Below are 72,089 nucleotides of genomic sequence, written 5' to 3'. Positions count from 1 at the left end.
AAGGTTCCAAATTAGTCACAAAAACATAGGCTTACGAGTCAGGCTCAGTATAGTCACGTAGTTCAGTCAATTTTCTACCAATCCACATACATGATCCCGTAATTTGCAGAGTTCATTATTTGGGGTGCTCAACTCAGTTATACAATCACGAAGTCACAATTCCAGTGGTTTAGTCATTGAAGACAGTAATATAACAAATCACCCTGAACATAGGTTCAGATGTACAGGTGCATATGCAGAGTTAATCAATATCCCAATACGTATTTCACAATTTCCCCAAATAAAGCATATACATTCAATGAATACGGTCTCGATCTGATGGGTCTAACCAATCTAGATACACATGTAGCAAACATGAAGGAATATGCCGATCCGAATCAATTAATATCCCAAGCAAAAATGTACACATGTACTAATTCAGAACCAATCAACACATAGGCATTCGTTTATAAACAGTATAGATACATGGGATAACGGTTGCAGTATCCTGAGTGCTTTCTGGGACGAGTGCAATCACTCTATCTTGATTAGCAATTCCTACCACTGGCACGAATTCAACTGAGGCAGAAGATTTATTCACATTGTTCAGTTCGGGGACAGTTCCTTACCATATGGTCCATTTTACCACATCTATAACGAACCCCTCGGTGCTTCTTACACTGGTGGTGGCAAAGGTTCTTACCGTAGCGGTAACTGACACTGTTGTCTTAAGATCTTTGCCATCCCTTGTGTTATTCCTTCCAGACTGTCAAGTCGGGCTATGAAAGAGTTTGCCAACTCGTATGCCCTTAATTTATCCTTACTCTACACAAACTCTTATTAAACCTTGCCAAATACTGGGGTGCCCAATACAAAAATAGACACAGACACACATGGGTACATTGTTATATTCTCATTTTATGTATCGTCAAGACATAATTAATCACATACGTAACAGATGGTTGCATACTTATCAGATATCGCATGCTGAATATTTACTAAGTAATTATATACTCAATCATGTTCATATTTCACAAAGACACCCATTTGCAGATTCGAATACACATAAGCAACTTTTCATGATTCGTATGTGCATTATAACAAAACAAACTCGTTGTACACATTAGTGCAACAATTCATATCTCATGTAATCACATGTTCCCAACATTTGATTAAACTTGCATTATACCTTATACAAAATATTCACAGGTATGCATATATTAAAGAGCATACATATTCAAACAATTTGCAATGCAAGCGAATCACAAACTCATAACGTAAAACCGTTCACATTAAACATTTAAGCATATTCTTGATGCTTTCAGATTCATACTTATCACATGAATGCATCCTAGATCTTTTCTAGACACTTATTGCTCTTTTGGACAAGTGTGTGAGTTATAAACTCGTGCTCTGATACCACTCTGTCACGACCCGAACCCGCCCCCGTGGGTTAAGGACGTAACCGACCAGTAATCATGAGATTACCTACGGCCTCAAACCAAACCAAACGTATTTTAACAGAGTTAATGGGAGCCAAAACGGAAGCAATTTAAAACTTTGTCCATAGAGCTGTGCCTATATGCACGTCATAACATTCCACACACAAATATGTTAACAACTCACATCAGAAAATACAGTAACATAAGGTTCTGTACAGACAGGATCATTAGTCTAAGTCACCCCGTCAAAACTATGCACAACAAATATAGAGTCCTCGCCAACATGACAAAATATGAATACCAAACAAAAGGGCGAAGACGAGTCTCGTGCGTGAGACGTAGGGGCTGACTCTCAAAAACTTGGTTGTTCCACACTGGCTTCATTGGGGCTGGGTCTGGACCTCTCTTAGCTCACCTACAAACACATGAATGAGCGTGAGCGAAAACCCAGTGAATAATATCAAATAAGAAGATACAACAATATGTAGAACAACATATTTCGAACGGCCTTAGGCCCAATTCACATTTCTATTTAAACTGTATATATAATTTACGTCAAGTTACTGTAGTTTCAAACATACTGGCCTTTAGCCCATTTATCTTTCATTAATGTCAAAACGGCCGCTGGCCCACTCATTCGTGTCAAACGGCCTTTGGCCCATCCATTCATGATAAAACGGCCTCTGGCCCATCTATTCATTCATGTCAAACTGGCTCATAGGCCATTCAAACTTTCATATCAAACTGGCTCATAGGCCTTTCATATCAAACTGGCTCATAGGCCTTTCGTATCAAACTGGCTCATAGGCCTTTCGTATCAAACTGGCTCATACACCTTTCATATCAAACTGGCTCATACGCCTTTCATATCAAACTGTGTCCACCATTCAAATTAATGAACTTTACAAAACTTACATAGAAGTAGCAATTGGACAATAACATATGTCAGATATTACTCACAGTGATCGGTTGATTGGTTCGCCCTGAAACTCGACCCTACACATGCCATGAACATACAAGGGTCACTAACAATTCAATCCGTTCAAAATTCACATTTTCCTCTTTAGGCTTCATTCTTATCTCTTTAACTCATTTACAATGCTTAACATATGCCTAAGAGTGTTTGCAAGTGAAAGAGAACAGAAAACGAAACACAGAACACGTAAACAAAATTTCAGAAAACAGGGTCCCCGCTCGAGCGGACCCTATAGGCCTGCAAAAGTGCTGGTTGCATCAAAAATACGCTCAAGTGTGAAATAGGGCGCTCGAGCGGAAGGCCTGTCAAAATAGCTCCCCCGCTCGAGCGTGAATTACCTCGCTCGAGCGGACATCAAGTCTACAAAAAGTACTGAGAGCACGCATTTCCCGCTCGAGTGGCTGGTTCCCCGCTCGAGCGGAACTCAAAATTCTAGAAAACCCAGAATTGTGTTCTTAAGCTTTTTTTCGACTTTCAACCAACAATTCATGCATGTTATGGCTCAAATTACTCATAGACATGTACTAACATGGTACAAGCATCAAATTACCACACATTGAAGCACAATTTCATAAATTATCTACATGCATGTCTCAAATTTACACCAAGCTTACTTCCAACATAACAATTTCATGCATTCAAGTTCATACTCTTGTGATTTGTACATGCATGTGGGATATAACCTCCATTCTTCATCTAGATGGTGCAAATGATGACCACAAGCACGAGTTCTAACCAAAATTCCACATGAATCATATTTTTCATACATAACGATACAAATTCATGACAATTGAATACATGCATGCATTACTTGACTTCAAATTCAACATTACCAACTCAATACATGCTCTTTCTCATTCTTGATTACCCAACTAGCTTGAATACACAAAATCACAAGTCCAAACTTATGAATTCAAGATCAATTACCTACCTAGAGGCTCAATCCTTTCAATCAATAGCAAATTCTTGAGTGTAACAACCCGAACCTCATATATGCTTGTGATATATGTTCATCCTTTATTCTGTGCTGTTAAATGACTAAGATGAAGCTGTATAAGAGAATAAGTTCAAGTAACTATGTTGTAATGCCTTGTGGAATGAATTGTATCTGTTAGGAAAGAAATGTATCTGTTACTACTCGAACGATAAAGTAGAAATTGAGGGCCTTAGCAGCTTAATAAATCAAAATTGATCATATATTTGGAACCAGCATAATTTTTAGGTAATATTAAGCACTTCTGTGAAATTTCAATTTCGGACGTGTAAACGATAGATTTTCGTCTTATTCTCTCCTTATATATATATATATATATATGATCTTGGTCATTTGACAAAAAAAAAAAAAAAAAAGAACTCATCACTCTAGACTTGAGAAGTGAAGGGATAGAGAAAGAAGGTCCTCAAGAAGGTTGAGATTTGGGCTTAAGGTATGTACATGTTTGTCTAATTTCCATCCACAACCCTTCCTGTCATAATTTATGTGAAGATGTTTCTATGATCTTGTTCCTAAGAGTTGGAATTGTGGTGTTGTGAGTTGTAAATGAGCAAAATGACCTTACCTTGCATGTTTTGACTCAATTTGAAGTCCCTACGAGAGACCTCACTCTATGTCTTCACTTGACTTGTTTGAATTCAAGTATGTGATATAAATTTGTGTTATGAGTTGAGCTGTGAGAACAAGTAGAAATCTTGTGAATTTGAGTAAATTTAAGTTGTGAATTTATGATTTGATTTTTTTTACTCAAATGAAAGATGTAATTTGATCCTTGTTCACATGTATTTACATGCTTTGAGCTTATATATTGGTAATTCAAAACTAGATTTTTTAGGCCCTGACCATGTCTACAAGAGGAGGAAATTGTGCAGAATTTCGGACTTTTGATGCAGAATCGCCGCACGTGCGGGGCCTAAGGCCGCACGTGCGGGAACCTCAGCCGCACGTGCGGGAGTCACTGCCGCACGTGCGGGAAAATGGCAAAATTTTGGAGTTCAACACTGCCAAAAAGGCACGTACGGGGCCTCAATGCCGCACGTGCGGGAGGTGTGCCGCACGTGCGGGAGATCCTAGCCGTACGTGCGGCTCAAGCTAGAAAAATTGGGATGCTCCGTTTTGCGTGTTGGGTCCTCTAATGTTGTCAAAACCTACAATTTATATTGTTTGAATGTTCGTTAAATCAATCAAAGTAAGTGAACCGAATGTTGATTTAACAAGGATAAAGAGACTAATGTAATTTCTCATGTGTGTAGGAAACGCCTCAAGAGGAAGTGCACCGACATAACACAGTGAGTAATAGCACTCCAATGTATCTCTACTCAGTATTTATGTTTATTGACATTGTGACCCTTGTTGAAAGTTTTATCATATTATGTATTGACGTTATATCTTGACGTTACGAACTTCACTATCAAACTTGTGTTGGTATGAAATGATATATTTGCTATAAGTAATTCAATACGAAATTGTGGAAACATTGAAAAGGGTTGTGAAGTTGTACACATCTTATGTGGAAGCTTGTGACTAATGGAATGTATCAAGGCAATTGTGAATTTGTGAACCAATGTGGCTTAGAGCCATTTGTGAACCAATGTGGCTTAGAGCCATTTGTGAATCAATGTGGCCTAGAGCCATTTATGAACCAATGTGGCTTACAGCCATTTGTGAGTCAATGTGGCTACGAGCCTAATGTGAAACTACGTGACCAAGGGTCATTTGTGAATTGTGAACCAATGTGGCCAAGGGCCGGTTGTGAATGATGAATTTATGAGACCAAGGACCGATGTGTGAAATATGAACTTATACTATTGTAAGCTTGTGAATCAAAAAGAACCAAAGGTCTATGTGATGAATTGTAAATTATGAACCCAAGAACTCTTTTCTGGACGTGTGAAGTTCTTAGGCCAGGGGCCACATTATGATAATTATAAACCGATTATGTTGTCCCAACAAGCCGTACAGAGACAGACTAATTACATGATTTTAGCATTAAATATGTTTACAAGCATACTAGTACTATTGTTCACTGAGCTTGGCTCACCCTATGTTATGCCTGTTTCTGTAGGTAATCAACCAGGAGGTCGATCTTAGCTCGGCATCGTCATACTTTTGTCAGCCTAGGCACAGCCAAGCTTGGGGTCGGGACCCTACTTTTGTGGAGTTGTTAGATGTTGGCTCACACTTTTGCTATTGGCTTAAGTTGTTATGTACTTAATGATTTTGTTAAATACCCCACCTCGGGGTTGGTTTTGTATATGCCTGTAAATAACTAACTCCTCAATGTATTTTGGCTTTTGATGTACTTGTCCTGTAAAATGTTTATGATCCTGGCATGACTTAGTAGCTCAATGGATGTCATATTTTCTGGTTTTTATCAATTATGTTTTACAGCTTCCGGGTAGGCCCCTCTATGGAACCAGGTTAAGTGTCCTTTTCTGTTTAGGTCATGCCCAAACTTTTAGGGGCAAGTTAGGGGCGTGACATTAAGTGTGGCTTCAAAATTAACAAACTTCAAGACCAAAATTGCACAATTCTTCTTTCTCTCTCTCTCTCTATAGTCGGCCTCCTCATTCTCACAATGTATAACTCAGATTTTTGGACTCAAAAAGAAACAACGAGAGAGTGTATGACCCTATACATAAGGCCCCAGCAATTCCAATATAATAATAATAAAGTAATGGGCACCAATTCATCAATTTAATCGATTTAATCTGACCCGAATAAATTTTCAATTAAATTTCACTGTAGGCTCTAAAAATTATGCCAATCACAATGGCGTAATCAATTTCGGGTTTTGTGGCCGATAAGGCCTCCAATTTAATTTCTAAAGCGGAAAAATCAAACAGATTTTCCTACGGTAAACAGATAGAAAGTCAAAATCACACATTTTTACATAATGGAACACAAAATCATATCAATCACATAATTATACTCATATTAAGGACCAATTGACATATTACGGAACAGGGGTATCACAGTGGTAGTGAACGTTATGTGGGCACCTCGGTATGTGTCATATGGGTGAGATGCTGTGTATTGGCGTAGGTTATGAGTTGGTGTTGGTTCATCTTTAGTGAGTTAGTATGTTTGTGAAAGACAGTGGTGTTTCAAGTCCTTTGTGCTTGGTGGTTCGGTGGAGTTGTGATACTCAATTAAGTGACATCGTGTAGGTTTGGTGTTGGTTTTTAGTCAGCGGACTAGTGTGTTTGGAGTTCGTTATGACTTTGGGAGGTCGGAGGTGTGCGGTGTAGTGTGGGTAGTGTTCCTCAATTGAGTGAGTTGTTTTAAGTTTTGTAACCCGTGGAAAGTGTGTAGATGGTGTTGGAGTTTGGGACACAGAGAGTCAGGGTTGAACTCGTATGTGTCGGTGGTGTTAGTGTATGGTTTCGACTATGGTGTTGGGGATCTAGAGGTTAATGTTGTGGAGTGTGATTGGTTGGGATGTGAGTGGTGGTTGACTTTTCTCGGGGTTAGTGGAATTTTTTTTTTTGGGGCCATGGTGGCTTGGGGTCCTCTTTGTAGATGATGTGTGATTGGAGTAGGTGGAGTTGTCTTCTTTATAGTTGAGTGAGATAGTTGGTTGAATACCTGGCAGGGTTCTAGTTGATTTGGGTAATTTGGTAAAACATGAGGTGTGTTAGGAGGTCGTGGATAACTTGATGGGTTTTGAGTTGGTGTTTTGTGCTTGGTTTTGAGTTAGCGTTTGGGCGATGGGTTGCCGCGATGGACTGGTGTAGGGTTGACCTAGTGGATTAGTATGGTGTGGTGTATGGATGTATCGAAACGTGGCATATCTCTTTATTTTAGGTGTAGAGAGATTTATAATTATTAGTGTTTAAAGAATAGAGTATTGTATAGTTGAGTATAGACGTATATCATAATGGTGGCTTATGTTAGCAGATCTTGGTATTATCTGGTTGGTTGGTTCTTGTGAAAGATGTTAGTCCTTTGTTGCAAATTGGTTGTTAGTGTTTGGTGTGTGGTGTGTTTTGAACACTCTACGCTGTGATTCGGGCAGTGGTACTGCGGACGTTTCCTAAGTTCTAGGATTTAGTGATTGCAGTTGGGTGCGAGAGGCGTGTACCTCACTTCTAGTCAAGTTAAGAGATGCTTGTGGAAAGGTTGGTTCAGTAGATAACCCATGTTTGGTGCGTGACTTATGTATAGGATCACAGTGGTTTTGTATTTGTTGATCAAGGTTTAGAATGATGGGGAGCAAGTGATTTTCTTCGGAGATGAGCTATGTTTTGGCTCAAGAAGTGTTCTGGGTTAGTTGAAAGAGTAGTTGGGAAAGTAGAGTTGTAGCTCGAGTGGTGGAGAAGGTTGGGAACTTCTTTTGTTGTTCTATGGAAATAGGTTAGTATGACTTGGAAAAGTCTACACACGGCCATATGTGTAGGTGTTGGGTTTGTTCAGGGTAATTGTTCGGTAAGTATGAGTAATTGGTAGTTTGACCACGGGACTTAGTATTTTGGTTGTACGCAGATATTGGGTGACGAGTTAGAATACGGATTATAGAGTTGACCTTATGGGTCGCTGAGAGATAGAGGTGTTGTGTTTGCTTATCGTTCGGTTTGGGTTGTTACGTGGTAACAGTGGCGTTGTAGTGTGGTAGGCTTTTGTGGGTTGGCTTGGTGCGAGGAAATAAATACGTGAAATTTGTGGTTATGAATTTAGTTGGGATTGTGAGTACCTTGGTAGAATGAGGGATATAGTGTTGAGATAACCCATTTGGGATTGAGGGTGAGAGGTTATGCAGTAAGTAATGGAGTTTTGTTCGTGTGATGTGTACCAGTATTTGGTTTGTGCTTTTTGTTAGATGAGGTGATGAGAGGGATGGGTCATTGGACTATTCCAGGAGGTTGCCTCAGTATGGCAATGGTGCATTTAATGTATTGATAGGGTGGTCTAATGTTCATTTGTGCTGAGTCACTTTGGTGTGTATTTTTTTTGTTTGATAGTTTTGTGTGGAATCTCTCGAACTGAGACAATTCTTGTGGTGATTTTGGTTTGGAGAGTGAAACTCAGAGTGAAGTAAGATTAGGTAAAGTGATTGGTGCACGTTGTCAGAGTTGTTTTGACCTTATCGGTCCTTGTGTGTGTGGTGTGAAGTGTTGGTGGGTGTGCTTTGACTTGCTAGGGTTTGTTGTATTTTACTTTGTCCCTTGAGAAGTCCAATTTAGACTCAAATGTGAAGTGAGGATGTACGTGCCATGTAGGCATACGTATGATGGGTGAATAGAGAATCCGAGTCCAGTGGTTTAACTTTGAGGAATCTAGAGTGATTCAACGAGCATGGGCAGTTGTGTATGGAACTCCATTTCGGAGTTGGTGAGGTTGAGCAAGGTGTTGGTGTTGCTGTGAAGATAAGTGTAGTAAATGGTATTTTAGTGTTTGGAGAATGGTGCGGGATAGTGGTTATGGATAGTTGATTAGTTGGTATTTGGGGTGGTTGACGTATAGTCACCTCAGGAATAGATTGGAAGTGAGGATTGTGTAATTGAACGGTGTTTTGGTATATCATGTAAGTCCTGTATGGACAGTTGGAAAGTTGTTTTGGGTTTGTGGTAACCGGTTTGGGGTTATGGTTGGGAACCTTGGTTGTATACTGTGCTTTTGTGCCATTATGTGATTGATGGGTGTGAAATGTCTCTCTCTTGTGTAATTGCATCGTTGGCATTTTGGAAATTTTTAGGGATTCTCATTGTGGAAATTTGTTTTTGGTGTTGTGGCATCATCGTGGGTGTGATGGGTTTTGGTTGGGTGACCATGTTGGGGTTCATCGAAGGAATACTACTGGTTGGTTTTGAGAAAAACATAATTTTCTTTTGGTATTATGGCCTTGGTTATTTTTCTTAAATAAAAACAGTTTTGGATTTGAAATGTAAATCTTTGGTTTCATAAAAAGCACAACTAAAATGAAACTGATTTTGGTGTTTTGAGTGACACTTGTAGTTTTCAAAAACTTAGGCTAGAAATCTTAGAATTGTGGATAGTTGAACATATATGTGAATTGTGACGGTGTGAGTGGAACACTTTTTGGGAAAGTAAAGTGTTTTGAGACAAATGGAAAAAAAAGAAAAAAAAAAGTAAGAAATTTTCTTCAACTTGGATGTGGTACCTTGTGTTGAACTGTGCGTTATGATCTAGCCTGGGTTGCTAGTTATGTGCTATGTGTTACTTTGCAGGGGGTTAGAAATGTCTGAGGCTTGTTATGCCGTTTTCGTTATTCTTTAGCCGTATTTTATCTGGTGGTTTCGTTTTGTGTGTCATCATTCCAAGTGTTGACCGAGAGTCTGATATGCGTGTGTTTTCTTGTTCTCTGTGTCCGAGTGTTTGAGCATCTTGTGGTGATTGCGGTGTTGTAGGTGGTTCAGGCATGGTTGATGTTTCTGAGTTCGAGTTTTTGTTGTTGTTGCGGTGGTTGCTGTTTCTTGTCTCATAGACCGCTACGAGTTATGTGGGTCAAAGAGGCCGCCATGCTTATTTTTAGTATTGTGGGTGTTCGGGTGTCTTTGGGGACCGAGGTGTTGGACTGAGATCTGAGAACGTACCCCCAAATTGATCTAAGCTTGGGTTAGCGTTGTGTTTTCTTTTATAGATTGGGTGGCCTTAGTGATTTTGGCGTTTCTTCAATTTCTAGGACGAAATTTCCTAAGTGGGGGAGGTTGTAATGGCTCGGATCAGCTTAACCCAACCTTTTTCTTTGACACGGGGTTGTTCCAAGTGAGTTGGACCTTTCTGAGCTATTTGGACCTTCGGATTGTGTCAGAGGGTTTGCTGGATAACAGCCCAGAAACCTGAGCATAGACTGGTTGCCCCCCGCGACCAGTAGGCATCGCACCCACAATGGGCATTAGTGTAGGTGGCGCCCATGGCCAGGCTGCGATAAGGCCGTGATGAAAACCAGCTCTCAGGTCCTATGTATGGGAGAAGAGGTGCGTGGGCCGCGAGAGGCTGCAATGTCAGGTCGCAGTTCAACAAGTTGCGTCTGCGAATGGAGTGGTCGCGCCCGTGACTGTGCAACCCGGTTGGTCACGCTCGCAGTAGACCTGGTTACGCCCGCGATCAGGCTAGGTGGCTAAGTTGGCGGCCACGACCTAGGGTTCATGCTCGTGATCTATTTTTCTATATAAGGGTTCGAAAAGTTGAAAATATCACTTTTCAGATCTGTTTCTTCCCTTTCTCTCTTTTGTTCGCCATTTTTTACTTTTTCAGCCCTTTGAGCTTGGGTTTCATCTATTGTTACCCACCTTCGGCCCCTAGTCCCTTATATAAAAACGTAGAGCTCGGCGAGGGCTTCATTTTAATCTGAGCGGATTGTGTTTTCATTGCCGGTGGTTTTTTTGGCTTGTCTCCTCTTCGCTTCAAGAGGGAGGGTCTATTTCCTTAACTCAATATGAGCTCGATAGCGTATTTGTGGCATATTTGGTTATTTATATTTTGTAGTCATTTGGTTAATTTTGGAATTTTATTTCGGGTTTGAGGGTTTTGTGAGATTGGGAGCTGTTGGGCTTTGGTTTTGCTACTACAAGTATTTTCAGTATATAAAATTGCCTATGGATTTCTAAAAATGGAAACGCCCCAATTTGTAGAAAACCCTAAATGATGTTGTTTTGGGAGTTGGATTGTGTTTTGGAAAATGGTTATTGGATTTTAGAAATGGTGGGTTTTCTATCCTTTTGGAAAATATGGGGTTATTGGGAGTTATATGGGATTGTATAGCTAAGTTTGTTATCTTTTAATTATTGCATTAGAGATAATCGTTTTGGTTAGCGGTGGAGGATAGAATTACTGTGTGCTAGAAATTGCATGTGGACTAGGCAAACGGGACTATTTGTAAATCATGCATGTCATGGAGCATGTCATGGATTTTGGAAATTTAAACGGTATGTTTTGGAAAGTAGATTTTGGGAAGTCTTGTATTATATCTGGAACATTGCATTGTTTTGGAAAAACTATATATTGGATCACATGTATTGTGTTCTTTAGAAAAGGGTAAATAAAGTGGTAAAGCTGGGGTAGGGGGTGTTAAAGCAGAATTAAGTTGGCCTATGTGTCCATGGTGTAAGACCTAAAGCCCGTGCGGTAGGTGTCGAGCCTTCTAGATAATCCCGGTAAAAATGACATTGTGACTTGTATAGTTACTCGCATGAACACTAGCCCTGAAGATTTACCCACTTTATTTATAGGTATTTTGGTTTTGGAAAGAAATGATTTGGAAACGATTTGGAAACGATTTTAGCAATATAATTGCTACTGGTTAACGATGTATTCGTATTTTATTTGGCAATGTATTTGCCAGTTGGTATTGAGATACCTGGATTGGTTTTGAAATGGGATTTTATATCAAACTGATGTTTTGAATTTGGAAAACCTTTTGAATAAACGAAAGGTTTTAGTAACTAGAAAGAAAAGGTTTTGTTGAGAAACCAGATAGATTTGAAAAGGCATTTGAGTATATTGTATATATGTATTGCAGCATGATCATTTATGCTCATGGAGCATGTTTAGTTTTTCACATATTCTCTACTGGGCTTTATGCTCACCCTACGTGGCTGAAAATGTTTTTCAAGTGTACATGTGTGGATGTGGACTGAGACGTGAAGATGTGTTTGGAACCATATAGGGTGGTTCTATTATTTGTAAGCCATGGGCCATTGTTGTTATTTATTGACCATGTGTCATTCTTATAAGGGTTACATCCTTTGTATATGATATAAATCGCTAGGCGTTTAATTTAAATTATAACATCTGTGTATGTTTCAAGTATAGAACATTCATTCGATGTAGATGTTGTATCCAAGAATGTATGAAATCGGACAAATACATGTATTGTGTGATTATATTATATACATCTGCATGAGAGTTATTGTTTATTGTTTACCGATGGGTAGTTTATTCACATGGGCCGGACTCCGTAAATCCGGGGCGTGACGACATTATTATTGACCCCACTCATTATACAAATTACCAATACCAAAAACCTCTTAAATCATGTCACATCATCAATTGTTATACTAGTTAGTACACTAATTGGTGCATATAGCATTATTCCTAACCCTAATTGAGATCTTCCATCAATAATTTAATTTAACTTAAAATGTTTTTAAATGATAAATAGGGTTAAAAACTAATAGGTAGGTTAAGATAATTTTATGGTAATAAATTAAAATATTTAGGTTAATTTATGGTTTAATTAATTTATATATATATATATATATATGTGTGTGTGTGTGTGTGTGTGTGTGTGTGTGTGTAAATGTTTAATTTAAAATGTTATTAAATTAATAAATCGGGTTAAAATTAAGAATTAAATTAAGGTAATTTTATGATTTAATTTTATGCTAATAAATTAAGGTATTTATGTTAATTTATGATTTAATTTGTTAAATAAATAAATATATATACACCTATATGTTTAATTTAAAATGTTATCAAATAATGTAATTTTATGATAATAAATTAGGGTGTTTGGTTTAATTTATGATTTAATTTGTTATATATAAGAAATTAGATTAAAATTTAATTTAAAATTTAAAATTAAAGCTTAGATTAAGCTAATTTTATGGTTAATAAATTAAGGCATTTAATTTATAATAATTTTATGTTTAATTAAAAAAGTTATTAAAGAAAAAATGGTTTAAAAATAAAAAATATAAATAGTTTAAGGCAATTTTATAGTAATAAATTAGGGTATTTAGTTTAATCCATTATTTAATTTGTTAAATATGTGATTAAGATAGAAAATTATGTGTATTAGAGAAAAAAAAAAGAGAATATAACATAGGGATATTTAGGTAATTTTGCCCTTAACTTTAACAGAGCTAGCTTTGCACTTTCATCCAAAATCACAAGGGGTAAAGTACTTCGAGGCTAAACCATAAAGGGATAAAGTGAATTTTGTCTAATTTTTTATTTGCACTTATTGAATTGACGCTTTCATATATATATAAACATCTTGAACATGAGACCTTATTGATCAAAATAATCTTGTCACGCCCCGACTTTTATTAATTGAGTTCATTACCAAAGCCTTTGTAATAACCATAATTTCATTTAGTTGAGAACATGAATAAGAATAAATAATAATATTATCTCACGACAACAATAATGATATCAATAAGACATGGTACAATGCCCTTAGGCTTACATTGAATGACAACAAATAAAACAAAAGGGGTCTACCCTTATACAATACATGCCACAGGCCCAACAAGTAAAGGGCCCCATGGCCAACAAGTGAAAGACTTCAAGTCACACACGATTTCTACAGCGTTGTACCTGAAAAAGTTTATCAACATGTGGGATGAGTACTAATCCCAGTGGAGATCCCAAAGATCGTAACCAATCACAACATATAGATAAAAATAATCATGAATGCATCAACACATACCATATAAGTAGTGCCACATTTAATATCCCAAAATATACACATATAACTGTATTTTTCTCAAAACGTTCATCTTGACACAATTCAATATAAAATCAATTTTTTTCTCTTTCACATTCCCATCATTATTTCCAAAAAAAAAAAAGTTTTAAAACCTCATTCTTTCTTTGATGAAAACTGCCCGCGTTGACAAAAGAATCTCATTGAACCAACCGTTCTAAGAATATAACCCCCCATGCTGATCATAATCCCTATCCTACCTCACAATACACCATAAGCATTTACATCCCAATTTATATATCTACAACCTTCCCTGACCATAGGCCCAAGGATTTAAAAAGGTGACTGGTATGAAACCGTTAACACATATATACATTCAAATGAGGTAATCGAAGTAATATATACTACCAATCTCATCTCCACAATATGAAAACCAACAACGTGTATATATATCCAAACAAGATAATTGAAGTAATACATACTACCAATCTCATTTCCACCAGCCTACAGCACGGATGGTAGATCTAATAATACCAATAACACATAACACTTTACCGGCCTCACCCGGAAAGAGGTGCTCCTCAGGTCATACTTTACCAGGTGCAAACCGTAGGGGAACGAAGAACCTATCACAATGCGCCACGCTCTGCCGGCTAAGATACAGTGGGAAATGAACCCCCTTTTCACACTTTACCGGGCACAAACTGGAAGGGATGAGGAAACCTTTGTCAAGGTGCCACACTTTGCCGACTAAAATACGACGGGAAATGGACTTCCAAACAATATCACATTAAAATCATAACGAGCTAATCAACAGAATACTACACGGGAGTAATACATACACCTAGTTCAATTATCATCATTATAGCCACAATCTATTAATTACATTAACTCATTTCTTTTAAAATATACTTCGCGAACTACCGTTCCACACGGGTTTTCCTTTATTTCAAACATTCCCAAAACACATCATGGAGCACTAAACATCAAGACCATAACTATTCAACCACAGTTTCTCAACGGAAACAACAATTAGAAATGTTCCAATTACCTCTTTAACACATAATTCATAACTCAACAATGGAATTGTCTATTCACAATGCCCTCTTACAACCAATAACATAATATCTCATAACATATTGTCCATCCTATACTAGTACACAAGGCATATATCTAACAATGATCAATACCATCCTCCACCGATGGCCAAGGATAACTCTAGACGCCAATTACATAATCCGAGATAATAGATACACCCTTAGGTAATTCCACACTCCCGTTCATGGCAAACTCACAATTTTTATAAAAAGGGGTAATTAGTTCCATTTTGTTTTTAAAATAAAACCCTACTACTCCAAATCTCAACAAACACCACAGTGGCCACGTCCACCAACATTAAACCAAAACCCCAATTATTCATAAACAACCATTATAACCCCATTTCTATTTAACATTAAACTTCTCTTTAATATTCCAAATCAATAAACAAAACACCTAACCTTTCCAATTTATATCCTAAACATAATTTATAACCCACAACCAATTATACACAACCCTCGAACTCACCAATATAAACCCAAATCCACCCATATGCTTTTTAACAAAAATCAACAATAAACTATATTTTTAAATGCCATAAAAATTACCACAAGTCTATCCATAGTGAGGTATTGAAAACAAGCTCAAGAATCCCTACCTCTTGGAGTGAAAGGGAAAGAAGCTGAAAATCCACCAGCGATGAAAACATGATCCGCTCAGATCAAAAGGAAGCCCTTGCGACCCTCTACGTTTTGATTTATAGGACTAAGGGTAGAAAATGGGTGTAACTAGATGAAACCCAAGATTTTAGGTCCAAGAAACCCTAAAATGACAAAAAATGGGGAGAGAGAAGAGAGAGAAAAGTAAAAAGCGACTTTTTGAGCGCGCAGACCGCTCGAGCGCAAGAAGTAATGCTCAAGCGTCCTGACACAAAAAAATGTGATTGCTCGAGCGCAAGAAGTATCGTTTGAGCGTAGAATACAAACTCTCAGAAGTTTTACAGATAAGTCACTGTTCGAGCACAAGAAGTACCGCTCGAGCGCAAGAATGGCCGCTCGAGCAAAGAATGATAATTCCCAATATCTCTGCAAACTTGCAAAAGTGTTGGAAGTTCACAATGATCGCCTAAGCACAAGAAGTGCCACTCAAGCACAGAAGAAAAATTATGGGCAATAACAGCTTGAGAAATAAGTAACCAACTTGCTCCCAACGCAACCAAGACACTTTGATAACCAAACCCAATAAACAATGAGTAGGAGCCAGACATGAACAACTAAAAGGCAATAAAACCCATATCCAAAACATCAACGGGTCGGATTCAAACTAGGGTCGCTATAAATCTAGTAGGACTTAATGGAGGTACCAACTTTACAAATAGAAAAATAATGACATACTAAAGAAAAATTTTATTACTTTAATAATTAAAATTTATAAACTTTATCATTAATTGTAATTTTTTGTCCCACCATCCACTAATGGGGGTCATTTTATTTATTCACGGGAGGCATGGCCAGCCTCGAGGGAAGGCCACCAAGGCGGCTGCCTCGGACCCCAAATTCTATGTAAAAAGTAAGGTCCTTGAAGGATTTTGGGAAGATTAGCTTTTTTTTTTTTTTTTTTTTTAGGTCACATCACCTCTCACATAAAAAAGTTGAAAAAGATAAAAGTCAATTTTTTACTATCTTCCTAAAATACCACTAAGTTCATATGTTAAGTTTGAATTATTGAAATAAAATAATCATTCTATGATAATGTTTACTTTTACGTTAACTTCACACACAAAAATGATGAAAAAAATATTATAAATAGAATCATCATTGTGAGAGAATAGTCATTCTCTGCAAAGGATGAGAAATGACCATTCCATTCTATTCAATTTTATTGCTGTAAACCAAATGTTACATTATTATATTAGTAGTTTAAAAATAAAGTTTCATTGATTTTTTTTTTATAAAATAATTGAAGTGGTGAATTATTTAATAGTAATGGATGGTTATCTGCTAAATGTATAGATTATTTATACAATATTGTCGATTATACCAATTACATTTGCCTCTAGAGAAATAATTTTTCCAGTTCAAGTTGATCAAATTTTACATTCAATCAGTTTCGTCATATAAAAAATTAAATAAATTAATAACATTACCCATTGAAAATATCCAAAATTTATGTCAAATTATAATTATTGTAAAAAATAAATTATAACCAAATTATTTAGTAATATATTATTTTAAAATTAGATTTATCACCTCATATTTTAAATAATTTTTGTGTATAAGATAGGTAAGAAATTAATAATTTTAGTATTTATATGTGTAAAACTTGAGAATCCGAGCATTAACAAAATTGAATTTGATTTTGATGATCCGATGACCTACCTCTATATTTTATTTTTGTTACATAAATGGTTTGAATGTTTCGCAATTGTTACAGCTCATTTGAGGCTCTATGGGAATATTGTGAACTTATTTTGGCGATATGTACTATTCAATTTTTAATATTTTTGAAATAAATTATTTTCACAAAATATTAAATTGATCAAATATTAATAATTATATATTTAAATCACATTTTGCATTATATAAAAAAAATAGCAATTATACTCAAAATTACATGATAAATGTTATCCAATCATCTAGCTGTTAATATAAGATCAACCTAATTATTTGCATAATTGATCCACTTGATTAATACTATAAAATAATCGGTTTAATTCAAATTATTATGTTTTTTTTTCACGGAGTGCTCAAATTATTATGATTTTTTTTTTTTTTTTTTATATGGTGGAAGCAATTACAACTCAAGCAGCCACAAGAGAGACCAACAACTGTAATTATTATGGTTGAAATCCTTTAATTCATTTAATATGACGTCCGATGTGTACTTCAACCTCTAATCCTTTAAGTAATACTATATGTGTTAATTAATTTATATATTAGTATATCAATGATATAATATAATTTTAAAAATTTTAAATAATTATAATTTGTATAATAAATAGAATCATTAATAATATTATAATACTCATTAATATATTAATATATACGGTAATTAGTGTATGAATTCATTTAAATATCACGCGGGACGCGCTTGACCTAACTAGATGGCACTATTTTTGGTGTGGCAGAGCTTTCATAGGTCGTTGACAATATTAATAAATGAATAATTAGTCTCGATTCACTTCAATCCATTTATAACAAGGATTTTGTTAAGAAAATGTTCATAAGACACTTGTTAAGGATGTAATAAATATATCTAACTAATTCTGCTGTCAATAACTATATCCGATTAAGGTCTAAATTACCTTTTTTCTCTCCACTTGTAATTAAATAAATCTTCATATATTTGTGCTACATTGTAACAAGAATTACATAAAATAAAAAATAAAAATCAACAGTCAAACAATCATATTCTATTATAAATGAAAAAGTTATAATAAAATAAAAACAATACGTAAATACAGAAAAAAAAAATCAAGAATTATATTTTATTATAAATAAAAAAATTTATAAAATCAAATTAAAACAATACCTTCTCTAGGAGACTCTATTTACTAGGGCTGAGTAAGGAATCTGTATAATCTGCAAACCAAACTGGTCCAGTCCAATCCGATAGGTTTGGTTTGGTTTGGTTTTTCGAATCCGTGGTTTGATTCTAGATTGGAAAATTGAGGAACTGTAGCTCACAGATTGGTTCTGGTTTTCAGTTCACAGTTTTAGATTAGAACTGATCTGGACCGTTTGTCATGTATTCAATATTTTTGTGACTTCAATTAATTATTTTGACATATAAGTTTCATGATTTCAGCATCTGCTGTGAAATCTTGTTTCTTTAGTTTTTGATTGGTAAGGTGGAATGAAAATAGGGTGATGCACCAATAAATCCCAAATTTTTATCTTATGACTCATTTGGTCCTATATTTTATCTTATGGTCCAATTAGTCCCAAGTTAATGTTAATGACAAAATAAGCAATGTTACACTATGTTTTGCGCTTTTTGGTAAGGGTAAATGAGGAAAACACCAAAGTGATATTGACTGTAATGCCCAAAACTCTGTAGATGTTTGTTTTCCCTCCAAACAAACATCAACAAAACATAATCAAAAACATCAACAACATCAAACATTAAAACATCAACAAACATCAAAATTAACAAAACATCATCAAACACATCAACAACATCAAACATTAACAAAACTCATCAAACATCAACAAACATCATCAAAAACAATTGTGAGCATCATCAACAAAACATCAACAAACATCAACAACAAAATTGAGAACATCATCAACATCAACCACCATCATCAACATACACCACCAACGAAACGAAAATGGATCAAAACTTTTTCCCATCCATTTCAAATTTTCTACTTTACCAAACGCTTTACACAGATGCTCTCCCATGCTCGTCATTTTTCTTGTTCTTTGCAACTCTGTATCGTGCAATTCCACTGAATCAACAACATACTCTTGAATTGTTTCCCCATATTTTCGAAATTTCTAGAACCCTATTTTCTTAGGAGGAAAAGTTGAAGAAATTGGGGAAACTAGGTGTGAAATCGAGAGTCCGCCTTATTTCACCATCTCGTCACAGCGAGGCCACACGGCAACGGCCTCTTCCACAATCGCGCCTCTACCGCCGCGGCCACCGAGGCCTCGCCAAACTGCTCTCTCCGCCTTTCTCTCTCTTTCTCTCTCTCTCTCTGCGTCGCTCCTTTACCGCTACTCATCCGCCCTTCTCCGTTGCTCCAATCGCACCCTTATCCGCTCCTCCAACCGCGAGATCCAGATCCACCACCACCGCCAGATCTAAAGTTCACCTTCGTCGAAGCCACCACCGATGTAGATCGGCTCATATCCGATGTTGATATAATGAAATCAAAGGGAGAAAATATCCGATGTAGGGAGAGAAATTTTTCCGATGTAAAGAGGGAAATCACACCCTCAAAAGGGTATTGATGTAAAAATAAATGTAATCAAATCACACCCTCAAAAATCTGGCAATACATTAGAACTAAATGGTATACAAAAAAACTTAAAGGACTAAATGGTTTAACTTTTACCAGGATAGGATTTATGGATAATTTTTCCATGAAAATATTTGCTCATTTTGCTATAGTTTGGCTAATTTTCTTTTTGTTTGCTCAATGCGTCACTATTCTGTTCCAGTCTTCTAATAGGAAAGTGTATAATACAAAATAGTTTTAACAAATCTTTTATGTACATGTTGAGATTATATGAAATTGTGATTTCAAACCGATCCGAACCATGTTTAAATGGTTTGGTTTGGATTGATTCCATTATTTAGATGAATTAGTTTGGTTTCAATTTTTATAGAATCGTAGACAAAAAATTAGTACTGGTTTTATCCCAAACCAAACCAATCTGGACCATGCTCACCCCTACTATTTATGTCAAAACAATTTCTTGATATGCAATCCGGTGTTGCTGTTAAAAAAAAAAAAAAAAAAATCTGTGTGTTTGGTTTGAGTTTTTTGGATTAAATATTTTGAAAACTAATTTTTTTTTCGTGTTTTTTTTGTTTTTACTGAATATTTTTAAAATTTTAAATATTTTTTTAAACATTTTTAGATGAATCTTATTTAGATGTATCTAAAAAGTAAAAAAATTTGTGAATTTTTTTTTAAATTAATGAATATATAAAAATATGAAAAATATACTGAATTTTCGTATTTTTTTGTATATTTGGTATTTAATGAATTTTTAAAATATTTTTTCCACAAAAATTATACTTTTTGTGTGTATTTATGTTAGATGTGTTTAAAAATTAAAAAAATTACTTAAAATACAAAAAAAAATTCAGTAAACAAAACATAAGAGAGTAAAATTTTAAAAAAATATTTTTGAAAAACTAAAAACAAGCGTTTTCAATTTAAAAAAAAAAATCAATATCATATCTCAAAATATATATATATATATATGAATAAAATAAAAGTACCTTTTCTTCTGAGTTCTTTTTTTTTTTTTTCGCTCTTTCTGTACTGTTTTTTTTTTTTTTTTTTGAACCGCCTCTTTCTGTACTTTGTCTTGACCTTTTCCATCTTGCTACGAGGAAGCAAAAAGCATAGCTTCAGCAGCTGCAGAACGGCTGAGCTCAAGGAAAACACGGTCGATAGGTTTTAGAGTAGTGAGAAATGAAAAGAAAAAACAAAAGACAAAAATAAAAATAAATAAGTAAAGATATGTTGATCATTTTAATTTTTTATAACTAAATAGTTATTGCATTTATTTTATTTTATTTTCATGATAGTGAGTTAGATAGTTACATTTATTGTATTGTTAACACCTGTTAATTTATTTATTTGTCTAACACATCATTAAGGCCCCGTTTGGGGACTTACCTTTTTAGTCAAAAACTCAAAAAGTTACCTTTTTAGCCAAAAAGTCAACAACTCATACCAAAAAGTCAATGATTCTCTTTTCTCTCTACTTTTTGTACATCTTTTCGTAATTAGCTAAAAAGTCATCCCAAATATATAAGTTTTTTTTACTTACTTTTTTAGTCAAATAACCAAAAAATTACTAAATTAACATGTTCCCAAACGAGGCCTAAGAGTGATTTGTAAGATTAATAAATTAGGTATCATCTATTTAGAGCTATTTGGAAAGACAAAGAAAAGTTGACTTTTGGCTTATTTTCAAAAAGCCAAAAACTAGCTCTTTTGAGCAAAAAATTATTTGGCAAGTTGAAAATAATTCAACTTTTAAAATTATAAAAATAGCATTTTGTGTATGAAAGAGAACTAGGGTAAACTTGTAATTTCACATAATTTCATGAGGATAATATGATCACCAGTGATTTAGACCCCTTCAAATTTCAACCCCCACTACCCCCCCCACACACACGTGGTAGGTGATGATTGGAGGAGAAGAAAAAAAAAAAGAAAAGAAAAAGAAAAAGTGACCAATCAAAAAAAAAGAGGGTCAAAAGGGGGTGGGGGAAAGGGGATTCCAATCTTTATTCTATGATCAATCTATCTCTTTACCTACTCATGTGATAATATATAAAAATAATTTTTAAAAAAACAAAAAAGTAGTTTTTTTCTATCTTTTCAAATAATTTTGGACATAAGCCAAAAAATAAGAAAATAAATAAAAAAATTACTTATTATTATTTCTCTAAAAGGCTAGGCTTCCCTCCAGGAGGGTGCTATTGGGCCTGTAGAGGCCCACCACAGGTCTCATTTCTATAATTCGAACTATTTAATATATAAAACTTATAGAGTACTATGTGCTTATAAAAAATCACGTTGATTGAATATAAATAGCTATTTTATTGGATCAGATTTTTGTCAACCGTTTATTTTTTCACGTCTGTTTTTTTTTTTAATACAAAATTGATTTAATAACGTAACTATTGATATCTGATTAACGTAATTTTTAACAGGTATATAATACTCAACGAGTTCTATACATTGTATAGTTCGAATTATTAAAATAAGACCCACAATGAATCCTTACGAGCCTAATAATACATTTTAATCTAATCACGAACTGAAAATAAACCAAATCTTTTTCTAAAATAACCTTTAAGGATATTTTGAAAAGATAATTAAAATTAAAATTTTTAACTTTTTAATTTTTTTTTTAAAAAAATACAAATTAAAAAACTAAAAAATGACTTTCAACTCGCACCTTAAAATAGCCTAATATGTGACGTCCGATGCATATCTGACCCTCTCATCTATTAATGGGTGGTTTAGGATGGTTTAAATAAGTATATTTTTTAATTTTTTATGAAATATAGATTGGATATAGGTTGGATTTGAAGTGATGTGTTAGAGAGATAATGTGATTTAAATAAGATGATGTAACTTAGGCCAAGTTTGGCAACACTAAAATAATTCATCTTTTTATCTTTTTTCCATCACATCATCTCTCTACTTTTCTGCACATCTTTTCGTAAAAAGATAAAAAAGTACATTTATTTATGTCATCCCAAACAACCCCTTAAATAAAATACTGACTTTTTAATTTTTTGACTTTTTTAAATCATGTCAAACAAAACTTAAGGCTCTGTTTGTTTGTATTCTCAAATCAATTTTTTACGTGTGTTTTGGAGCATGATGTTTGGTTACGTTTTCAAATCAATTTTCCACACTCTCTGCAGAGAACTCTGTGCACACTGGCGTGTTTTCTGTCCAAAGGAAGACCACCCGGTAGACCACCCGGATGTCCACCCGGACGTCCGGCTGATTTCCAGATTGATTTTTTTTTTTTTTTTTTTTTTTTTTTTTTTTTTTTTTTTGCAATTGATTTACATAATCGGGACAAATATTTTCTGAAAATTTTTAATTTTTTTATATGTTTTAAAATAATTTTGAGTTGTATGTTTAGTTATGAGTTGTAAATTTTTGTATCACATATCAAATGTTACATCAATAATTCCCCACTCAAATCAAACCTCTTTTCCAAAACTATTTTCAAAACTCTTTACCAAACAAATTTTCTACACTTAAATCATAATTCCACAACACACAAACTCAAAATACAACTCATATTCTCAAATCACATTTACAAAATTCTACCAAACGCTACCTAAATATTTGTGTCTGAGCGTACTTTTTTTTTTAGAGGGGAACCTGACGGGTACTTTTTTTTTTAAAAAAAAATCTATCTGACGCGTGCTTGACCTGACTAGATAGCACCTATAAGTCTTATTTTTTGGATAAAATTTATTATTTTTTTAAGTTTGCTTAATTTTTAGGTCAAGTTTGGTTTGGGAAGTCTCAAATAATCTATCTTTTTATTTTTTTATTTTTTTTTTCATCACATCATCTCTTTACTTTTTTACACATTTTTTCATAAAAAAATAAAAAATATACTTATTTAAGTCATCCCAAACAACCCCTAATAAATCAAATTACCTTTCTAACTATGTTTGTTCGTCATTTGTGATGATTTATAAAAAAATATATTAATGTGATATTTATTTTAATTTTTAAAATTTTAAAATATTATAATTTTTACAATATATATGTATTTTTGACAAAATTTATATTTCTAAAATCAACACAATGAAATTTATCATATAAGATTAACATTAATTTTTTATTTACAATTTTTTTTTTTAAATTTCTAATCATAAATTAAAATTTTGAACAAAAAAAATATCTCTTTCACACATAAATATTTATAAATAAATTGAGAAATATTTCAATTACTAAACTAAGAAAACTAAAAAATTCTTAGTTGATGAAACAATTGTATGAAACATTTCTGTACAGAACTGAGAAACTTCTCAGTTTTTTGCAATTTTAAAACTGAGAATATTATCAGTTTTTAAACTTTTTAAATTCGAAAAAACATTGAATTTTTTTTTTCAGTTTTATTGAATAATTTCGCAAACTTAAAAATTATTAATTTCGTATAGCTAAAATAATATTTTATTTTTATAAATTTTTATATTCAATATTGATCATATTTGATAGATTTCATTATGTAAACTCTAAAAATATAATTTTTATTAAAAATAAATATGTATACTAAGACACCATTTGGTATCCCCAATATTAATATATATATATATATATATATTAATCTTTTTTGAGTGTTTTACATATCTTTTTGTAAGAAATTAAAAAATATACTTATTTAGAATATCTCAAACACTCTCTAAAAATTATAATAGTTTTACGTTTTGAAACAATAAACAAATACAAATATCACCTCAACAATACACACTTGAATAAGAGAAATTATCTAGTAATTTGGAGACATGATTAGGTAGTTACCAAAATATTTCTCATTGGTGAAAATGGTGAAATTCACAATTTTATATTAGGACATGAGGCATATTACTTGGAAATTGGTAGATAATATTGTCATGTGATGTACTTTAATTTTTTTTATTAGTAATCAATGAATTAACGCTTTTCAATTTATTCTACTTTTTAATAAGGATAAAATAGTCATATATACATAAATATTTTGAAAATATAACTATATAGATTAAAAACGATGAAGCCTTCGTTTGACAATGGGCTAAAGTGAGATTGATGGCCATAAAAAGACAAAATAAATTAAAAAATTAATAAGACAAAATGTCACATTTAAATCATAATCATTTTACTTTTTTTCTCATAAAAGTTAAAAAAGCTAAACCAAACAAACTTTTTAACCCCATATTAAAATAATTAAAAAATTAAAAAACCAATCCACTTTTCAAACAAAACTGAAATATGATTCAATGGAATACCAACTTTTTCATTAGAACTTACCCAAAAAAAACTTTATGACCCTTTAAGGCCATCTCCAACCATTCACCAAGTCCATCATCAAATTTAAATTTGGTGAAAAAGAGGTACTTTTTATGCTCCAACGGTTGCACCAAAACGGTATCAAATTGAAAAAATATCAAACGTTTCACCAAACTGAGGATGACTTGCACCTTTCAGCAATTTACTATGCATAGCCGTTGAGTTGGATCCACCGGACGGCTTGCTAGACTTCTAGCCGGATGTCCCTCGGATGACCACTTTAAGACAAAAAATTATGAAAATTTACATTGACAGGTCGACCCCCCGATCAACCACCTTAGCATCTTTTTTAACTCTATTTTCATTTTCCCCTAAATCCATTTCCATCATGTTCTCTTTCTCAATTCTCACCTCTGATCCACTCTATACCTCCAATTCCAATTTCATTTCCAATTCCATAAGTGTAGGTTAAGCACCCAAGAGCTCAGTCTCAAATAGAAGATAAAGTTCATATTTCCATCTTTGTATTTTCATGTTCTTTTTGTTATTTTCAGTTCTGACTGGAATTAGTTTGATGGTGATATGTTGATTTGGAATTTAACAACAATCTTTATACATCTCGCATTTTACAAATCTCTTTCTAACTACCAAACCTCTCAATTTTTTTCAATTTCTCAATCTTCCAATTTTGTGTTCTTGTTAACTGCATATATATATATATATATATATAGATAGATAGATATATACGTATTTTTGATTAACAGTTGTTCAATATTTTTCAATTCCTCAATCTTCCAATATTCTTGACTAACAATTAAATTATGTAAAGATATATAATTTGTATATATACATATTTTGAAGAATTCTCACTGTGGATATTTTGAAGAATTCTTGTTTGAATTGAGGAAACAGAAATGAAGGCAAAAAAAAAAAAAAAAATTCTTGTCGGTTGACCCTCCGAACGTCTTGTGATTTGATGAAAACTCTCTTAAAGTGTCTGATATCAAATAAAAAAATTATATATATTTTTATTCAAATTTAATAAAATATTTAACGAACTTTTGAAAATGCTCTAAGTAATTAACCCATAAATAAAAGAGAAATGGCCGGTAGCTCGAATTTGTTGGCTCGAAAGTGACCTGAATAGTCAAAACGACGTCGTTTTGACTTTTCTTTTTTTTTTTTTCTTTCTTTGTCTGTGTTAAAATACAGAGGGAGAGAAGAGACGAAGGGAAAGAGAGAGAAGAGAGAAGAGGAGGAGGAGAAGGAAGACCAAACCCCAAGCTCCTTCTTCTTCTTCTTAATTCTTCACCAGACCCAGCTCCTTGGTTCGGTTCCGGATCATCAGACCCATCATCATCATCAGACCCAGCTCTGTATTTGAGGATTAAACGTAATTTTTTTTTTTTTTTTTGATGAAGATGATGGTTATGTTGAAGATGATGATGATGTTGTTGCTGATTTGAATCTGAGGATGAAGGGAACAAAAAAAAAAATCGAGCCAGATCTGATGATGTTGATGAACAAAAAAAAATCTGAGGATGAAGGAAAAAAAATTTGAGCAGATTTAACCTGTTTCATATAACCTGTTTCTTAACACCAAAAATGCATAAAAGAGGAACTTGCGCATCCAATAAACACATGAGCCAAGAAAAAATTTGTAATTTGAACATTTTTTTTTTTTGTTGTTGATGATGAAACCCAGCAGCGCCAGCTCCTTCCTCTTCTTCTCTTCTTCTTCTTTTTCTTCTTTCTTTTTCATCTTCAAAAAAACGTAAAGAAAAAAAAACGCAAAGAAAAAAAAAAAATCAAACGGCATCGTTTTATTATCGAATCAAATTCAGGCCACACTCTCTCAAGTTACGGATTGTAAATAAAAAGGATTCAGACTTACAGATACTTTATTCTATTTAATATGTGACGTCGGATGCTCACTTGACCGTCTAATCAATTTAATATATGACGTCCGATGCGTACTTAACCTGGCTAGATGGCACAATTTTTGGGGTGGCAGTGCTTTCAGAGGCCATTGACAATATTAATTAATGAAGGGACATATGCGTACTTAACAGGTCGTTGACAATATTAATCAATGAAGGCCCATTTACAAACCAATTTCATTTTGTGAAGTTATCTATCTACATTATATATTAAGGTCAAGTTTGACATAATTGAAAAAAAATAAAAAGTCAAAAAGTCACTATTCTATTTAAGTCACATCATCTTATTTAACTCACATCACCTCTCTAATACATCACTTCAAACCCAACTCAAATCCAATCCATATTTCATAAAAAGTCAAAAAGTGCACTTATTTAGTCTTCCTAAACTAGGCCTAAATAAAGAAGGTTTTTTAATTTTTAAAATTTGTGAGAATTTTAATATTTTAATTTGAATTTTTAAAATTTTTTATGTAAAATTTTTTTTTAGCATTTACTGATTTGGTCAAAATTTCCTAATTAACATTTATTAACTTTTTTTTCAATCCACATGTCTTTTCACATGCCTGGATTTATTGATTTGGTCAAAATCCTCTGATCAGTATTTAAAATCTCCTCAAATAAATAATTATAGATATAATCCGTGTATAGTTACTACAGTACCCTTTTCAATTTCTCCCATACACTATGATTAGTGATAAGATTGTTAAATTATTTTTATAAAAAATCTTTAAAAACATAATTTATATATTAAAAAAATTAAAACAAATACAAATATCTATAATTGTCTCGTGCATAGTACGGGTGATAGGTTAATACTTCATTAACAGAAAATTCTCTTTATATCATTATTTTAACCCTTTATACTTAGGCTTGGTTTGGCATAATCAAAAAAAGTAAAAAATTCAAAAAGTCACTATCCTATTTAAGTCATATCATCTTATTTAAGTCACATCACCTCTCTATTACATCACTTCAAACCCAACCTATACCCAACCTATATTTCATAAAAAGTCAAAAAGTGCACTTATTTAGGACATCCCAAACAACCCCTTATTTTTTCATCACACCAAAAGATAATTTTATTTACATCACTATTTTATTTTATTACACTTAATTTTTCATTTCACCAAAATCAATTTTACTTCTCTCTCTTTACACTTGTCATAATATCAAATTTACCCTTATTTTTATTCCACATTTTCAAACCCTAATTTCGTGCTCTTTTGGAAAGTTGGTAAAAAGTCAGCTTCCATCTTTTTATCAATTTTGGATCACATCACCTCTCACAAAACTTATCCACAAAAAGATAAAATAAGCTAAAAAAGTCAAAAAATCAACTTTTTACCAATTTCCCAAAACACCCATTTATCTCACCCTTATCTTCAGTAACAACAACCAACACTAACGACTCCGGCAGCCATTGTCAGCGCCTTCGACCACCAAACTGCAGCCCCTTTTCCACCAATAACCCCCTTCCACAACCCCTCTCTTCTTCTTACGACCTCCTTTACCATCGCCTCCTCCTTCCGACTGCTACAACTAGTACTAACCACTACAACAATTATTCTTCACGAACCAATCACACTCCTCACCATCTCCAACCACTGTGACCCTCTCCATCCTCACCTTCGACTCCCATTCCAACAACTGTCCTTTATTGCGAATCTCTTCCACTGATCTCTGTTGCGACAAACAACCCTTTCTGTTCTCCTTCTCCTTCTTATTCTTCTTCGTTTTTCCAAATCTAAAAACCCTAGGATTTTTGTTGTAATGAAAGTGGATCGCAATGGCGATAGGTCACGGTAGTGAGGAACGTAGAGGTGGATCGCGATGGCGATGGGTCATGGTGGGTACGACAACGAAGATCTACAAGACACGACAGTGGAGCGGCAAATGAAGGTCATTTCCGATGTGGTTTGACGTCTGGAGGCTGCAGAAATAGTAGTGGCTTCCTAGCGATGGGAAGGAAAGTTGCATACTGCAGTGACATTGGTGGTGAGCGGTGAAGATGGTAGTGACAGGATAATTAAGGTTTTAGGGTTTTTTTGGTAATTTTGAAAAGGGATAAAAGTGTAATAATTTTATTTTGAAAAATTACGGTGTAATGAGTTTTTTTTGTGTGGTGTAAGTAGAATTTCTGTATAAGAATTGAAATTCTCATTACATCTTTTACAATATCAAAACTAACGTTAAATTAAACTATTTTAAAATCCTTACAAATTTTTCTCATTACAAATATTCTTTTTGATTTTGATTTACTCAAGTGTTAAGTCACTGAATAAATCATATTTGTTCAGTCATCTGTTGCCGCACATTTACATATTTACTTTCCTTAAAACATTTTTCCTTTAAATTTTTGATGGGGCCTGTTCGGTTATACATTGCAAAACAATTTGGATTATTCTAGCGTCATGTTACCAAACAAATTAGATTTTTTCAGCCATTTGTTGTCGCACGTTTATAGATTCACTTTTATTAAAACATCAAGCATCTATAAAAACATAAAGTATGCAAACATCCTTAAAAATATTCATAATTTTTTTTAATACAAATATCTTCAAATTTGTAAATACAATCATCTACAAAAACACAGAGATGTTATCACAATCTATCTATATGATGATAGTTTCAATAGTTACTACATCAGGGCTGAAAAGCATACAGAATTGATCAATATAGGTAGTATATACTTTCTCTTATCTATTAGCACACAAGTGATGAAAACGAATCTAATTACTTAAAGGAAATGAAATGGTTTGCTCTTCTAATGGTTTCTCCCAACTCGAAACCCTAGCACTCTGTAGGTTGTCCCACTTAAAGAAATTGAGGGTAGAAATATAGCGATTTTGGTTTTAGACTCGACCCATTTGATATTCTAGACTCGGATTTCATGGTTCTATATTGTTGTTCTTGTCTTGTTCCTCTTCTCCCTCCTTGATTTTGGCTATTGGGTTGTATTGGTTGCGTTTGAAATAGGTTGGTAGGTTGGTTTTCAAACTTTTGCTGCCCAGAATTTTACTCCTCCGCTTGAGCATCACTTCATATGCTCGAGAGGGCTTTGTGAACTCTCAGTACTTTTGCAGGCCTATAAAACTACTAGGAGAGTGTATTCTAAGCTCAAGCGGTGTTTCCTATGCTCGAGCAGCCTTTCTTGCGTTCGAGCATTGGTCTACTATTTACAAAACTACTAAGAGTGTACATTCTGCGCTCGAGCGAGACTTCTGGCGCTTGAGCAGAACAACTTATTGTCTGGGTGCTTGAGTGTCACTTCTTGTGCTCGAGCGGACTGTGCGTATATCAGTTCGTAAAAAGGTCATTTTATATCACTTTTTCATATCTCTTTCTCACTAAACATTTCAAAAACCCTAGATCTAGAGTTTCTCTCTCTAAAACTCACATTCTCTATTCTAAAACACCTAGATCTGTTGGTTTCTCTACCTTAGTGTCTTTGGGAAAAAGGTAGAACTCCCTTAGAGCTCTATTTTGGTTCGAACAAAGCTTGGTTTCGGTGTCTTTGAAACTCCATTGCTTCCTTGGTCTTCTAAGCTTGAGGTATGGACTTTCTACACTCTTCTATAGTTTTTAACTTAGCAAGTTGTTGATGTTTAAGCAATATTGGAATTTGGGAGGATTTTGAACAAACCTAGGGTTTTGGTTTGAAATTAAAAGAGGGGTTTTCAAATATATGTAAAAATGGTTATGGGAGTAGATAAGAGGTTCAGTTGTGATAAATTTGTTGATTTTGATACTTGGGGTAGATTTTAGAAGAAAATAGAGTTTGTCCTAACATGTCTCAAATAGTTATTTTGTATAAATAAATGGAATTGGTATTGGGAATGTGAAATAGGATGGGGGTTCATATAAATGGTGGAGTTGGATATGTATTATCTCTCACCTATGAAAATTTGGATAGTTTATCTGTCTTGAAGATTGTGTATCTATTTAGAAATATCCATTTTGGGCTATCGGTAAAGGATAGCTATAATTGTTGTAGAAATTGCATGAGGACTAGGTGAATTAAAATTAATCACTTATCTGTTAGCATTGAATATGACTATGTCTTTAATACATTGTAAATGTATGATGTTTGGGAGAATAAAAGGGATGTACTCTAGGTTTGGGAAAAGAAAAGTGATGTTACTCCATTGAATTAAGTTGGCCTGTGTGTTCAGGGTGAAAGTCCCGAAAACCCCGCGTATACATGGGTGCCGATTCTTGTGGACGAAATATCCATAAAATGGCAAATAGAAGTGTTGGTATAATGGTTGTGTTAATTAAAGACCCACTGAGTTGTATCCTCGGTTTGGTTGTCTGAATGAAAGGGAAATGACTCATGAATTGAGATAAAGTGGATGGAGATATAACGCTTGGCACAATATGGTTTTGTAAAAGAGTTATAGATGATTTTTATCACGGGCATTGTATATGCATATCATACTTGTATCTTTGTTAAGATTCTTATATTGTGCTAGATTTTCTTACTGGATTTTGGCTCACCCTATATGGAAAAACCTTTTTCAGGTGTTGGTGATATGCCTGTGCCAAAGGGCTTAGCTTGGGAGGATCGTGGAGCTGAAGGCTCACCCTTTTGTTTTTTTGTTTTGATAATATACAAGCCTAGGGCTTTAATTGTGTTAAGCTGGACTCATTTTTGTTGTACCCTAGCAACGACTTGGAAAGTTGTAAGCCAGTAAGGCATATGAATATTTGTGCAGTTTTCATTCCTTATTGTATTTGTCGCTTTTGTATATTAAACTCTGATTAAAGAAAGGTGTAACGCCCTCAAAATAAATCCATAAAACATATATTCATGATACAAGAAAGATATATCATATTTCATAAATCATAGTATTCTTACAAAATGTATTACATGTTGACAATAAAAGTAAATGCCTCACGGGCTTACAACTTTCCAACCCAACACTTGGTTACAAAGAGGAGAGTACTAACTCAAACACAAATAAGCCATTGACTTGATTTACATGCAATACACAAAATAATAACCAAAATGAACAAAAGAGTCTTCAACTCCCACAACCATCCAAGCTAAGACCTCGGAGGCGGCATAATACCTGAACCTGAAAATGATATCCCATTAGGGTGAGCCAACGCCCAATAGAGATATGCTAAACATAATATGAGCAATAGCTAAAACATTAGCATTCGATAAATGTTTAATTCATATGAACCAACATACGACACAATCCAGTTCCATGACAAATAATCTATGTGTCATTCCACTTTCCTTTACTTATACCATTTCGATTTATCAATATGGCTCAGAACCTGGCCAAACAATTTAAATGAGAGTACTTCTCATATTAAAACATTTCCTATTTTTTTTATGAGATAACAACTCATATCAAAACGCTTCCATAATTCACAATAGATACACATATTTGCTATATCAATACTACATTAAAACACTTCCATACTTTACCAATGATACACAAATTCGCTGTATCAATATCACATTAAAACATTTCTATACTTCATAAATGATACACAGATTCGCTGTATCAATGGAGTCCATCCCCTATCTCCTCCCAAATAAAATCCGGTTTAGGAGTCCATCCCCTATCTTCCCTTAAACCGTGGAGTACATCTCTTATCTCCTCCCACATAACACAATGTATATAAACACATATCATATACACGAGCAATCAATACATAAATTTGATGTATTATTCCAACCGTCATATTCAATGACATATTCAATTGATTAGTTTTAATTAGCCTAATCATCATGCATTGTCTACAACAATCAATACTATCGTCCATCGATAGCCCAAAACAATTATTTCTAAACAGATAATAAATGCATCAACAGACATATTATCAATGTTTTCAAAAGTGAGCGATTAATAAATCCAACTCCACCATTCCCTCTTATATTATGCCAATTTCATCATTTCCAACTCAATTTCATATATCTATTTCCCAAATTAATTATACCAATTAATTTATACAACAAATTAGGACTTTCTCTCCCATTTCTTAATATTGACCCAAAGGTCCAAATATCAACAATAAATATCACTAATCTTATTTTTAGACCCAAAATACACATATTTGGGTTAAAATAACAGAACCCCTCTTTTCAAAATTCCAAATCTCAAATCCTAACACCCAAATCAAACCATTTATACAAAATGCTCAAAATCTATGTCAAAGCTCATAAAGATGAGTAGTTATCCCTACCTCAAATTCGGAGCTCAAATGGTGAAGATGAAGAATTTTGAAATGCTCCAAACTTCAAAATTTTCAGATCAAAATGTAGCTCTCACCAAACTCCACACTTTTTACAAAGGCCCAAAGGTAGGAGGTCACTCAAATTAGATCAAACCCTAGAGAGAAGTTGGAGTTTTAGAGTGAGGTGCTCTCCAATGGAGGTTTTGAAAAAGCAAGAGAGAGAAAGAAAGTCAAAAAGTGATCCAAAAAGTGGTTTCTCGGGCCCTGCTCGAGCGTAGAAACCCCTGCTCGAGCGTCAGATACAGACTCACGCTCGAGCGTGAAAAGCGCCGATCGAGCGTTGATTGCACACTTCCAGAACTTTTGCAGACCATGGTCCCCGCTCGAGCGTCAAACTCCCCGCTCGAGCGGAGGAACAAAATCAAAGGGTCACGTTCGAGCGTAGAAACTCCCGCTCGAGCGTCCGATGACTGCAGAGAAAAATGCTGGGAGATGAATATTCACGCTCGAGCGTCAAAACGCCCGCTCGAGCGGAGAAGCAGCAACAAAGGGCCCACTCAAGCGTCAAAAGCCCCGCTCGAGCGTGAAGGCCAAATTCTGGACATGAACTCTAGGTTTCCAAACACAACCAACCTGTAACAAACCTGCCTAAAGCATCCTATAACTCAAATACAAAGTATTGAAGGACGGAAACAAGATATATACAACATCCAACACACGGAACCTAAGTCCGGATTACAATAAATAAAGAAAGGGAAAACCGGGATCGCTATAAAAGGCGTTGTTTCAAATATTTTTCCCTTCATGAGAAGGATTTGTTATATTTATTTTGGGGCGTTACAACTTGGTATCAAAGCGTACTGGGTTTGAATACTTTGGGTACGTGGAGAGTGGTTCTTACCACAATGGGTTTATTTCGCTTGACAGAGATGTTGGTATGTTTGTAATGCTATGTGATAACATGTCTATGTGATTATATGGGTATGAGATTTAATTTCTAGGATGTTGATTGAGTCTATGGGTTTCTGGACGTCTTATTAGAAAAGCACTTGATCACTGCTGTTTCTAATTGAAACTCTAGCAACGCCGCGGGACGGTTATTATCCAAGAATGAAATTTATATGTGTTTATGTGACTACATGCTTATGTGGAGTGAATTACTGTTGTCCATCACATTAGGACGCCAGTGAATTAGCTTCGACACATTTGTAAATGTGCTAATCTCTTCCGTTACCTTCATTAGGATGCCAGGACGTGGACGTGGTGGTGGTAAGCGTGGTAGGCCTAGAAGGCATGAGGTGCCTTTATCGGATGAGATTTCAGCGCAGGAAGAAGGAGTCGGTCAGGCCAATGTAGCCGAACCAATTAGTCAGTAGGCCATGGGCGCCTTAGCCCGCGAAATGGCAGGAGCATTGCAAGAGTTGATAGACATTCTCAGGGTTGAGAATCAAGTCCAGGCCCAAGTAGCTAAGGCGTGGCCATCACTCTTGAAACAGGAGTTCTTCCGGTCGAATCCAAACGAGTTTGTGGGTGATCCTAAGGAGCCACTGAAAGTGGATGAGTGGTTGGAGCAAATGATGAAAACGTTTGAGATGCTTGGCATCGAAGACGGTGGATTGAGAGTGACCTTGGCGTTCTTCCAACTGAAGAGAGACGCGGGTCAATGGTGGAAGTATATGTGACGGCGCATTGGTATAACTTGGGAGGCTTTCGTTGACGCCTTCCAGGACAAGTACTTGCCTTCCACAGTCAAGGAGAAGTTGAGAGATCAATTCTCCAAGCTTATGCAGTTGAACACCCCGGTGGCTGAGTTTGAGGCCACATTTACTAGCTTGTTGAGGTTTGCACCAGAACTCGTGGCGACGGAGGAGCGTCGTTGTTTAGAGTTTGAGAAGAGGCTAAGGATCGGGCTCATGTATAAAGTAGCCAGGTCAATGATTAGAGGGTATGGACGCCTTGTGGAGACAACGGCTCATCTTGAGTTCGTGATGCATATGGAGGAGGAGAGAATGAGGGGCTCCAAGAAGAGACCATAGGATGTTCAGGGGGACAGTAAGAGACAGAGGGGCTGTAACCCACAGCAGTTCTAAGGAGTTCAGTCGAGGTCCACTTTTCTGGTACTGAGTTCGGGTTCGGGGAGAAGTGGTCAGGGAGATTTTACTTGTTTCAAGTGTGGCTAGTTGGGCCACAAGTCTCCAGCTTGCCCGCAGAGGGGAGGAGGGCAACGGTCTACATCATCTTTAGCCCGTTCTCAGAGCCAGAGTCAAGGGAGAGGGAAACCGCTTGCTTGTTATTAGTGTGGGCAAATGGGACACATGAAGAGGTTTTGTCCACAGTTGGGTGGCACACCTGGTGTTTCTGGTTCGAGGCAGACACAGAGTCACCAGCCTGCACAGTTAGCTCAGGCCTCGAGGGCCAATCAAGAAGCCTCTTTAGCTTAGTCAGTGCATTAGGCTTATGCTTCGAGGGGTGAGCAGGTTGAGTAGAGACCTATAGGACATGTGTATATAGTTACCACGCCAGACCTAGTACTAGCGCCTTTGGTAGTGAGAGGTACTTTCTTGTTATGCAATTCCATTGCTAATGTGTTGATTGATACAGGTGCATTCCATTCATTTATCTCGTCTACATTTGCATCGGCTTTGGGGTTAGAGTTGGCTCGATTAGTATCTCTTCTTAGTGTAGAGTCACCTATTGGTAGAGAGATTATTTTCGAGCAGGGGTGTTGGGGTTATGATATAGAGGTTGCCAATCGCCGACTTCCTTTTGCTTTTGTATTGATTGACATGTCCAGTTTTGATGCTATATTGGATATGGACTGATTATCTTCGTATCGAGCTATTATAGATTGTTACTGTCAGAGGTTACTGTGTGTGCCTTGAGCGGTGATTGTTTTTATTTTATGGGAGACAAAATTGATAGAGCTTTATCCCTAGTGTATGATCGGCGTGGATAAAGTGAGCTTAGTTGCCTTCTTGCAAATTTCTTGGGTAATGAATGCGATGAAATCCAAGTTGAGTTGTCAAGGGTAGTTTGTGAATACCTGGAAATGTTTTATGAGGATCTCACTAGTTTACCACCTCATCGAGAGATCGAGTTCTCTATTGACTTAGTGCTTGGCATGACACCGATTTCTATTGTGATACCCCTGTTTCGTATTATGCTAATTAGTCCTTAATTTGAATATGATTATGTGTTTGTTATGGTTTTGTATGCCATTATGTGAAAATATGTGGTTTTGAATTTCTATCTGTTCACCGTAGGAATATCTGTTTGATTTTACCGCTTTGAAAATTAAGTTGGAGGCCTTATCAGCCATAGAACTCGAAATTGATGACGCCATTGTGATTGGCATAATTTTTAGAGCCTACGGTGAAATTTAATTAGAAATTGATTCGGATCAGATTAAATTGATTAAATTAAAGAATTAAGTGCCCAATTGTTTATATTAAAATATGTGTTGAGTGGGTGCTTATTAGGAGCCTTTATACACTCAATTTCTCTCCTCCTTAGCTTCATTTGAACTGATGTAGACTCTGAGAAAAGGAAAGGGGCCGGCTAGAGAGAGAGGGAGAAAGAGAGTTGGGTGTTTGGCTCAAATTTGTGAAGATTGGAAGATTAAATTCAAGAATTAACCATAGATTGGGCTTCTAGGTGAGCAAGTGATTCTTGAATTCATGAGCTTAATGTGTAATCTTGTGTATTCAAAGTTAATTAATGGTCAAGAACATGTGTTGAGTTGGCTTTGTTGAATTGGAAGATGATATGTGCATGCATGTAAGAAATTGCTTGAATTTGCATGTTTGAGCTTGAAATACATGATGTATGTAGAGTTTTGATGGAAGCTCATGTTGTAATCACCATTTGTATCACCTAAGTTGGGAATGAAAGTAATACAACACATGCATGTGCAAATTATGAAGATAGGAGCTTTGAATGCATGAATGTGTATGTTGGAAATGGGTTTAGTGTCAATTTGGGACATGTATGTGTTTAATTCTTGAAATTGAGCTCCATGATGATGTGTTTTGGTGCTTACACCATGTTAGAACAAGTATATGTGAGATTTGAGCCATGAGATGCAAGATATGTTGGCTTAAAGGTCGAATTCGAACTCTAGAACACAATCTGGAAAACCCAAAAAGTTTATGTCCGTTCGAGCGGGGAACCTGTCGCTCGAGCGTGATTTTCGTGCCCCCAGCATTTTTGCAGACTTGGATGTCCGCTCGAGCGGGGAACTTTTTAGACAGGCCTTCCGCTCGAGCTCCCTATTTCACGCTCGAGCGTATTTTTGATGCAACCAGCACTTTTGCAGGCCTTAAGGGTCCGCTCGAGCGGGTGAGTCCACGCTCGAGTGGGGACCCTGTTTTGCTGAAATTTTGTTTATGCATTCTGTGTTCTGTTTTCCGTTCCCTTCACTTCCAAGCACTCTTAGGCATGCATTGAGCATTGTAATTGAATTAAAGAGATAAGAATGAAGCCTAAAGAGGAATATGTGAATTAAAGAACAGATTGAATTATTTGTGACCCATATATGTTATGTGATATGTAAGGTCAAACTCCAGGGCAAATCCACAAGCTGATCAGTGTGAGTAATATCTGACATATGTTATTGTCCAATTGCTACGTCTATATAAGTTTTGTAAAGTTCATTAATTTGAATGGTGGACACAGTTTGATATGAAAGGCCTATGAGCCAGTTTGAAATGAAAGTTTGAAAGACTTAAATGCCAGTTTGATATGACAAGCTTGAAAGGCTTAAATGCTAGTTCGAAATGAAAGTTTGAAAGGCTTAAATGCCAGTTTGATATGACAAACTTGAAAGGCTTAATGCCAGTTCGAAATGAAAGTTTGAAAGGCTTAAATGCCAGTTTGATATGACAAGCTTGAAAGACTTAAATGCCAGTTTGAAAGGCTTAAATGCCAGTTTGACATGACAAGCTTGAAAGGCTTAAATGCCAGTTTGATGTGAAAAGTATATTTGGGCCGAAGGCCGTTTTGACATAAATGAATGGGCCGAAGGCTGTTTTGATATAAATGAATGGGTCGAAGGCCGTTTTGACATAAATGAATGGGCCAAAGGCCGTTTTGACATGAATGAATGGGCCAGAGGCCGTTTGTCATAAATAAAAGATAAATGGGCCAAAGGCCAGTATGTTTGGAACCACAACCACTTGAGTTAAATTTTGTATGCATGGTAAATAGAAATATGAATTGGGCCCAAGGCCGTTTGAAGTACGTTGTTGTTCATATTGTTTATATAACTTTTGTATTTGATATTATTCACTGGGCTATCGCTCACGCTCATTCATGTGTTTGTAGGTGAGCCAAGAGAAGTCCAAACCCAGCCCCAGTGAAGTCTATGAGGAACAACAAAGGTTTTGGAGAGTCAGCCCTTGTGTCTCATGCACGAGACCCGTCTTTGCCTTTTGTCATTTTGTATTATGTTGTCATGTTGGCGAAGTTTTGAATATGTCTGTAAATAGTCTTCATGGGTTGACTTAGTTTTGGATGATCCTGTTTATGCAAAACTTTATGATACCGTATTTCTGATGTGAGTTATTAATGTACATACGTATGGTTTATTTGGATGTGCCATGTAAGCACAGCTCTATGGACAAAGTTTTAAAATTGCTTCCGTTTGGCCCCCATTAACTCTGTTAAATACGTTTGGTTTGGTTTGAGGCCGTAGGTAATCTCATAATTACTGGCCGGTTATGTCCTTAACCCATGGGGGCGAGTTCAGGTCATGACAGAGTGGTATCAGAGCACGAGTTAATAACTCACACACTTGTCCAAAAGAGCAATAAGCGTCTAGATGAGATCTATGATGCATTCATGTGATAGGTATGAATTTGGAAGCATCAAGAATATGCTTAAATGTTTTGATATGAACAATTATGTGCTATAAGTTTGCGATTTGCTTGCATTACAAATTGTTTGAATGTGTATGCTTTCTAGTGTATGCATATTCGTGTATCTTTTGTATAAAGTATAATGCAAGTTTAATCAAATGGTGGGTAATAACTCTGTAAAATTACATTTAACTTTAATTATCTTCTGATGATATGAAAGGACAAGTTCTCTGAAATGCTATGTTTTGTATGAAGGAATGATTGTCCAAATTTTCCTTGAACGTAATTGTGGTATCCTTAGCAGAGGCCCTTGCCCAGGGGACATAATACTACGGCTTGGTCATGAGGCCCTAGCCTGGGGGGAAATAATACCGTGGCACAGGCCCTCGCCCGGGGGAAACAATACCGTGGTCTATGTATGAGATATGTTACCAGTGTCGGAGGTTCCATTACGGAACTTGATATGTTTGACCAACATGATATGTTATGCTAAAGGAAGTACCACACATGATTTGAATTTGAGATATGAACTGTTACGCTAATGTGTACAACAAGTTTGTTTTGGTATAATGCACATATAGGAACACATGCATCATGAAAAGTTGTCTATGTGCATTCGATTCTGCAAATGGGTGTTTATATGAATATGATTTAGGTTTATAGTTATTTAGTAAGTGTCAGCATGCGATATCTGATAAGTATGCAATCATCTATCACGTATGTGATTAATTGTGTCTTGACGATACATAAAATGAGAATATAACAATGTGTGAATGTACCCTATGTGAGAAAACTTTTATCTGATTCGATCCGACAGAACCTTTGTTTGATTCGACCTGATAGAACCCTCATTTGATATAATTTGATGGAACCTTTGTTTGATCTAGATTGGCGAGACCTTTATCGGGATTGATCTGATAAGACCCTCTATTTGATTTGACCTTGTTAGGGGGGATCATGGATTACGTATGATTAAATAGCCGGATTATTCTTGGTAGGAGAACTGATAGACCCAAAACTTGAATCCGTTTAAAATATTTGACTTATTCGAAAGACCTTTTGTAGGTTATCAACAGATTGATCTAACTATAAACACCGTTGAGAACCAACCTTCAACTATTGATGACACATGTGTTAAAAATGAACTGAGTTGTGCAAATCCTGTAATTGGGTGTCTTAAGGAACGATGCTTCTGAATTGTCATATTTTTGCTTATTTGACGTTATAGAAACCGATGACAGCGGATTGATTTGATTGTAAACAGTACTGAATATTTTTCCTCGATTAATCAGAATATGTTTCATGTGTCTGCTTCAGTGTTATCAGATTTTGGGAAATCAGGTTATAGTAAGTGGTATTATGTTTGTTTTGATGACATTCTTGGGACGTCCTTTCGTGCTAGGGGACGCTAAGCCTATGTAGCACTTTTGTTGAGATACCTCTTTTGCCACCGACGGTCTTGTACGGGTGGGTTTGTCTAATCGATCTCGGGTCGGTCACCGACGGTCATGAACGGGTGTGCTTTGGCTCCGAGACGATTATTCCTTTGTTTGGTCCGGAATGTCATCTTTTGGTATTATGTAGATGTTATAAACATCCAATAAGCTTTGAAAAATAAAACCCTGATTATCCGGAGGTGTGTGAATTCAGTACGCCTTGTGTAAATAACTGCTCAGTGCCATTATATTCTACAATTGGGGTTCTGAGGATGTGTAAATTGTGTTCAACATGTGATTAACTATTTCTGATAATATCTTTGACGCAATGGGAATTAATATATGAATTGCCTCATGCTTTTGACAACTATCAGATAATGTAGAAAGACTCGATGGAACAGGGAGTTGAATATTGAACCGAATTGCAAACTGTAAACTGTTGAATGAATTGAGAACACATATATTATGTTAGAAGTCGATTGCATCGGTGTTATTGTGCTTTACAATTGGTACTATGGGGGTATATGAGTTACGTATGTCGTGTGGTTGATTGCTTCGTTATTATCCTAGTTGACTCAGGAATCAGTGTCCAGATCCACTTTAAATTCCTGGAAACTTTTGATTGACCTTGGATAACTGTGAGGAGTCGTTGAACTAAATACCGGATCGGATTGTGAATTGTGGAATTATTGAAGAATGAATTGAACTTTTGTGACAAGGGAATAAACCGAACTTTTGTGATAAAGTTAGCTAACATCTGAAATAAATTTGTTGGTGACCTACCATGAAGGGGCAATTAGTGAATTTGTGTCTGAATATTTTTCGGTGCCAACAGGTCGAAGTCGAATATCAAATAGTGACAGAACTACTTGAACCTCTCTCTATTTTGGAATGGAAATAGGAATATGGGGCTACGAATTTCATTGTGGGGCTACCTTGAGCACCCAAGGTATAAATCCCGTTTGGGTTATTGTATGTGGAATTACTAAGTTTACTCATTTTCTCCCTGTAAAATTTTTGTGTGATGTTTGTAGACTAGCCACTGTTTACATCAATAAGATTGCTCATTTGCATGGGGTTCCAGTATCTACTGTTTTAGAAAGGAATCCTAAAATGTTGTTGAATTCTGACAAGCCTTCAAGAGGCAATAGGAACTGAATTGTGAGTCAGCACTGTTTTTCATCCGCAAATTGATGTATAATCAGAAAGAACTTTTCAAATTTTGAGAGGAATGCTCCGAATATATGCGTTAGATTTTTCAGGGAAGTTGGAAAGATCTATCCATCATTGGCAGACTTTGCTCACAATAACAGCTCACACTCTAGTTTTAGTTTGGCACCATACAAGCCTTGTATGGCAGGAAAGGTAAGTCTCTGACTGACTGAGAACAGAGTATTGCTTGATTTTGAGACTAAGTAAAGGACTATGAAAAGGATTGGAACCGTTGAATGAAAAGTGTTCCGAATTGTGTTTGACTAAAGGTGAAATAAGTTTGGAGGACCAAACTTCCTAAAGGGGGGAAGACTGTGATACCCCTGTTCCGTATTATGCTAATTGCTCCTTAATTTGAATATGATTATGTGTTTGTTATGGTTTTGTATGCCATTATGTGAAAATATGTGGTTTTGAATTTCTATCTGTTCACCGTAGGAATATCTGTTTGATTTTATCGCTTCCAAAATTAAGTTGGAGGCCTTATCGGCCACAGAACCCGAAATTGATTACGCCATTGTGATTGGCATAATTTTTAGAGCCTGTAGTGAAATTTAATTAGAAATTGATTCGGATCAGATTAAATTGATTAAATTAAAGAATTAAGTGCCCAATTGTTTATATTAAAATATGTGTTGAGTGGGTGCTTATTAGGAGCCTTTATACACTCAATTTCTCTCCTCCTTAGCTTCATTTGAACTGATATAGACTCTGAGAAAAGGAAAGGGGCCGGCTAGAGAGAGAGGGAGAAAGAGAGTTGGGTGTTTGGCTCAAATTTGTGAAGATTGGAAGATTAAATTCAAGAATTAACCATAGATTGGGCTTCTAGGTAAGCAATTGATTCTTGAATTCATGGGCTTAATGTGTAATCTTGTGTATTCAAAGCTAATTAATGGTCAAGAACATGTGTTGAGCTGGCTTTGTTGAATTGGAAGATAATATGTGCATGCATGTAAGAAATTGCTTGAATTTGCATGTTTGAGCTTGAAATACATGATGTATGTAGAGTTTTGATGGAAGCTCATGTTGTAATCACCATTTGTATCACCTAAGTTGGGAATGAAAGTAATACAACACATGCATGTGCAAATTATGAAGATAGGAGCTTTGAATGCATGAATGTGTATGTTGGAAATGGGTTTAGTGTCAATTTGGGACATGTATGTGTTTAATTCTTGAAATTGAGCTCCATGATAATGTGTTTTGGTGCTTACACCATGTTAGAACAAGTATATGTGAGATTTGAGCCATGAGATGCAAGATATGTTGGCTTAAAGGTCGAATTCGAACTCTAGAACACAATCTAGAAAACCCAAAAATTTTATGTCCGCTCGAGCGGGGAACTTGCCGCTCGAGCATGATTTTCGTGCCCCCAGCATTTTTGCAGACTTGGATGTCCGCTCGAGAGAGTAATTTCACGCTCGAGCGGGGAACTTTTTAGACAGGCCTTCCGCTCGAGCTTCCTATTTCACGCTCGAGCGTATTTTTGATGCAACCAGCACTTTTGCAGGCCTTAAGGGTCCGCTCGAGCAGGTGAGTCCACGCTCGAGCGGGGACCCTGTTTTGCTAAAATTTTGTTTATGCATTCTGTGTTTTGTTTTTCGTCCCCTTTCACTTCTAAGCACTCTTAGGCATGCATTGAGCATTGTAATTGAATTAAAGAGATAAGAATGAAGCCTAAAGAGGAATATGTGAATTAAAGAATGGATTGAATTATTTGTGACCCATATGTGTTATGTGATATGTAGGGTCAAACTCCAGGGCAAATCCACAAGCCGATCACTGTGAGTAATATCTGACATATGTTATTGTCCAATTGCTACTTCTATGCAAGTTTTGTAAAGTTAATTAATTTGAATGGTGGACATAGTTTGATATGAAAGGCCTATGAGCCAGTTTGATATGAAAGGCCTATGAGCAAGTTTGAAATGAAAGTTTGAAAGGCTTAAATGCCAGTTCGATATGACAAGCTTGAAAGGCTTAAATGCCAGTTCGAAATGAAAGTTTGAAAGGCTTAAATGCCAGTTTGATATGACAAGCTTGAAATGCTTAAATGCCAGTTTGAAATGAAAATTTGAAAGGCTTAAATGCAGTTTGACATGACAAGCTTGAAAGGCTTAAATGCTAGTTTGATGCGAAAAGTATATTTGGGCCGAAGGCCGTTTTGACATAAATGAATGGGTCGAAGGCCGTTTTGACATAAATGAATGGGCCGAAGGCTGTTTTGATATAAATGAATGGGCCGAAGGCCGTTTTGACATAAATGAATGGGCCGAAGGCCGTTTTGACATTAATGAATAGGCCAGAGGCCGTTTGTCATAAATAAAAGAAAAATGGGCCAAAGGCCAGTATGTTTGGAACCACAACCACTTGAGTTAAATTTTGTATGCATGGTAAATAGAAATATGAATTGGGCCCAAGGCCGTTTGAAGTACGTTGTTGTTCATATTGTTTATATAACTTTTGTATTTGATATTATTCACTGGGCTATCGCTCACGCTCATTCATGTGTTTGTAGGTGAGCCAAGAGAAGTCCAAACCCAGCCCCAGTGAAGTCTGTGAGGAATAACAAAGGTTTTGGAGAGTCAGCCCTTGTGTCTCACGCACGAGACCAGTCTTTGCCTCTTGTCATTTTGTATTATGTTGTCATGTTGGCGAAGTTTTGAATATGTCTGTAAATAGTCTTCATGGGTTGACTTAGTTTTGGATGATCCTGTTTATGCAGAACTTTATGATACCGTATTTCTAATGTGAGTTATTAATGTACATACGTATGGTTTATTTGGATGTGCCATGTAAGCACAGCTCTATGGACAAAGTTTTAAAATTGCTTCCGTTTGGCCCCCATTAACTCTATTAAATACGTTTGGTTTGGTTTGAGGCCGTAGGTAATCTCATGATTACTGGCCGGTTATGTCTTTAACCCATGGGGGCAGGTTCGGGTCATGACATCTATGGCTCCATATAGATTTGCACCCGCCGAGTTGAGTGAGTTGAAGATTCAACTCCAAGAGCTGTTAGATAAGGGTTTTATCCACCCTAGTACTTCACCTTGGGGAGTACCGGCTCACTTTGCGAAAAATAAAGATGGCACCCTGCGATTGTGTATCGATTACCGGAAGTTGAAAGGGGTAACCACTAACAATAAGTACCCAATGCCTCGTATAGACGATTTATTTGATCAGTTGAAAGGATATTGTTATTTTTCCAAGATAGACCTAAGATCGGGTTACCACCAGTTAAGGGTAAAGGAGGAGGATATCCAAAAAACGGCATTCCGTACGTGGTATAGCCATTATGAGCTTCTAGTAATGCCATTTGGGCTAACCAATGCACTAGCCTTGTTTATGGATTTGATGAACCGAATCTTCCGCGAGTTTCTAGACTGTTTTGTGGTTGTCTTTGTTGATGATATCTTGATTTAATCACCATCTAAGAAGGAGCACGAAGAACATTTGCGGGTAGTACTTGAGTTACTTAAAGCCCACAAACTTTATGCCAAGTTTGGAAAATGTGAATTCTGGTTGAGAGAAATAAAATTCTTAGGCCATGTGGTATCAGGAAAATGTGTGACTATAGATTCATCCAAGGTAGAGGCTGTGCACGATTGGGAACAACCTAAGAATGCTTTTGAGATCCATAGTTTCTTGGGGTTGGCCGGGTATTACCATCGGTTTGTGAAATATTTCTCTAGATTAGCTTCACCGTTAACTAGACTAATGAGGAAAGGCATTAAGTTCGTGTGGAATGAGACTTGTGAGAAGTCTTTTCAAGAGCTTAAGGTTAGGCTTACCACTGCTCTAGTATTGATTATTTCGAAGAGGAGTTTGGGCTATTTGGTGTATTGTGATGCTTCAAGGGAAGGTTTGGGTTACATTTTGATGCAAGAAGGGAAGGTAATAGCCTATAACTTGCGGCAGTTGAAAACACATGAGAGGAACTACCCTATTCATGATATAGAATTAGCGATGGTGATCTTTGTCTTAAAGATTTGGAGGCATTATTTGTATGATGAGAAGTTTGACGTATTTTCTGATCATGAGAGTCTGAAGTATCTGTTTACACAGAAAGACTTGAATTTGAGGTAGAGGAGGTGGATGGAGCTTATAGAAGATTATGATTTTGAGCTACATTATCACCCGGGAAAGGCTAATGTTGTGGCTGATATTTTGAGTAGGAAATTCATTGGTAGAGTGGCTAGTGTTGCCATTTGGGAATAGGAAATATTGGGTGCTATTGGTGAGTTTGACCTCTATCTTGGCAAGTCCGTTGAGTCTGTAGCCTTGTTTTCGGTAGTTGCACAACCTACACTTGTGAATCGAGTGATAGAAGCTCAGAAGGGTGATCTTGAGGTAGAAACCCTCCGGGAAAAGATTTCTAGTGGAAAGGTAGAGAAAGGCTTAAATGTGTGTCCCGATTCAAGTGTTAGATATTGTGACTGTCTTTTCGTGCCGGAGTCTTGTCGAAAGGAAGTACTCTGAGAGTTTTACCATTCACACCTTACGGTGCATTCGGGAAGCACAAAGATGTATCACAACCTTAGTCGTCAGTATTGGTGGAGGGGAATGAAGAAGGATGTAGCCATGTGTTGTGTCGAGGTGCCTTACTTGTCAACAAGTGAAGGCTGAGCATCAGAGGCCAGCGGGTTTGTTACAACCCTTACCTATAGCTGAGTGGAAGTGGGAGCATGTCATGATGGATTTTGTTATGGACCTTCCAAGGACTCAACGGGGTAGTGATGCAATTTGGGTGGTAATTGACCGGTTGACCAAGTCAACGCACTTTATACTTATGCGCGTAAGTGATTCGATAGATTATCTTGCTGACCTTTATATTAGAGACATATTGGGGTTGCACGGGGTCCTTGTAACGATCGTTTCGGATAGAGATATGCATTTTACGGCTCGGTTGTGGCAGAGTTTACAGAGTGCCTTGGGCACGAGTTTGACTTTTAACGCCACGTATCATCCTCAGACTGACAGGCAGTCCAAGCGTACTATTCAGATCCTTGAGGATATGCTTCGGGGTTGTGTTCTTAACTTTAAAGTGGCATGGGAGAGGCACTTGCCCTTAGTAGAGTTTGCCTACAACAATAGCTTCCAGTCGAGTATTAGCATGGCATCATTTAAGGCCTTGTATGGCCGACTGTGTAGATTCCCTATGTATTGGGTTGAGGTGGGTGATGCACCAATGTTGGGCCCAGAGTTAGTTCGAGAAACGACGGAGAAAGTTGTACTTATCTGTAAGTTGTTTATGGCCCAGAGTCGCCAGAAAAGTTATGCCAACCATAGGAGGAGACCTTTGTCTTTTAAGGTGGGTGATCACGTCTTCTTGAAGATATCACCTAGGCGAGGTTTGATGAGGTTTGGAAAGAGTGAGAAGTTGTCCCTTTGATTTATCGGACCTTTTCAGATCCTTGAGCGGATTGGGGAAGTAGCTTATTGCTTGGCTTTACCGCCACAGCTTTTCGGGATTCATTATGTGTTTCATATTTGCTTGCTTCGAAAGTATGAGCTGGATCCATCGCACGTGTTGGATTGGACCGCCTTAGGGGTAGATAAGAATGTCTCGTATAAGGAGAGACTTGTGAAAGTCTTGGATACTTGACACCAAGTCTTGCGAGGTAAGACAATTCTCTTAGTTAAAGTGTTATGGAGACATCACGGAGTTGAGGAAGCAACTTGGAAACATGAGTTGGAAGTCCGTGAGAAGTACCCAGATTTATTTGTTGATGTTTGAATATGTATTAAGATTATGTTATGTTAATGAAATATGAAAACATTGTATATGTTGCATATGTTTTGGAAACACGGGTTTAATATAAACAATGTATATGTTTTGGAAATATAGTACACTTAGTATTGAGGGTTTGTTTATCATGTTGATGAGATTGAGTGACCAGTGGATGGGTCATGGTGTTGGAATTGGTTAATTGTCATTGTTGTAATTGGTTTAAACATAGTTTTAAAACTTGATTTGAAATTTCGGGGACGAAATTCCTTAAGGGGGGAGATTATAGTGATTTTGATTTTAGACCCGACCTATTTGATATTCTGGACTTGGGTTTCATGGTTCTATATTGTTGTTCTTGTCTTGTTCCTCTTCTCCCTCCTTGATTTTGGCTATTGGGTTGTATTAGTTGCGTTTGAAACAGGTTGGTAGCTTGGTTTTCAAATTTTTGTTGCCCAGAATTCTACTCATCTGCTTAAGCGTCACTTCCTGTGCTCGAGTGAACTTTGTGAACTCTCAGTACTTTTGCAAGCCTACAAAACTATTGGGAAAGTGTATTCTACGCTCGAGCGGTGTTTCCTATGCTTGAGTGGTCTCAGCTTGAGCGACCTTTTTTGTGCTTAGGCATTGGTTTGATGTCTACAAAACTACTGGAAGTGTGCATTCTGCGCTTGAGCGAGACTTCTGGCGCTCGAGGGGAACAACTTATAGTGTTTGGGCGCTCGACTGTCACTTCTTGTGCTCGAGCGGACTGTGTTTATATCAGTTTGTAACAAAGTCATTTTACATCACTTTTTCATCTCTCTCTCTCTCACTAAACATTTCAAAAACCCTAGATCTAGAGTTTCTCTCTCTAAAACTCATCTTCTCTCTTCTAAAACACCTAGATCCATTGGTTTTTCTATCCTAGTGTCTTTGGGAAAAAAGTAGAACTCCCCTAAAGCTCCATTTTGGTCCGAACAAAGCTTGGTTTCGGTGTCTTTGAAGTTCCTCTATTGCTTCCTTGGTCTTCTAAGCTTGAGGTGGGGACTTTCTACACTCTTCTATGGTTTTTAACTTAGCTAGTTGTTGATGTTTAAGAAATATTGGAATTTGGAAGGATTTTGGACAAACCTTGGGTTTTGGTTTAAAATCAAAAGAAGGGTTTTCAAATGTATGTATTAAAAATGGTTATGGGAGTAGATAAGAGGTTGTGTTGTGATAAATTTGTTGATTTTGATACTTGGGGCGGATTTTGGAAAAAAAAATGAGTTCGCCCTAACATGTCTCAAATAGTTATTTTGTATAAATAAGTAGAATTGGTTTTGGGAATGTGAAATTGGATGGAGGTTCATATAAATGGTGGAGTTGGATATATATTATCTCTCACCTACAAAAATTTGGATAGTTTATCTGTCTTGTAGATTGTGTATCTGTTTAGAAATATCTATTTTGGGTTATCGGTGGAGGATGGCTATGATTGTTGTAGAAATTCCATGAGGACTAGGTGAATTGAAATTAATCTCTCATCCGTTAGCATTGAATATGACTATGTCTTTAATATATTGTAAATGTATGATGTTTGAGAGAAAAAAGGGGATTTACTCCAAGTTTGAGAGAAGAAAGGGGATGTACTCCATTGAATTAAGTTGGCCTGTGTGTCCAGGGTGAAAGTCCCAAAAACCCCGCGTATATATGGATGCCGATTCTCGCGGACGAAATATCCGTAAAATGGAAAATAGAAGTGATAGTATAATGGCTATGTTAGTTAAAGACCCACTGAGTTGTCCTCTTAGTTTGGTTGTCTGAATGAAAGGGAAGTGACTCATGAATTGAGATAAAGTGGATGGAGATATAACGCTTGGCACAATATGGTTTTGTAAAAGAGTTATAGTTGATTTTTATCACGGGCATTGTATATGCATATCATACTTATATCTTTGTTAAGATTCATATATTGTGCTAGATTTCTCTATTGGGCTTTGGCTCACCTTATATAGGAAAACCTTTTTTAGGTGTTGGTGATATGCTTGCGCCAAGAGCTTAGCTTGGGAGGATTGTGGAACTGAAGGCTCACTATTTTGTTCTTTTGTTTTGATAATGTACAAGCCTAGGACTTTAATTGTGTTGAGCTTGACTCATTTTTGTTGTACCCAAGCAATGACTTGGAAAGTGTAGACGCGCCCGCGTGGGGCCCCGCTACAGTTCGGACTCGATTTGTCACGGTTCTTAATCTGAACCAAAGAGTCCAAATCCGGCAAATCGTTTTGAGAAACAGATTTTTTGAAAAGAAGTGCCAAACATGGACTGCTTTGCCAGATACAGAGTCGCCACCTAAATATTTTAAAATGGGAGAATTTAGGAAACCCTGACTCGGTGCCAAAGGCCACGTGTTCGTCATCACCATAGTTGCCCCGGCTCGGGAGCTTGGGTACGATTGGGGAAGGTCAGCTATGAGCACCCCCTCTCGCCCGATCCGAAGATCGGCCTCTACTAACCATGATATCCGTTTTTGAAAACGTTATGTGTTCTTATTCCATTTATTAGCCTAGAATTACTATGTTATGCGCGCAGCAAACAAGTATAGACTAGATTGCCTAATTTGGAAATAAGCATTGCATATCCATTTGTCTTGAAAAACACTTTGAAATTTGCTACTCGCAAGTAGGCTAAAATACGGATTTCAACGAGTTTTTCCAACTCAGACAATCCAACCTTCACCCACAGGCAATCAAACAGTTTATCACATAAGCATCTAGCCACATAGTAAGCATGCCTTCATGATAGCATTCACACGCATGCGATATGCTAAAGCGTGAAAATACTTACATCGTACTCCGTGCCAAAACAATAAACTAGTTAGCGAACATGCATGGTCCTAGTTCATGTCAAATTGACTAATGCAACACATACAGGATGCAATTAGAGTAAGCTCGGCTAACCTAAACATGGCATGTGAAATGCGACCAATTGATGCACGTATTCAATTTGGAATTGAAGTACAAATGCAGTTAGCATGATGCGCCGAGCCCGGTGCATGCAAGACAAATGTATGAATGCACGCATGCATAGCATAAGGTATGCTAATTTAAATATGCCCTAGTCTACCATCATAAGCGGGTAAATAAAAGGGAAGAAAGACGTGGGGTTGGAAGACATACACCCACCCACGCACACTTATTACACAATTGCCCTCACTCGGAGGGTCCAAATAAATATTACAGTCCGAATAATAAATACATTAATTATTACAGAATTTCTAATTAATTAACAGAAAGGATGCCAAAAGAGGAAAGGTGACCACAGCCCCTGCCTCGGGATGCGCGAGTGATGCATGCTCGAACCCGTCTCGTCCGGAAAGTCCGTACCATACCATTGCTGCCTCTGTTTTTACTGCCTTACTTCTCTGAAAAATGCCAAAGTCCTGGGACAGGTTCCTTGCACACTGCAGAATACCATCGGCTGGAGGAAATGCCCACCGGCAATATATAATTTCCATCGGCTGCTGATGGAGTTATCGGCCATTCACCAATGGCAGGTCGGCACTGAATTCTGCCGATCGGCAGAAACTTCCTACAGAAGACAGGTTTGACAGCAACAGAGGACAGACAGTATATGGCATGGGATTTCAGGCACATGTGAGCAGGGTCATGTTCCCCATCATGTATTGAACTCAGGGAAGCATGGCCCTCAATCCTCGAGCCATCAATTGTGCATGATAGCTTAAGAGATCAAGCTTGCCATTTGATGTAAAAATGTATGCAACACACAAATGAGGACCAAGAGCCTATCATGCCAAAGTCAAGGGCCTCGGTGATCGAGGGTTGAGGTGTGTTTTGTCACTCGAAGTACAAACGCCCCTCATCCCTCACACTTGGTTTGACACCCCAAACCAAGCAATGCAATGCATGTTATGCAAACATGGCTCAAAATACAACATGATACTAATTATGCAAGGCATGCCAAATGCCATGCAACTACTATGGCAAATATGCAATGCTAGGCATGCAAGATGCAAATGCAATGCAAACATGGATGATTTAAGCAATAGGATCATCATGTTACAACACCTAATTAAGCAAACATGCAACAAACATGAGACAAGCATGCAATGGTGGCCTTAAACCATAAAGGGGCAGACCTCAATCCACCTCAAAACAGTGGCCAAAAGTGCCCAAAATGGTGGACAAACACTCATGCCAACACGCAAGCCAATGGACCTAAGGCTAAGGCACAAAAAGGGGGCACTTTACTTCCACTAACATGACCATTCATGGCATGAATTAGACAAGCAAAAACATAATTCTAGCATGTAAAAATGGGCTCCAAAACCCACTGATATGGTAGCTCAAGTGGCTCCAATGAGATGCATGCACCAAAACTCATTTCTAGGCATAAAAGGGCACATCCTCAAAGCATGAAAGAGGTCACATATGCAAGCATACAAACATGATTTATGGACTGAAATACGATCCTAAATGATGCCAAATCATGAGGATGGTCTAAGCTACGCATGCTAGAGGCCAATATACTTAAGGCTTACAAGCCAAAACACAAAGAGATGACACCAAACATGGCAAGCATGACTGAAACAGATGGCCAACAAGCCTTAAACATGGTAAAGTAATGCCAATACCTTCATGAAATAAGACTAACACATGCAAGAATTATGACCTAAACACAAGATGCATTTCTAGGCCAAATAGAGGGATGTAAAGCAAGTATGTTAAGCATGCAAAAGGGCACAAATCTGACCAAAAACAGAGATAATATGTGACCTAGAGACACCCAAAAAACTCTGAAATAGGGCCAAAATCAATCAAGCATGCATGTTGCCCTTTAAGCCAAAAGGCAAGGAAATGAGGCAATGAAGGGAGAAGGGTGTCCCTCCCCTATACAAGACTTCAAACCACCTTCCTCACCACTGAAAATCCACTGGTTTTCAGTGGTGAGAAGACCAAGACACTCAAGCAAACAAAGCCTCACAAAGGAAGCATCAAAAAGGCCAAATAAGGCCTAAGAGGGTGAGTTTGAACTCAAACCACAAAACACCCTTAATGAAAGTTCTTAAGCATGAAAATATAAGCTTTTTTTATGCTATGCACAAAACCTAAATCAGCAAGTAAGATAGGTAAAAAACTAGTGCAAGTTTGGGGAAACTAAAGCAAAGTGATTACCTTTGAAGAACCTTTGAAGAACAGTCAATGCAGCCCTCTTCTTTTGATCAAAATCAGTCCAAAAACTCAAGAATCAACCCTCAAAGCCTCTCAATCTCGGAGCAAGGTGTAATGGTGTGTGTATTAGTGCACAAGTAAGGTAAAAATGCACTTTTGGGCTACCAAACACACACTAAGGGAGGAGAGAGGGGGAAAATATGTAGAGAGATGATATATCTAGCAGATATATGTATATAAGCTCTGGTTCTTCTCAAAGTTGCTAACCTAGAACAAGGAGAAGAGCCCTCCTCTTATAGAAGTCCCCCTTGCAAAGCTTACCAAACAAGCTTGCTTAGGGGGAAATCTGTGTATGGAGGGGAACAGAGTGGGTGCCAGCTATCACAGCTGGCACAAAAGATCTACAAAAAGTAGATGCACAGTAGTCGGTTGCTCAAAATTGCCATTTTGACAAAATGGAGTGCCGACCGGCAATATACATTGCCGATGGAAACAAAACACCAGCCGGTGGCCTCTGGCCATGGCCGGTGATGTGTGGGGATGCTTGACAAGGCATTCCCTGCCCCTCCAAGGCAAAACACAAGTGTTTGGTGCAAAACCAGACACTAAACAGTCGAGTCGAGAGATCCTGAGGCAAGGCGCGCAAGCCGAGACCTCCGGAAACTCAAGACGAACACAAACATGGATGATCACCGAGTGTTCCAATGGTGACGTGCAAGTCTTGAGGACGGTCAAAAATGGGGTGTCTACAGTTGCCCCTCTTTGACAGAACTCGAAAGTCGTAACAATGACGGGAGTGAATGTCAAAGTCCAGAGACGACCCATTTTTGAGAAGGCCGAAGACTCAGACAAACATGCAAGACAAACAAGGCATGCGCCCGAAGGCAGGGGCAAAATGCAAGACAATGCACAGAGCCGGACATAACTTATGATCATGCAAAGAAAGCTGTAACGGAGCACACATGCAACAATTTTAAGCTAGTATACATCGAACTACATTACAATGCAGAAAGGATGTAAGAGAATTATGCAATTCTCGATACGTCTCACTCGGAGGATACAATACCTGTGCGGCTCGTCTGGTCCTACCAGCTGCAAATGAACCGTACATACAATATCGTGCCTACAAAGAAAACAAACTTAATAGGTACAATATCGTTAGCAACATGCATAATAATGTACTCGAAATGCGCAACAACGCCGAGCAAAAGGGAAACATGACGATGCTGTGAAGGCACAGACATGTAAGTGGAGCACGCGGTCTACGCAGGCAACGAAATTGATCATGAGCATGCGGTCTACGCAAGTAGAACATGCGGTCTACGCAAGCAAAACATGCGGTCTATGCAAGTAATGGAATTGATTGCAAACATGCGGTCTACGCAAGGAGAACATGCGGTCTACGCAAGCAAAACATGCGGTCTACGCAGGTAATGAAATTGAACAATCATGCGGTCTACGCAAGCAAAACATGCGGTCTATGCAGGTAATGAAATTGGGCAAACGTGCGGTCTACGCACGCAAAACATGCGGTCTACGCAGGTAATGAATTGAACAATCATGCGGTCTACGCAAGCAAAACATGCGGTCTACGCAGGTAACGAAATTGAACGATCATGCGGTCTACGCAAGCAAAACATGCGGTCTACACAGGTAATGAAATTGAACAATCATGCGATCTACGCAAGCAAAACATGCGGTCTACGCAGGTAATGAAATTGAACAATCATGCGGTCTACGCAAACAAAACATGCGGTCTACGCAGGTAATGAAATTGAACAATCATGCGGTCTACGCAAACAAAACATGCGGTCTACGCAAGTAGTGAAATTGAACGGTCATGCGGTCTACGCAAGCAAAACATGCGGTCTACGCAGGTAATGAAATTGAACAATCATGCGGTCTATGCAAACAAAACATGCGGTCTACGCAAGTAATGAAATTGAACAATCATGCGGTCTACGCAAACAAAACATGCGGTCTACGCAAATAGTGAAATTGAACGATCATGCGGTCTACGCAAGCAAAACATGCGGTCTACGCAGGTAATGAAATTGAACAATCATGCGGTCTACGCAAACAAAACATGCGGTCTACGCAAGTAATGAAATTGAACAATCATGCGGTCTACGCAAACAAAACATGTGGTCTACGCAAGTAGTGTGTATGAGAAGAGTTGAATGTACACATGTGAGTAAAAACATGTCATTCACGATGCTGGAATGTAAAGTACTATAACACAGCATAATTGAAACGATTCGTGGAATTCACAAGACATGAAAAGGACACGGGACGGGACGTTCTTCGTACGTATCGAGCATTGCTCGCAGAAGTTGTGGCCTGAGGTCAACTCAAAGGTTCACGTTTCAAAAGTGCGCTTTCCCGCATTGTCTCGAGTGATGAAGGTGCCAAACCACGTAGTCGACCCGAACAAAGGCGCGGAAGGTGCGTTGACCGCAAGGGGAGTTTTACTAGTATCAATTCCGACACTTTACTACCCTGCCATTCTATGCTTTACTTTCCTTTTTACCGGTAGTTTAAGCACATTGCACTGCCTCGGGCAGGTTTTATTCTTCTCAAAATTACACATTTTGCAAAACATGTGATGGGAATGAAACAACCATTTTGTTCAAAAGATGTTGCATTTGTAAACTTTCTGTGCATCGCAACGCAAGGTATCACACCACAATGTGAACGAAATTGGACCTATTTTGAACACTAAGTATTTGCATCGTAATAATCAGGTAGTGAACCGACTTACAACTCGATAAGCAAAACAAAGGCGTGATATAACCAAACAAGTGTGAGTACAACTCGATAAACAAATCAAAATCTCAAAGAGAGTGAAATACAACTCGATAAACAAATGTACAATAACTCGATAAGCAGACAGGTGTGACTCCGCAAGAATCGATCACCGGGGGAGGGATCGGAGGTGGTGGAGTTCCCCAATCCCTAGCATAAACAGCTCAGGGAACCAGGAGGGAGCCCATCGGCCAGGGGTAGAGGCCATCGGCCGCAAGGAATGGCCACCGGCCATAAACTTGTTCGGTCGGCAAAATATAATGGCCGGTCGGCAGAATATTTGGCCGGCCGGCTGTTTAATGAGGGAATCACCAGAATATTGACACCTATCCTCCACCCAACCTTATCTCCTACAAAAGACCACAGCTTCGTAGTTTTTCTCAATTCCACACTGATTTGCTCTAATGGAAGAGTTTCTTGCTCAAAATCTCACAGCTTGGATTGCTAGCTTGGATGGCTCGGAAAAGTTGAATTTCCGGGGTTTCGGCATAAATGCACTATTCACTCTGGGTCGTACCCCATTGCACCTCCCGTTTCTCTATGCCGCGGTAAGGTTTTGGAATCTGGTGACGCATGTCTTTAGTTTCGCTGGGCAAGAGATATGTCCTACCTTTGAAGATTTCCGAGCCTTAATGGAGTCCGAGCGTGACGAGGAGCTCCTGCCCCAACTTAATTTTGGCCATGCCCAATCCTTAGGGAGAATGTGTGGACTCAGTATGCGTGACGCTCGGTCTCTGATTTGTGACAGGATGTTGGACATTCCGAGTTTGATCGATCAGTTTTCTAATGCTGGTGATCGCAACAACCATCATTGGCAAGGCTTCCGGTGACACGCCCTCTGTTTGTGCCTGCTATCTCATTTTCTATTTGTCTCAGGCTCCGGAGGGTCTAGTGTCCGGCTGACCGAGGTTGCCCAAGGCTTGAAGGAGGGAAAGAGCTGTATTGCCATGACTCTGGCTGAGACGTTGATGGGCTTAGACGCCTTTTATCGTCATGAGACGACCAGATTAGCAGGGAGTCCATTATTACTACAGGTAATGTTTCCCACCCAATCTCACATTTGCATTGCTCACATCACTCGGCCCTCAAGCTCGGTCTTTTCTCACAAAACCCTATTCTCACTTTTCTCTCCTCATGCATCTCTCTATTCTTTATTCTCTCATTTTTCATCCCTCCCCAGGTATGGTTGATGGACAAATTGCAGGTTGTGGACTCTTGCCCAGCATATTCAGCTCGCGGCTACTTCTTCCGGCACCGTCTAGTCAATGCCCTGGATGAGGGATGGTGGTTCGCTTGGATGTGCCGCTTGTCCGCAGACCGTATCGCTTGGCGGTGCCCTTGGCTGAACCTCCCAGCAATGAGTTACAATATGCCCCGGCAGACTGGGATTCAATTGATTGGTCTTACTCACTGTGTATTCTACTTCCCATTCCGGATTCAGCGCCAATTCGGTCATGACCAAACCTGCCCGCCAGAGGGGATAGAGTATCCTGCTACATTCCTAGCCCGAGGCGCATAGCTTGGTTGGCAGGCCATCGCGTGGAGGACGAGAGAACTCCTGGCCCCCGCTCCTACTTTCAGTTGCACTTTGTCTGATGAGTGCTTGGATTGGCTTAATGAGGAGGCACAGGTCGGGCCCACCTTGGCGTCAGAGGCTTCGACCAGCTCTGGGAGGGGGCGTAGGAACACCTGACTTGACTATGCCCCGGATTTATTGCTTTATTAGTACTTTCAAGTTTTCTTTATGAATGTAATAAAAAGCAACTTTGATTGTATGCAAGAGCAGGAGGACTCTGTTTTGAAATCAATGAAATTGAAGGTTGTGGTACTGAAAATTTTCCGCTTTGGTCCAAAAATGGTCAAAGTTGTAAAAAGATTATTTTGAGCAAAGTCAGCTTTTATTAAAACTTCTCAAATCGTTTTCGAAGTGGATCAGAACTGGACACGCCTGAGATCTGTCACTGAGATGCACAACCCTGGATCTCTGCGACTGGAAAGTTGCCCCTAGTCTGAAGAGTACCGCGGCACTGCATGGCAACGGAAAGTTGCCCCTAGTCTGAAGAGCACTGCACCGGAGATCATAACCGAACCCTTGAATGCTGAATAGACACAGATGGCCGAGACGATCAAATGGACAAAGTTGATCGGGGAAGTGTTTATGGCTGAACTCCAGGACGGAGTTGCCTACGTATCCCAAAGATGGGAATCAAGCCTTATGTAGTTCAGGCTCAGGTTCACTCGAGTATTTTCACTCTCCTTTTACGCTCTAACTTTTGCTAAGGTCGCCCTTTGCGGGTTTTCAACCTTGCGAGCTCAGTTTTTATATTTTCCAATTTTTTGTGCTCTAACTTTTGCCTAGGTCGCCCTTTCGGGTTTTCGGCCTAGCGAGCCTCTCAGGGGTAATATTTCTTCAACTTGTCCATGTTGATCGGTTGGAAAAATTCTAGTCCATCTAGGTCCATCAGAACCACAGCTCCACCTGACCAGATAGCTTTGATGATGTAGGGACCAGTCCAATTAGGCCTGAACTTGCCCCATGGGTCGTGGATGGGAGCTCGGTTGTCCTTGAGCACCAAATCTCTTTCCTTTAGATTCCTGGACTTAACTTTCTTGTCGAAAGCCCGAGCAATTCTGCGCTGAGAACCTTGAACATGGTACAGTGCTTTCAGTCTTCTCTCATCAAAGAGCATGAGTTCCTTAAACCTGCTCTGCTGCCAATCTGCTTCGGCTATTTGACACTCAGCCAATACTCGTAATGACGGAACCTCAATTTCAATAGGTAGAACGGCCTCCATCCCATAAACCAATGAATACGGAGTCACTCCGGTAGAAGTTCTAATTGAAGTCCTGTAGCCCCACAGAGCAAACGACAACTTATCTGGCCAATCCCGGTAGGTTTCCACCATCTTCTGCAGTATATGCTTGATGTTCTTGTTGGCGGCCTCAACTGCTCCGTTGGTTTGCGGCCGGTATGTGGATGACTTATGAAAAGCCACGTTATATTTCTCCAACAAGTCAATTACTTCCTTCTTAAAGTGGGAGCCATTATCCGAAATGACCTCGTTTGGGACCCCATAGCGGCAGATGATGTTGTTTCTGATGAACTTTGCGACGTGCGACGCCTTCAACACGGCATATGATTGGGCCTCGACCCACTTTGTAAAGTAATCTATCGCGACAAGGATGAACTCATGCCCATTCGATCCCTTCGGAGTGACAGCCCTGATCACATCAATTCCCCAAACTGAAAATGGCCATGGCGAAGTCATGTTATACAGTTTTGACGGCGGGATGTTCATGCGGTTCGCATGGATTTGACACTTGTGGCATCGCCGAACAAAACTGATGCAATCCTCCTCCATGGTGGACCAGTAGTAACCCTGTCTGAGGATCTTCCGTGCTAGCATTACTCCGTTCATGTGCGCACCGCACTCTCCTCCATGGATGGCTTCCATCAGGCGCTTCGATTCTTCGGCTTCGACACATAGCTTGTGCATTCCCAGATGACCTCTCTTATACAGCTTACCCCCACAGATGACGAACTGAACGGCCATTCTTCTAATCGCCCTTTTATCCTTGGCATTTGCCCTTGGTGGATACGTCTCTTTCTCCAAGAAGTTCCAAATGTCGTAATACCAGGGGTTGTCGTCCTGAGCCTCATCTATGGCAAAAATTGACTCATATGCCGGCACAAGCTTCTGATCAATGATAACTGGACGCATCCGGACTCCGGACGGGATGTCTATCATGGAAGATAGAGTTGCTAGTGAATCTGCGAACCTGTTGTTCTCTCTTACTAGGTGGGTGAAATTTAGCTTCTCAAACCGAGGAATTAACAAATCCAAGGTTTGATGGTAAATTATCATCTTCTCCTCTTTGACTTTCCAGTCTCCTTTTGCTTGAGACACAACAAGGTTCGAGTCCCCAATGACATCCAACCGCTTTGCCCCTAGTTCTAGGGCTGCTTCTAGGTTGGCAATACATGCCTCATATTCTGCTTCATTGTTCGAGACTTTGAACTGGAGCTTGAATGCTAAAGGGATACGGGAATCGTCAGGCGCTATTAGCAACACTCCTATCCCATACCCGTACTGGTTTGACGCTCCGTCAAAGTACATCGTCTAAGTTTCATCTTCGACGTGCAGAATGGCTTCATCTGGGAATAGGTACTCGACCGCCTCATCCCCTCCAACCGGGTGGTCGGCAAGGAACTCCGCTACCGCTCTTCCTTTTACTAACTTGCGTGTCACATACTTCAGATCAAATTCAGAAAGCAACAGCAGCCAACGAGCTAGCCTACCCGTAAGTGTCGGTTTCTCAAAAAGATATTTGATGGGATCCAAGCGTGAAACCAACATTACAGAGTGAGCTAACAGGTAGTGCCGCAGTTTCCTGGTAGCCCATACCAAGGCCAAACAAGCCTTCTCCAGTGGAGTGTAGCGGGTCTCGTAATCCAGCATCTTCTTGCTTAGATAGTAGATGGCCCTCTCCACTTTGTCCTCTGATTCTTGAGCAAGCATGCAACCCATGGTAGTCTCAGTTATTGAAAGGTACAATATCAACGGTCTTCCCTGCTCTGGCGGCGATAACACGGGCGGGTTCTATAAATATTCTTTGATCTGTTCAAAAGCTGCTTGACATCGGCCGTCCCATTGGAACTTCTTTCCTTTCTTCAGGAGACCAAAAAGTGGTTCACAAGTCAAGGTTAGTTTTGAAATAAACCGTCTTATGAATTGCACTTTACCTAGAAAGCCGCGCACCTCCTTTTCAGTCCTTAGTGGTGGCATTTCTAAGATGGCCTTGATTTTGGAAGGGTCGACTTCGATGCCCCTTTGTGTAATCAGAAATCCCAGCATTTTTCCCGCTGTAACACCGAATGTACACTTCTGAGGATTTAGTCGTAACCGAAATTCTCTGATCCTTTGGAAGAACTTTTGCAAGGCGGCGTAGTGGCCTTCTCTTTCTTTGGACTTGACAATCATGTCATCCACGTACACCTCGACCTCTTTGTGGATCATATCATGCAATATTGTGGTTGCAGCCCGTTGATATGTGGCCCCAGCATTCTTCAACCCAAACGGCATCACTCTGTAACAGTATGTCCCCCACGGGGTGGTGAAAGCAGTCTTCTCCCGGTCTTCGGGTGCCATCACTATCTGATTGTAACCTGAGAAACCATCCATAAACGAGAGCAAAGCATGCCTCGCTGTAAAATCCACCAACTCATCAATATGTGGCAAGGGAAAGTCGTCCTTCGGACTGGCTCTATTCAAATCCCTGAAATCCACGCATACTCGGATCTTGTCATCCTTCTTCGGCACTGGAACAATGTTGGCCAACCAAGTCGGGTATTCGGATACTAACAGGAAGCCTGCATCGATTTGCTTGGTGACTTCTTCCTTAATTTTGATGGCCCAGTCCGGACGAATCCTTCTGAGCTTTTGTTTGATCGGTCAGGCCTCGGGGTCGAGAGGGATCCGGTGCTGTACAATCTCAGGATCGATTCCAGGCATGTCTTCGTAGGACCATGCGAAAACATCTTTACAATCTTTTAATAAAGCGACTAAGCGCTCGCGTTCCTCCGAAGACAACGTGGACCCGATCTGGACCAGTTGCGGGTCCTTCTCAGTACCAACATTCACGGTAGTGATTTCGTCCATTAAGGGTTTAACAAATCTTTCCTACTCTTGATCAATTAATCGTTGCAAAACCGGAGGAATTTCTTCCTCGTCGTTTTCATCAAAATTTTGAAAATCCTGATTTAAGTAATAAATCAAAGGCACAGAAAAATACTCAGAAACCACATCCACATCATTCTCATTAAATACTTCCAAGCCGTCCGATTCTTCTGTTACAACAGACTCAAAAGAGAAAGAAAATGACGACCTAGACAGGACTGTGGCATCCGGGTTATCACCCCCAGGAATACCAGACTCAGACTCAGTTAAGCTGGAACCTGATTCCGACCCACAAGACTCGGTGGAATCAGATTCCGGCTCACTACCTGACCCGGTGCTGCTTGATAAAAATCCCTCTTCATATTACCAGACGAGAGAGGGTGTGATGGATGCATCCAAAATAGATGATGGTAGGCCCGCAGCCGTTTCATTCCCGATCATGCATACCGAGGAGTTATCCCCCAAGCACTTCTGTTCGATCGGAGGATCTGAAAGTAGACATGCCAGCGCTACCCCCATTTCGTTTTCAGCGTCCTCAGACTGCACTTCCTTACTTTGCTCAGCCTCGGCTAATGGGTCTGTCTGCTCTTCGGCGATGTCATCCCCAGGTAACTGTAGATCAAAGAAAATCTCAAACCCCGGCACGCGCTTCCTCTCCGCGTTCAGCCACGGCTCTGGGAAACCACAGAACGGAAAGTCCTCCCCCTCCCGGACGAAGCGTCCGTTTAGGGTACCCTGAATGGGCCGGTGCATTAAGTCAAAGGGCTTCCCCATCTGTTTCGCTCTGGCTCTTCCGGCCATTTCCTTTCCTTATCCAGTCCTCTTTGGTGGGTAGATAACCCAATCCGAAGGTATGAGGGTTGTGTGGCACTTCGGCCAATGCTGCGACGCCTTTCCGGCCGCTCTTTCCCAATCCCATCCCGGGGATGTGTTGGAGCTTGTTCACGAGATAGACTGCTTGAGCACTGACATATACCCCTTCATTAGCTGCCATGATGTCTTGTACAACCCGAGCCTCAGCCAAGGTAAAACCCGATATGAACACATCTCCCATACCGTGCTCGATTTCTAGAACAGGCGTAGATACCTCCGGCGGCGGATGAATTGATGAGTTTCCGAAAACAATGGCTACTCCCTTCCCATAGGGGTATTTCACCACTTGATGTAGGGTGAAGGAGACCGCCTTTACCTGATACAGCCACGACCGCCCCAAAAGCAGGTTAAAAGTTGCAGGAACCTCCAAGACATGGAAATCTATCTCATGCCATCCTGGCTCAACCTTTGTTTGAATCTTAACTGTTCCCATTACTTCTCGACTCGTGTTATCATATGCCCGAATCACCTGGGCCGTTGGCACAAAATCCGCGATTTTTAAACTGATTGCGTAGGCTGTCTTTGCCGGACAGACATTGATGGCGGACCCTGTGTCGACAAGCACCAAGGGTATCCATTTATCTCTGCACTCCACGGAGATGTAGAGTGGCTTGTTATGGTTCGCACCCTCGGGTGGCAGTTCTTTGTCAGAAAAGGTCAACATCAGGGTAGCTCCTCCCGAAAAGACTAGGCCCACCAGCTGTTCGGGCGTGGTGTCTATAGAAAGCTTGGCTTTGTCTATGGCTGAAAGGACAGCCTGTCTATGTACTCGAGAAGCCATAAGCAGCCCCCAGATGGAGATGTCTGCTTGTATCTTCTTCAATTGTCTCAATACGGCCTCATCCTCGAGTTGCTTTTCCTTTTGCTTTTCTGCCTCCCTATCTTTTCCAGACGCCTCTGGTTGATCTAGGTGTGGGGGCTTGAAATACCATCCACTCCTGGTCATGTGATCGACTTCGCCGATATACCAGGTATCATTTGGTTGGTGACTCCCCCAATCTTCGTCTGTGTGGGCAAGACATAGATCATCGTCTTCCCACCACATCCCATCTGCTGCTGACAGGCACCTGTCCGGTTCTGGCGTGACTGTTCTCATACTCGCAGTACCTTCTATCCCTATGCTCACAGCATTTTCCATTTCTGTGTTTATAGCAGTCTCAGTCCCCACATGGGCTTTTGCCTTCCTGATTCTCTCGGAATCTTCGAATCTTTCCTGTCCCGATTGTGTCAATGCAGCCGACTGTTCAATAATCCCTGTACTCGAAATGCTCCAATCCCGAGCGAAATTCTTGACACCGGTGCTCTCCGGCGATGCACTCTGTCCTCCAACCCTTTCGGCTGTCACTGAGATTCTTGCCCTTGTCGGGCCTTGTTGTGGCTGAAACTCTTCCACCACATCTGGTTGATCGTCCAACCATCCTGTAGCCTCTGTTGATTCCTCATAATCGAACCAGTTGACGGCTAAGTCCCCTGGATCTTGATTACTGTAAAACTAGAGCTTGGCAAGGTCCTCTTCCACAGCCGTTACATCATCTGTTCCCTGTCCCAGACTGTCCCCTTGGATCACACACAGCTCCCCCTCTGTTGGTAGTTCCATATCTGGCCTGTCCTGGCCTATTGACAAAATGTAGTCGCTCGGACTATAAGCATTCCCAACACCACTCCCAGATTCCGCAGACTCTGGCTCAACAACCCCCTTCTCCTTTGGAGTCTTCTCTCTCCTGTTCTCAATAGTCACCACCGTTGGCTTAGGTTGGGTTAGGGAGATGTCCATCATGCACAAATTGGTGCAATCGGGAAGGAACACTTCCGGCTTAGGCAGGTGGGAAGGGGTGATATAGATGCTAGGATCGTAAGGCACGACCCCAGCTTGGATGAAGTTAACTCTTTTGGGTGGTGGAGTTTGGTTATGTGTGGGGAGAGGGTTTGTAGTAACGTTGGGTTTCTCGGGAGGCAAAATCACCCCGTTATCGATGAGATCTTGAATCTCATGACGCAATCGGAAGCACAGGTCGGTGTCATGACCGTGCTGTTGGTGAAATGCATAATATTTGGCTGGGTTGTGGGTAGCGGGGAGTCTTTCTGGTAAGGGCCGCAGCTCTAGGGGCTTCAGATGCCCCTTTCTGATTAAGACCCCCAAAGCTTTAGACAGGGGCATATAAAGTGGAGCGAAGGTTCTGGTGTTTTTGGGTGGGTATTTGACTGCTTGTGGGTTGCTTCCGGACGCACCAGAGAATGGTGCGGCTGCCATAGTTCTTGAGGGAGGGTTGGTGGTGACCATACTCACTTCGGAGGTCCTGGTAGTTGTAGCGCCACTCGGGCCTGCATTAGTGTTACGATTGAAAGTTCTGCGGGGTTGCTCCCGGTCATTATCAATCAATCCTTGTTTTAAGGCATCCTCAATCTGTACCCCCATTTCATGTAGATCAGAAAAGGTAGGGAAGGGGAGTACAATCATCTTTTGCATCAACTTCGGCTGAAGATTGCGCACAATCATCCGAATCTGGTCTTTGTCTGTGGGCCTTAAGGTCATCATCGAAGCCTTAGCCCGCCATCTGGTTATGAATTCTGAGAAGCTCTCTTTGGGTTCTTGCCTTGTTGTCTCGAGATCCCGGGTCGTAATCTCGATTTGTGTATTGTATGAGTACTGCAAGATGAAGGCCTCAGCCATCTCGTTCCAACTTCTCTTGACGTCATCCTCCAATTTGGCATACCATATGGCCGCTACACCCGACAGGGTCCGGCCAAATAGAGACAGCTTCTGCAGTCTAGTAAGGCCCATTGGCCTTAGGATGTCTGAAAACAATCTTAGGTGCACCATGGGGTCTCCAGACCCATCAAATCGATCAATGTGCGGCATCTTGAATCTGTCAGGCAGCGTCACGGCTGCGTCGGTATACCCGTCTTCGATGTCAGGGATGGTCTTGACTCCCTGGGATCTTTTGAACAGCTTTTCGAGCTTGCTCAGCTTTAATGCTGTGGGATCTGTCTCGAACTCGAAAGGAGAGTCCGGTAGGTTGGTGGGTGTTTTGGATAACTGAGGTTGGATTTGGGGTAGGATCGGGGGTGGAGGTGGTCCGATGGGAATGTCCGTGTCATTCTGAACATTAGCTGTCTCCCCGAGGGTAGGAATTCCTGGCGGGGGAGGAACTTCTTGCAAAGCAGATGCTCCGTTTTGCTGTTGTAACCTCATGATTAACTCTGCTTGTTCATTCATAACTGTGGCCTGCTATTTGGCGAACTCTGCCTGCCGGACAGCATCCTGCTACATCATTTTCATGCTCTCTTGGAGTTGGCGCACCATCTCCTCTAAGCTAGCCATACTATTCTGCTCTGGTTGAATTACCGGTATATGTTCCCTCTCTGTAGATGAAACAGGACCCTGATCTCTACTGAACTCAGGTGGGGTAGATAAGGCCCTCTGAACTGACTGCTGTACTGATGCCTTCCGCCTAGCGGTCCTCCGTCTAGTAACCGGGGGTAGAGAGTGGTACACTGGTTGTCCGTCTACCAGATCCTCAGATCGATGGAGCCGACAACCTCTAACCCAGAGTGCTTGGGGAATATCTACCGGGTTGGAAGCAATGGTGCTAAACTACCTAGCAAAAAGATAAATAAAGCAGTAAATAAACAAACAATCGGACAGCACAACGGCGTAAAATAAACACATACAATGCACAGTTGGGTATTCATAATACACAGTTGGTAAGCCGAATACACTGTTCCTCGATACTGATCACTGTTCCCCAGAATCACTGTTCCCAAAACTGAACCTGGTACTCGCAGATAACTGGTTCTCATAAACTGATGCTGATACCCTCAGGTCCAATACTCAATCTTGCAAACTGATATGTACATTCCTGTAGAGATACACTCTAAAAGCACATAGCAAGTAAAGAGAGCCAAAACACCCCTATGTTGGGGTAGGGTTTCCCTGTCCTATTTTGTCAGGAGCTAGGGTTCCACTATGCACGCAACAGTTTCAAACAACCTATAAACGGGTAAGCAACCTGTCATAGTTTGGAATGGTCACTATGGATTCCGAATATGCACTAGGTTGAATGGTCAAAAGGTTGCCCCGGTAAAATCGGGTTTGTGTTCCCATGCTGTCAGAGCCCATAACCGGTCAGCCTTATGGTCATGCCATGACAAGACAAGCCTCCGGCAAACCGTTCAGGAATGGCAGATGGCAAACACGATGTCCTAGGCGCACCAATGCACATGCAATGCAAAGAGACACATAAATGAGATCAAAACAGGATATCATGAGTTCGAGTCAAGCTCTCTAAATTTTCCCAGCAGAGTCGCCAGAAATTGTAGACGCGCCCGCGTGGGGCCCCGCTACAGTTCGGACTCGATTTGTCACGGTTCTTAATCTGAACCAAAGAGTCCAAATCCGGCAAATCGTTTTGAAAAACAGATTTTTTGAAAAGAAGTACCAAACATGGACTGCTTTTCCAGATACAGAGTCGCCACCTAAATATTTTAAAATGGGAGAATTTAGGAAACCCTGACTCGGTGCCAAAGGCCACGTGCCCGTCATCACCAAAGTTGCCTTGGCTCGAGAGCTTGGGTATGATTGGGGAAGGTCAGCTATGAGCACCCCCTCTCGCCCGATCCGAAGATTGGCCTCTACTAACCATGATATCCGTTTTTGAAAACGTTATGTGTTCTTATTCCATTTATTAGCCTAGAATTACTATGTTATGCGCGCAGCAAACAAGTATAGACTAGATTGCCTAATTTGGAAATAAGCATTGTATATCCGTTTGTCTTGAAAAACACTTTGGAATTTGCTACTCGCAAGTAGGCTAAAATATGGATTTCAACGAGTTTTTCCAACTCAGACAATCCAACCTTCACCCACAGGCAATCAAACAGTTTATCACATAAGCATCTAGCCACATAGTAAGCATGCCTTCATGATAGCATTCACACGCATGCGATATGCTAAAGCGTGAAAATACTTACATCGTACTCCGTGCCAAAACAATAAACTAGTTAGCCAACATGCATGGTCCTAGTTCATGTCAAATTGACTAATGCAACACATACAGGATGCAATTAGAGTAGGCTCGGCTAACCTAAACATGGCATGTGAAATGCGACCAATTGATGCACGTATTCAATTTGGAATTGAAGTACAAATGCAGTTAGCATGATGCGCCGAGCCCGGTGCATGCAAGACAAATGTATGAATGCACGCATGCATAGCATAAGGTATGCTAATTTAAATATGCCCTAGTCTACCATCATAAGCGGGTAAATAAAAGGGAAGAAAGACGTGGGGTTGGAAGACATACACACACCCACGCACACTTATTACACAATTGCCCTCACTCGGAGGGTCCAAATAAATATTACAGTCCGAATAATAAATACATTAATTATTACAGAATTTCTAATTAATTAACAGAAAGGATGCCAAAAGAGGACAGGTGACCACAGCCCCCGCCTCAGGATGCGCGAGTGATGCATGCTCGAACCCGTCTCGTCCAGAAAGCCCGTACCATACCATTGATGCCTCTGTTTTTACTGCCTTACTTCTCTGAAAAATGCCAAAGTCCTGGGACAGGTTCCTTGCACACTGCAGAATACCATCGGCTGGAGGAAATGCCCACCGGCAATATATAATTTCCATCGGCTGCTGATGGAGTTATCGGCCATTCACCAATGGCAGGTCGGCACTAAATTCTGCCGGTCGGCAGAAACTTCCTGCAGAAGACAGTTTTGACAGCAACAGAGGACAGACAGTATATGGCATGGGATTTCAGGCACATGTGAGCAGGGTCATGTTCCCCATCATGTATTGAACTCAGGGAAGCATGGCCCTCGATCCTCGAGCCATCAATTGTGCATGATAGCTTAAGAGATCAAGCTTGCCATTTGATGTAAAAATGTATGCAACACACAAATGAGGACCAAGAGCCTATCATGCCAAAGTCAAGGGCCTCGGTGACCGAGGGTTGAGGTGTGTTTTGTCAGTCGAAATACAAACGCCCCTCATCCCTCACACTTGGTTTGACACCCCAAACCAAGCAATGCAATGCATGTTATGCAAACATGGCTCAAAATACAACATGATACTAATTATGCAAGGCATGCCAAATGCCATGCAACTACTATGGCAAATATGCAATGCTAGGCATGCAAGATGCAAATGCAATGCAAACATGGGTGATTTAAGCAATAGGATCATCATGTTACAACACCTAATTAAGCAATCATGCAACAAACATGAGACAAGCATGCAATGGTGGCCTTAAACCATAAAGGGGCAGACCTCAATCCACCTCAAAACAGTGGCCAAAAGTGCCCAAAATGGTGGACAAACACTCATGCCAACACGCAAGCCAATGGACCTAAGGCTAAGGCACAAAAAGGGGGCACTTTACTTCCACTAACATGACCATTCATGGCATGAATTAGACAACCAAAAACAGAATTCTAGCATGTAAAAATGGGCTCCAAAACCCACTGATATGGCAGCTCAAGTGGCTCCAATGAGATGCATGCACCAAAACTCATTTCTAGGCATAAAAGGGCACATTCTCAAAGCATGAAAGAGGTCACATATGCAAGCATACAAACATGATTTATGGACTGAAATATGATCCTAAATGATGCCAAATCATGAGGATGGTCTAAGCTACGCATGCTAGAGGCCAATATACTTAAGGCTTACAAGCCAAAACATAAAGAGATGACACCAAACATGGCAAGAATGACTGAAACAGATGGCCAACAAGCCTTAAACATGGTAACGTAATGCCAATACCTTCATGAAATAAGGCTAACACATGCAAGAATTATGACCAAAACACAAGATGCATTTCTAGGCCAAATAGAGGGATGTAAAGCAAGTATGTTAAGCATGCAAAAGGGCAAAAATCTGACCAAAAACAGAGATAATATGTGACCTAGAGACACCCAAAAAACTCTGAAATAGGGCCAAAATCAATCAAGCATGCATGTTGCCCTTTAAGCCGAAAGGCAAGGAAATGAGGCAATGAAGGGAGAGGGGTGTCCCTCCCCTATACAAGACTTCAAACCACCTTCCTCACCACTGAAAATCCACTGGTTTTCAGTGGTGAGAAGACCAAGACACTCAAGCAAACAAAGCCTCACAAAGGAAGCACCAAAAAGGCCAAATAAGGCCTAAGAGGGTGAGTTTGAACTCAAACCACAAAACACCCTTAATGAAAGTTCTTAAGCATGAAAATATAAGCTTTTTTTATGTTATTCACAAAACCTAAATCAGCAAGTAAGATAGGTAAAAAACTAGTGCAAGTTTGGGGAAACTAAAGCAAAGTGATTACCCTTGAAGAACCTTTGAAGAACAGTCAATGCAGCCCTCTTCTTTTGATCAAAATCAGTCCAAAAACTCAAGAATCAACCCTCAAAGCCTCTCAATCTCGGAGCAAGGTGTAATGGTGTGTGTATTAGTGCAAAAGTAAGGTAAAAATGCACTTTTGGGCTACCAAACACACACTAAGGGAGGAGAGAGGGGGAAATATGTAGAGAGATGATATATCTAGCAGATATATGTATATAAGCTCTGGTTCTTCTCAAAGTTGCTAACCTAGAACAAGGAGAAGAGCCCTCCTCTTAGAGAAGTCCCCCTTGCAAAGCTTACCAAACAAGCTTGCTTAGGGGGAAATCTGTGTATGGAGGGGAACAGAGTGGGTGCCAGCTATCACAGCTGGCACAAAAGATCTACAAAAAGTAGATGCACAGTAGGTGGCTGCTCAAAATTGCCATTTTGACAAAATGGAGTGCCGACCGGCAACAAAAAATGCCGACCGGCAATATACATTGCCGATGGAAACAAAACACCAGCCGGTGGCCTCTGGCCATGGCCGGTGATGTGTGGGGATGCCTGACAAGGCATTCCCTGCCCCGACAAGGCAAAACACAAGTGTTTGGTGCAAAACCAGACACTAAACAGTCGAGTCGAGAGATCCTGAGGCAAGGCGCGCAAGCCGAGACCTCCGGGAACTCAAGACGAACACAAACATGGATGATCACCGAGTGTTCCAATGGTGACGTCCAAGTCTTGAGGACGGTAAAAAATGGGGTGTCTACAGAAAGATGTAAGCCAATAAGGCATATGAATATTTGTATAGCTTTCTTTCCTTATTGTGTCGGTCACTTTTGTATATTAAACTCTGATTGATAAAAGCATGTTGTTTCAATTATACTTCTGTTTATGAGAAGGATTTGTTGTATTTATTTTAGGGCGTTACAGGAAAAAAGGAGCCATGCCCAATATCTCTACTTTAAGCATTGTTCATTGTATAGAGATGAAAATGGTTTCAAAGGGATTGAGATTCATTACTACCCTTAAAAAATTGTAGTTAGTAGAATGTGTAAAACATTTTATAACAAGCTTCATGGGGTCAACACGGAAGAAGGAAAAGACTTTTACAAAGTGCAACATATGCCTTCCATCAACATTTGGTAGATTTCTAATTTCTAACTAATCCTCCCTCCCCCTCCCGGCGACCCGACTCTCTCTCTCTCTCTCTCTCTCTATGTACGTGTATGTACATTCATAGGCTCGCAACTATTGAACCCGTTGAAACTCTATCAAATGGTGGAATACAACCACTATGACTTCTCTTTTTTAGCTTTTATCTAGGCCTTTGGAGATTGATCATTCCCAGCTTTCCCATCAAAGAAGGGCCCTGAGACCTTGGAAGTAAGGCCCTTCCTAAAGCCAATGGGGACTTTATTTTTCAAATCCAAAGTCTATTCCATATTTTGTATCTGTTTTATATCCTCAATGTTTTTTAATGGAAAATCATTGTAAAAAATTAACCTTTTTTGCTATGACCATAAATGTTCAACTTTCATTTTTTTTTTCCTCGCATCTTATTTAGAGCATCTTATTGGCTAAGAGAGTAACTATGGTGACCATCACAAGGAGGTTTATCTGTTGGAAATTTTCGTTTATAGGCTTATTTTGGGCCAAATTTGAGCCCAAATTTAAGTGGATCCTACATATCTTTTGGGGTGGGTCCAAGTGGTGATGTATTGCTTACTACATGGCAAGTCATACGGTGAAGACGGTTCATCAAAACCATTTATAGGTGAATGGGAAGCTGACGTCATTTTTGGATTCGTGAAATGAGAAGTTGAAGAGTCAAATGTGGGTTACCTTGTTTTGGTTGTCCTACATAGAAACATTAAGAGAGCTTGTATGAGTATAAGAGCTCTAGGTTGACATACTTGGGATGGGCCCTAAGGGGCAATCCAAGTTTTGTAAGGAGGGGAGTTATGGACAAAGTAGGTTTGACCCAAATTCACCACGTGCACGCGCCGTTATCCGGCCGAGCCGTGTCGGTCGGGTCCTCACTTCAATTTTTTGCCCAAAATTCATTTGAATTTTTTCAAATTCTGGCGGGAAAATTGAAATCCTAACGGATTAATTCAAACTTTTGTGCCAAAATTCAAATTCGAATTCGAATTTTGCTTCTCTGGTCGCCTCTCTTCATTTTTCGGCAGTTCCAGGTTTCACACCTGTTAGAAGGTTTTTTTACCCTTTCGAACAGTCACCTTTGGGCCTATAAATACAAGGTCCTCCAGCAGATTCATTCATTTAATTCATTCCGATTTTTCTTTCTTTCCTATACTAGTTCTTAGAAGTTTTGGAGAGTGCAGAACTCAGGTTCTGGTTCGCAAGAGAGATTGTTTTTAGTGCTACTACAATCTGTGAGAGTGATCATTATATCCTGAGAGATAGATGCCGATAATCCGTGAGCAACTGTGAGGCCGCGAATCTGTCTTAAGGATAAAGTGTCACACACTCAACTTGATTTTGATTATGTTGTTCTAAACTTTCCGGAGATTTTGCTGTTATAACTTTCCAGTATAAGAACTTCTTGTAAGTAATTTATTTATTTTGTTTCAATTTTTATTTTATATGCAAAAGATTTTTCCAACAATCTTAAGGCAGACTCGAATTATTCTGTTTATATAGAATTTTTTGTTGATTTCCTTTTAAAAAATTCTTTTTGTTTTTTATTACAGAAATTATTTTCTGTGTAAAGTTTGTCAGAAATTAATTCTGAATTTTCAGAAATAATATTCTAAGTTTTCATTAATTAAAATTCTAATTTTTAGTATTTTAATTTTTGAAGTTTACAGAAAGAATATTTTGTGTGGA

The sequence above is a fragment of the Camellia sinensis genome, chromosome 15, assembly GCF_055761805.1.
Source record: "Camellia sinensis isolate YWXY chromosome 15, ASM5576180v1, whole genome shotgun sequence".
In the NCBI taxonomy this organism is placed as follows: domain Eukaryota; kingdom Viridiplantae; phylum Streptophyta; class Magnoliopsida; order Ericales; family Theaceae; genus Camellia; species Camellia sinensis.
Note: the sequence above shows the minus strand (reverse complement) of the source record.